This window comes from Zingiber officinale, chromosome 5A, assembly GCF_018446385.1.
Source record: "Zingiber officinale cultivar Zhangliang chromosome 5A, Zo_v1.1, whole genome shotgun sequence".
Taxonomy (NCBI): Eukaryota; Viridiplantae; Streptophyta; class Magnoliopsida; order Zingiberales; family Zingiberaceae; genus Zingiber; species Zingiber officinale.
The window spans coordinates 341,294-413,382 of NC_055994.1; the positions used below are offsets into that span (position 1 = coordinate 341,294).

General features: G+C 37.3%; 4 protein-coding genes across 10 annotated transcripts; 3 read left to right on the forward strand and 1 right to left on the reverse strand.

Moving 5' to 3' along the window:
- Window positions 1-7,274: 7,274 nt before the first annotated feature.
- LOC121979196 (putative leucine-rich repeat receptor-like serine/threonine-protein kinase At2g19230) lies at window positions 7,275-15,941 on the forward strand. The gene is made up of 10 exons (XM_042531129.1): window positions 7,275-7,371; window positions 7,577-8,144; window positions 9,469-9,965; window positions 11,243-11,378; window positions 11,478-11,549; window positions 12,403-12,474; window positions 12,582-12,662; window positions 14,439-14,581; window positions 14,685-14,959; window positions 15,760-15,941. Exons 1-10 carry the CDS (start codon window positions 7,275-7,277, stop codon window positions 15,928-15,930), a joined length of 2,112 nt encoding a protein of 703 aa, XP_042387063.1. The 3' UTR covers window positions 15,931-15,941.
- Window positions 15,942-16,333: 392 nt separating this feature from the next.
- Window positions 16,334-18,269, forward strand: LOC121982632 (receptor-like protein kinase At3g21340). The gene is made up of 3 exons (XM_042535769.1): window positions 16,334-16,455; window positions 16,542-16,731; window positions 17,846-18,269. Exons 1-3 carry the CDS (start codon window positions 16,350-16,352, stop codon window positions 18,267-18,269), a joined length of 720 nt encoding a protein of 239 aa, XP_042391703.1. The 5' UTR covers window positions 16,334-16,349.
- A 900-nt stretch (window positions 18,270-19,169) lies between these two features.
- On the reverse strand, window positions 19,170-25,215 carry LOC121979197 (probable protein arginine N-methyltransferase 1). 7 transcript variants are annotated; one of them, XM_042531134.1, is made up of 6 exons: window positions 24,881-25,215; window positions 24,513-24,569; window positions 22,762-22,824; window positions 22,541-22,683; window positions 19,551-19,667; window positions 19,170-19,441 (listed from the first exon to the last, which is right to left on the reverse strand). In XM_042531134.1, the coding sequence occupies exons 2-5, from the start codon at window positions 24,535-24,537 to the stop codon at window positions 19,563-19,565; spliced, it is 336 nt and encodes a 111-aa protein (XP_042387068.1). In that variant the 5' UTR covers window positions 24,538-24,569; window positions 24,881-25,215; the 3' UTR covers window positions 19,170-19,441; window positions 19,551-19,562. The 7 variants fall into 7 exon arrangements, 5 of the variants coding, with proteins under 5 accessions (XP_042387068.1, XP_042387065.1, XP_042387067.1 ...); XM_042531131.1 differs by having other exon boundaries at window positions 19,170-19,444; XM_042531133.1 differs by having other exon boundaries at window positions 19,170-19,469.
- A 171-nt stretch (window positions 25,216-25,386) lies between these two features.
- Window positions 25,387-26,376, forward strand: LOC121982633 (NAC transcription factor 32-like). The gene has a single exon (XM_042535770.1). It carries the CDS (start codon window positions 25,387-25,389, stop codon window positions 26,374-26,376), a length of 990 nt encoding a protein of 329 aa, XP_042391704.1.
- Window positions 26,377-72,089: the final 45,713 nt, after the last annotated feature.

Consider the following 72,089-nt stretch of genomic DNA (forward strand, 5'->3'; position numbering starts at 1 on the left):
ATGATGATAAAAAGATGAATATGTTCATTCTTAGTATTTTTATTAACTCATCTCAGGGTTAACACGGAGAAGATAAATCACGAATAGCTATTAACTTTTGAAATAATGACTAGTATATAAAGAGACATTTAATAAAAGTACTTTTTTTATTGATATATAGAGAGTAATGATAATGTTCAATCTGGATCTTGAGATTTATTAGCATTGTCCTTTTTATATATTTAGTTCATTATTTTTGTATTTTAATGTAGATTGAATTGAATTTTAAGGAACATTATGTTCTGGTAAGAGCTGAAGGATGTTATTAGCCAGTAATTGTTACTACTTAGTAAAGAAGTGTTATATTGGGTTGTTCCTTTTATGTATTAATGAATATTCAATTTAGATATTTGAATATATATTCTGTGATTTATAATGATTGGTTATTCTTTTGTTTAAGGAATGATAGATATATATAATTTTGCGGATAATGTGCTTTGGACTTATTGTGAATTTTCCAATACTAATTGTTATTTTTAAAATTTAACGTAATGTTTTAATCCTGCATGGCAGTCGTGACACATGTTACATGACCTACTTTCTTACATGTGTATAAATATCTCTAAATGAACCATTAAAAGATGAATTAGGTTGATAATAAATAGATTCTTTTACGCTAATGTTATACATATCTCTATAATAATATAATATTATTCATTTTAGGTCTAAGTTTTTATGACTTTGCTCTTAGACTCTACTCAAAAGGTCTCATACCAATAAATATATCTTACATCCTTTTAAATTTATAATCTTTTCCAAATCTTTTCAATGTAAGACTTTGATTGAATCTTCAATAATCCGGTCACTCTTTGTTGGTGTGGTTTGCACTAACCATCTAACTTGGATTTTAATGAATGATAAGTAAGTTAAGTTAGGTTTTGTTGTGATCTAACCACTTGATTAAGTGTGTAAGAAATTCAACTAGGTCGATGGGCCGACCGGATAGCTGGTATGAAATCCAGCTAGGTTGATGGGTCGACCGAATAGCTGGTATGAAATCCAGCTAGGTCGACGGGCCGACCGGATAGTTGGTACGAAATCCAACTAGGTCGACGGGTCGACCAGATAGTTGGTACGACATCTAGCTAGGTTAACGGGCCGACCGGATAGCTGGCACAAAGTCCAGACAGGTCGACGGGCTGACCGAATGTCTAGCAAACTGATAAGTTATGGTAAGTCACTAGAGGAGAGTGACCAAGTGAGGACGCGTCTCGATTGAAGGGATAGTAGAAGTCGGTCCAGTTTAGGTCTATTTGGGATCCCTAAGCGGAGATCTTGACTAGTTCGTAGTTCTGAAAGGACGGAAACTAATTACTACTCTGTATTATTATTAAATTACCCTAATACTTATTTTGCAAGGTATTTTTGGACTAACATTGTCTTGCAGGGCAAAAGAAGAAAATTGCTTCGAATGAACAATGTCCGAAGGCGCCTTCAAGCAGTGAAGGTGCATTCGTACTGTTCATTGAAGACGTCTTCCATAGCTAAAATTTTAGCATCGCAGCAGATAAGTCTCGGAATGTTCGGGATCAAACTTGCCTTATTGGAGGCGCCTTCCATAGCTATGGAAGGCGTCTTCCATGCTCTATTTAAGGCTGCTTGCCCAAAGCTTCTTCAACAACTCCTATATGAGATACTGCGTATCTTTTTGAACTTTCGATTGCTCCAAGCTTCTGCTACGACTCCGCTGCAAAGTTGCTGCGCCCGACGACTACTCCGAAGACTTTCGATCACGGCGGGCAGACCGACATCGACACGAGCGCTCCCACTTCAATCTCCAAAGTGTTGGTAAATTTTTTTTTGTGTAATTAAATAATGTAAATGGACAAGTGTAGGGTGTTGTACTTGTTCTAACTTTACTTGCACTTTGATCCCTCTCCTGGAGGTACCGGAAGAGGTTTATAGTGAATTGCCCATCGATAGGTCTGCGGACCTGGATTTTGGAATAGGAGTTGTCGAAGGCTCCAAACCAAGTACACTACTTGTGTTCCTCTCGTGCCTGCCTTTCGTGTTTTTTTTTCTTTTCCACTGCGCTTGCACTCTGATTTTAAAACGACGAAAAGAGAATTTTTGAAAACCACGTGATTCACCCCCTCTCACGTGAGACTTGATCCAACACTCTTAACCTGCTCTTGGCATCCCCGCGAGCATCCGATTTTCCTGACTTACTCCGGGCCTTCCCCGTAAACTTCCGGTCATCCTAACCTGCTCAAGCCTTCCACAACTTCGTTTAAGATCACCCCACATGACATCTGGTCTAGACCGTAGCTCTGATATCATTTGTTGTGTAAAGGATATTCACATATCTCTACAATAACATGAGTCTTTTGTGTCGAAAGGATGTTCACATATCTCTATAATAATATGATATTGTCCACTTTGAACCTAAACCCTTATTACTTTGCTCTTGGGCTCTACCCAAAATGTCTCATACTAATAAAGATATCTTACATCCTTTTACATGTATAATCTTTTCTAAATCTTTCAAATATAGGATTTTGATTGAATCTCGAACATATTTCTTAACTGGAATATATATTGGTCGTCTACATACATTTCTTAGAGTTTTTTTCCTTAATAGGTGCAATCCCGACTTTCTCTCTAATATTTTTATTTCTTATTTTATTTAATCTTGTATAATTTTAACATCTTCACCTCCGTAACTTTCATATCCAAAGATATCTGATGAGGATATTAAAATGAATAAAACTAACACAAATACACGATATAAATTCATTGAGTTTCTCTCACCGTGGTAGAACTGGCCCTCTTTGCCATCGTTGAGAATATTTCTACCTTGGTTAAATTTTTTATCTAAGTCAATTTTAGATACTATCCACAAGCCTATCTCAATTGACGCCAATAAAATTATGTCGGCAAGGTTGGTATATCTAACAATATCAATAATGGCCAATTGTTAGATTAATAAGTTTCAGAGATGCTAATTGATACCAATAGGCACCTTGAGACGATGATGTGGTACGTATTTCATTGATCTTTTGCCTTTTACAAGTTGCACATGTGGTAATAGATGATTTACTCATCTCTAATATCTCTGTCAATTCGTCCCTAGATCGATGCACATGAACTTTGGTATATCGTTATTGGACATCCAACATGCTTATTATGCAAGTTATGCACATAAAACAAACTTAATTACCCACGCAGTCTTCTTCAACTGATAAAAAGATATTATTTTGACAGTACTTTTTTCTCAAAAGAAGAGCCAAAAGAAAATGACCGGGATGACTTTGAGTCAAGAAGATTTCATTGACCTTCCGATTGTCATAATTAATTATTTCGAAACCACGGAAATGACCAACGGAATGGTACAATCAAAACGTACAAAGACAAACCCAAATTTAAAAGTAATAACGATAGCTCTACCCAATCTAAAAGTAAAAAAAATACTAGATCGATGAATGATTCATTATGAGTGTTTTCTAATTTATTTTGATGGTCGATATAATCCCTTCACGTATAAATAAATTGATACATATTCACATCGTCTAACTTTCAAATTATCTTAAATCTTCCATATGAACATCTACAAATTCTTCGTCTTTCATAAGCATCGATTGCAGGATCGATGATGGCACCAGCTATTACGATAGCATCACTAGCTTAACCTATGTTTTCGACGATGCTTGCATAGACTCAGGCAAAGACTACACCATTGACTCGACCTACTTATCCTCCAACCAACATCAATTGGCCACCTTGCGCAGCTTCCCGACAGAACGCTGAGTTGCTACATGTTGCGACCGGTTGTGCAATATTACAAATACTTGTGTTGGGGTTCAATCAAAGTCCCACATTGGAAAAATTTGGTAAAAGATCATGGAGTTAAAAAGATGCATGATATCTCCATTGGCATGAGACCTTTTGGGTAGAATCCAAGAGCAAAGTCATGAGGGCCTAAGCCTAAAGTGGATAATATCATGCCATTATGGAGATATATGGACATCCTTTTGCACAACAAATGGTATCAGAGATATGGTTCAGACTAGATGCCATGTGGGGTGACCTTGAACTAAGTTAAGGGTGGGCCCAGAGCAGGTCAGGATGACTGAATACTTGCGGGGAGGCTTGGAGCAGGTTAAGGTGACCAGATACTTGTAGGGAGGTGAGTAGGTCAGGATGATCAGATGCTCGCAAAGAGGCCCGAAGCATATCAAGGTGACCAGATGTTCACGGATAGACCTGAAGTAAGTCAAGATTGACTGGATCAAATTGCTTACGGGGAGGCCCAGATACTTGCAGGGAGGTGAGTAGGTCAAGGTGATTGGATGCTCGTAGAGAGGCCCGAAGCAGGTCAAGGTGACCGGATGTTCACGGATATGCCCGAAGTAAGTCAAGATTGACCGGATCAAACTATTTACGGGGAGGCCCGGGATAGGTCCCGAAGCAGGTTAGGGTAACTAGATACTCGCAGGGAGGCCCGGAGCAGTGACCGGATGTTCACGGATAGGCCCGAAGTAAGTCAAGATTGACCGGATCAAACTGCTTACAGGGAGGACCGGAACAGGTCCCAAAGTAGGTTAGGGTAACCGGATACTCGCGAGGAGGCCCGGAGTAGGTCAGGATGACTGGATGCTTACGGGGAGGCTTGGAGCGGGTCAAGACGACCAGATGCTCTCGTGGAGGCAAGTAGGTCAGGGCGACCAGATGCTCGCAGGGAGCCCGAAGGGAGGCCCGAAGTAGGTCAAGGTGATCGAATGCTCGCGGGGAGGTCCGGAGTAGGTCAAGGTGACCGGATGCTCGCAGGGAGGCCTGAAGTAGGTCAAGATAGGACCTAGGCCCAAAGTGGGCAATATCATGTCATTATGGAGATATGTGGACATCCTTTTGCACAACAACTTGGTGCGCACCTACTTCTTATACGATAACTATGACAGACTCTGCAAAGCTAACACTATCAAGCCTTTGGAATTAGATGTTTACATCGATGTTAACATGCTAATGACAATGAGCATACAAAATGAGTCTGTTACATATAGAGCAGAGGTTCTGATCGTTGCAGTGACCAACAATTCTGTATCGATTTGCTCGGTGAATACCGGCAATGGAGTCCCCTTCATTGTACAAGCTAGTCAATAACAACTTCTAACTTCAAGTCCACACTGGAGGCAACTCAAACCATAATGTTAGTGACATATATATTCTTGTATAATTCTTGTTAACTTTAATTAGGGCATCTTGTTCCTATATTTTATTTTGATAATATTAACTTTAAACTGCGTCGAGGACCCCTCCTTGGCTCCTCTGTCGATGTTTTTTTCTCCCTTTTCCCTTTGTGACGTGGCATACTCATTGGTGGCTTTGGACTTTCCTATTCAAGTACACAGTCATCTCATCAGTTGTCCATCTTCAACTACTTCAGACAGGAATAATTTTGATGGAGTAGGGTGGGACCCTTAAAGTGAGTATTGAAGTAAAGAGTATTGGCTGACATGGTCAAAGTCTATAAGGAGTCAACTGAAGTGGTCCGACCTCAAGCCAACACATAAAGACCAATTAGAATGATTAGCCTAATCCCTCGAGAAGAGAGAAAGGGTAAGGGAATAATCCCTTGAGCCCTAGTTGGACACTCATGAAAGACCACTTAAATAGCTATGGGAGGTCACACCCCCAAGGTCTTCTGACGAAGCAAGGAAAGATTTCCCTATACATCTTCAAGCGGATGCTTTTTAGCGGTTGACCCATGGGTCTGATGGACCAAACCTCTCTCCTAAGGTTCGACTAGACTTTCTAGCTGAATAGATGATAATCACCAGATAGATTGAGTCATCGAAAGTCATTTGAACTGTACTAGTACTCAATTCCCCTTATTCGATCGGACTTGATTGGGAGTATGTTAAGTGACAAATTTTATCAAGCTTTTATAAGTTTAAAAAGTCATTGTTCTCAATTTATTCTATCGAATTGAGGACATGGATATATTAATGAAACCTCAGGAGTATATTAGTTTTAGTTTGAAATGATTCGGAGTTTTCTAAGTCCACTGACTGATGGGCCTACACAATTTAAAATTTTAAAAGTATGATATTTTTAAAATTAAGAAAGTTCTAGTCTTTAGGAACTCATTCGTAGTGTTGATTAGAGAATATCATTGTCCTAGGCCCTATAATGAGCTTGTGATAAATTTTATTATACTTTTGTAAGTTTAAAAATTTACTGCCCTCAATTTACACTATCAAATTCAGCTCTGAATGCATAAATATAGTAAGAAGGTTTTGAAGAGTATATTGGTTTTGATTTGAAGTGATTTGAAATTTTTTAGATCAATTAGTCAATTTTAGATGAAACTGTTTGATAAATCTAGGAAAAAAGAGTAGGGGTATTTTAAAAATATAGTACATGATTTAGGTGTTATAAAAATTGGGTACGTGATTTGGATAATACTTAAACTTGCTTGCACGGTTAATTAAAATGCCAAAATTATTATATCTAAAAAGTATTATAACAATGACAACAACTAAATCTTATCTGAATAAATGAAATCAACTATACGGATCCTTCTATGTCATTATACTCTATTTATACTATATCATCATTTATATTTAAATAAATTTTATTTTATTTTAGTATTATTAATTAACTTTTTTCTATCTTCCTTTTCTTGTTTCATATATATATATATATATATATATATATAACTCGGCTTATGTGTTCATAGTTTGATATTCAACTCATTAAGATCTTGGATCCATATTTTTACAAATAATTCCTTGTCCAGAATTAGTTAAAAAGTCAACTTGTTGCAGATAAAGTTAATTAAAAATTCAGGAATTATTTTAAAAAGTCTTGCTATTAAAAACAGCGATTGAAAATACTTTAAACATTCTCAATACGTCACTTATTAATGAATTATTGTATTTGAATCGGCTCTAAAAGAGATTTAGAGTTTTTATAATTATGTAACTTGCTGCCGTACAGAATAAAATATATAGAAAAAAAATTCAGTAAATTCATTGCATAACACTTAACAATTAATGCATGTTTTCAACTCCTTTTCCTCTTCTTATTATTGTCATTATTGTGTTTTCATGAGATCAGTTCAAGGTTAATAAAAAAGATCAAAGTCAATGAAGGGTTTAAGCATATTTTATATAATTTGTTTCACTATTTTGTAGTATTTATAATACAACATCATAAAATTTTAATCAACTTGCTCTATATAATCTCTGTATCCATCCAAATCACAGCTCAAAATTCAGTTGGAGAAGCAGGCAATGGAGAAGAGATCAGGCTCAAGCTACTACTGGTTTTGGCTTCTCCTGCAAATTCTACTGATTAATGTTCTTGGGCTTCATTGCCAGCCCCCTCCAGGTATAAATTGATTCAGTTATGTACCATTTAAAGTTGTCGTTCGATTTGGAAGTCCAAGTCATAGAAAACAGTCTCTTGCAATACCAACTAAGGTCGCATACAATTGACTCTTCTTAGGGATCCTATATTGATGGAAAATTCGTGTATCAGATTATCCTCATATGCACACCATTTAACTTTAAATCTTCCATATGAACTTCTACAGATTCTACCTCTTTCATAAGCATCGATTGCGGGATCGGCGATGGCACCAGCTATGTCGATAACACCACTGGCTTGACCTATGTTTCCGACGACGCTTACATAGACTTGGGCAAAGACTACACCATTGGCTCGACCTACTTATCCTCCTTCCGGTTGCAATTAACCACCTTGCGCAGCTTCCCCAACAGCACGCGTAGCTGCTACACGTTGCGACCGGTGGTGCAATACTACAAGTACTTGGTGCGCGCTTACTTCTTGTACGGCAACTACGATGGACTCCATAAGGCTAACACAATCAATCCTTTGGAATTCGATGTTTACATCGATGTTAACATGCTGATGACAATGAGCATACAAAACGAGTCTTATACATATAGAGCAGAGGCTTTGATCGTTGCGGTGGTCAACAGTTCTGTATCGATTTGTCTGGTGAATACCGGCAACGGAGTACCCTTCATATCGTCTTTGGAGCTGAGACGCATAGATTCCTCTTTGTACACGCTAGTCAATGACAGTTTCTATCTTCAAGTCTTCGCCAGGCGAAACCTGGGTGCAACTCAAACCATAAGGTCAGTGACTGACATATAGTTAAAAAGAAAACTAATTTATCTTCTTGTTTAATTCTTACAACTTTAATAGACAAAAATTAAAAAAAATCCTCTTTTTTAGTAATCATCAGACTACCGAATAACTACTGCAATATACACACACAAAACTCCAACTCAATTAAAATTATTATACCTACAACACTATTATATTAAAAAAAAAATTATAAATTTAATTAAAATTATTTAAACTTATCAAAATTATTTAATTATTTTTTAATAATTATGGTTCATAATTATACCTTCCTAATTGCGCTATATTATAAATTTAATTAAATTGGAGCAATTTAATTAAAGTTTACTATTATTTTACTTTAAAAAAGGGATTACCGACGAAATCATCCGTTATAATTCTGTCGGTGCACTAGTTTAGTGACGGAATGACAACGAAAAATTATTTGTCAGAAAATAATTTGTCGAAAATGATTTTACCGATGGAATTTAAATTCTATCGGTATACAATGATGGAATATAAATTCCGTAATATTAAATTTCCATGGTAAGTTTTCTCGATAGAAACAGTATTTTTAGGCAGACTTTTTGACGGAATCAATTCCTTCAGTATTCCCTAATATTACTGACAGAAGCTGTGTTCCGTCGATAGTTATCGATGGAACCCAACTTTCGTGGATAACCATCGACAGAATATCAATTTCTTCAATAATTCTATGGGTAAGCCTGAGTTTTTGGATTATGATTTACCTTTCCTATGGAAATCATATTCTATTGTAGGATGCAAATGAGCTAATTCACTTGCGAGTAGCTCAGTCAAAGCTCGACTAGAGCTCAGAGTTGATCGAGCTCGAGCCGGCTGATTTAATATTTTAGCCTACCTTGAGCCCATTAATACTAGTTCGATAGCTCTTCAAATCTGTTTGATCCAAGCTAATTCAATATTTTAATATTTAAAATAATTATTATTTTAAAATTAAATAATAAATTAAGGAGGTGTTTATGGTTAGGATATTTATTGGATTTGTTCTCAAACTCGATGGTAGTAAAGGTGGAATCTGCGGCTCCAGTGATCTCACACGGTCGACTCTACGACTATTTATGAGGAGATATATTAAGAAGTTATAAAATTTTTTTCTTAACTTTATCGATTCGAATCCGTATCATATGACGGTGTAAATGTATAGTGTATATTTATTGAGCAGCCCTCCTAGTTGCTATATTAATGTTGAGATAAAAATATTAAGGTTTTTCCTTTTCTTTTTCTTTGCTGTCGATAAAATGCAATATTTGTAAATGGGTTTGAGATGGTGTTGCGGTTGCATAATTAAATTAGGTACCCGACGGATCCGTACGATCGCATCTGGACAGAGTTGACGAATGCTCCTTATTGGACCAACATCAACACCACTCGGCCGATCGAATACTTCACCAATGACGAGTACAGGGTGCCGGTGGCCGTCATGCAGACGGCGGTCACCCCCTCCGGCGTCGGTGGCGTCACGGACATTGCATTCCACTGGGACTTCGCCGACACCGGGTTTCGCAACAATCAGTTCTACATCAACTTATATTTCTCCGAGTTCGATGCCCTCCTCCCCAATCAGTCCAGGGCCGTCGACATATTTCTCAACGGCGAGATTGCGAGAGCGGACTACGCCCCTCCCTACCTTTTGGCGGATTCCCTCTACAGCATCGACCCCCTCAACCCAAACGATACCTATCTGTGGGAGATCAAGCCCAACGACAGCTTCAACCTGCCTCCTATCTTGAATGCCTTGGAGATATTTTCCCCCATGCACCTCGAGAACGTGACGACCAATGAGAGAGATGGTACGTTGTCTGCAACATATTTTTGTTTTTCTGATGGAAAATTTGAAGTTGTATCTTGTTTTTTGTAGACCAAATGCTGCCTACCGGACACTCGATGAATTGCTTCTCCGATATTTTTATTCTCTTCGGTCTTTTTTATTTTGAGGGAAAAATAGTTGCTTTGTGTTTGCTCTTGGTTTTATCGGGAAAAAAGTGGAGTTTTTTTGGGCATATTCTTTCCCATATTAATTTTTCAACATTATATAACAAGAGTTGGATACCTTGTTAGATGGATATTCTGATTGTTAGAATGTGCTTAATTTTTAGTTGGATACCTTGTTAGTAAAGATTAAAAAAGGCAAGATATCTACTCACATGTATGAAAGGGTTAGCTGAAATTCATGATAACTACGTGGGCATTAGATATTTGATTAAGTTACTCTTAGTTCTTGAATATTCAAACTTCGTTCTTACAAATTAAAATAACCTAAAAGCTAAATAATTAAAACTGTGCTTGATTTAATTTCCCTATTCGTGGCCTGAACCATTTGAATTCAATTAGCTTAATTATGTGGTCAAGGAGGTAATTAAAAAAAGATAATACATGTTAACAATTTGAGGTAAAAACAATCAAATAGAGAATAGGATAAAATCTATGGCAGTTTGAGCTTTTAAAGGCAGAATGAAAACTAAAATTTTTAGTTTTTCTTACTTCAACTGAATTCATCAATTGTAATAATTTTTGCAGATGCTGTAGAAAACTTTTACTAAACTTCAACTGAATTCATCAATTGTAATAATTTTTGCAGATGCTCTAGAAAACTTTTACTAAATCATTTTCATTTTTTATGTTGTTTCATTTTGTAAGTAGGCGTTACTTACTACGTGATCATTTCTTTTATGTAGGACCCAACTGGTTCCTTGGTAACTTCATCCATTTTTCTAAGTGCAGATGAGTTTGAAACTAAGAGAATTGTCCACTAGAGCATAAATTTCTGCCAATCCTATTAATAATTTGCTTGTATGATAGGATATGTCGATGGCATAAAACTGCCTGAGTTCAAAATAGTCTGCTATTAGATTTACAGCAGGTTATGTTCTTTAGTTTTCTATGTAAGACTTTGCTATTCAGACAAAAACTAACAATTTCTTTTCAGATCTATTCTATTACTTTCTTAATTGGGTCGTGGTCATGCTTGCTCTGTTTGTTTTTTTTTTTAATTTGCATGGATCTTCACAAACAATAGTTAATGCAATGTGCTGATTGATTTCTTTGTTTATTGGCTATTGATAACTAGTTGATGCCATTAACGCCATCAAGGCTCAATACAAAGTGAAGAAGCAATGGACAGGTGATCCCTGTTCACCAGTAGAATATAGATGGGCTGGTTTGAATTGTAGCTATATTTCAGAGCCCCCAAGTATCACAGCTGTGTGAGTTATCCACTGAAGAAAAAAAATGATTATTAAAAAGATGACTGTTCTAAAATACTCAAATATTTAAATTTATAAGATTAATTTGATTGTTTGCAGAAATCTGTCTTATAGTGAACTGACTGGTGAAATATCCCCTTCCTTCAGTGAACTTTCAGCAATCAATTATCTGTAAGTGCTGATGCTTTATGATAAGTACCTTGATTATATATTTATATACTTGCACCTTGACTATGAAGGTAATCATGGAAGTCCTTTCCTTTCTGTGTTTGTTGTTAAAGGATACTTATATTATTGTCTTGGTTCTGAGTACTAAGTACTTAAAACACATATATTGTGCAACTACTGGAAACACCAAACTTACAGATAATTCTATCTACCTATAATGTCTTATCCTATTATCCTATTGTTCTTTTTTTCACAATTGGAGCTAACATAGAAAATGTTGTGGTTATAGTAGGATCGGTTGGTGTCTTCTGAACTTTGGGCATGCAACTTTGAGTTTTCTGCAATACTTGTAAATTTTGTATTTTTGTCCGCTAAATTTTTTTGTATTTTTTACAATTAAAGTTCATTTTTGTAACTAGTACTCCACGGTTACTTTCTCAAAGTACAAGCTACTATTTATTGTTAGCTTCTCTTCTGAAATTTTCCACTTATGTTTTATGTCCATCTTACATAAATTATCTTACAGAATAAAGAGAATATCATATCATCATTCTTTAATGTTCATAATTGTACGCATACAATCATTTCATCAATGGTATATAGTACGCATTTCCATTTGGTCATTCTAGATTGCCAATCTTGACCATATTGCTTATCGTCAACCCTTTTTTTTCGTGCTCTATAACTAGACCACCACTATTGTGTGAGACCTACATGTGTCTATGCAGTCTACACCAATTTGATTAATTATATGTAGAGTATTGATATGATATTGTTAGAGATGTGAACTTTTCGTGTACCTTGGATTCTTTGTTCAAGGGATGACTTGGAACTCTAATTTGGTTGTTAATTTCAGGGATCTATCTTACAATAACTTGACTGGAATGATACCTGATGTATTAGGAAAATTATCCCAGCTTAAAGTTCTGTAAGTCTTACACCAATGGTTTATTTACTATCTATTTTCAAATAGCAGAATCAATGACACGAGATCTCTTCTTGATATATTAAGTTTCTTTGCTTTTTCTTCCCTAGATATTTAATGCAAACCAACATTGATAAGACAATACCTCCTTCGCTTAGTAGAAGAGTGAATGATCAGCTGCTACAGATTATGTAAGTGTTTGCTATAATTCCTTCTGTCAAATTTTGAAATCAATGTTCTCTTAAGAAATCTTTCTTCCTACTATTAACTGATTTCGTCAATTCTTCAAAGCAAATTTTATCTCTCTTAATACAAGGCACCTATTAGGACGCAGAAATTAACTTGTTGATGTGAGTTAGTTGGCACATGGACAGCTTAACTATGATGATTTCAGCAACATGTATCACATTAGACATGTGCTTGTTGGCATCTCATATTTATATTTTTTCCACTTCCATAAAGAAATAGTAATATACATATGTATTCAGAATCAGTATAGTCATGTCTATTCATGAGTAGAATCCTAGTATTGCTGAAAGTGAGTAGCTTATCTCTCCACCTGGCTATGAAATCTTGTCATTCTCCTTTTCATAGTTTAACAATGAATTGGGACTGCCTGGAGCATGAAATTCATGCTACAGCCGAGTTCTTTGTTATTGGGCCATTTTAGGTTATTTATATGGTACATAACCACTGAATCCCAAATCAAGATAAGTCTTTTCTGGATGTCAGCTTATCTGTTTTACATTTTTTTACTTGCATTACAAAAGGCGGATCCACAAGTGAACACGGGTAATAAATACTTAGTTAGTTTCTCACTATCTTATTGGAATGGTTGTGAAATTGAATTTATTAGTTCACAACTTTACAATGTTCAAAAATTGATTGAATTTGTTGGTTTGATCAAGGAATGCTGTCAGATATACACCCAATTGATCAGTCATGAAAAACATGATTATGGATGGTAGTTGATAAATATATTTATAAACAAAATTTAATCAACACATGTTGGTTTCCTGGAAAAGTATCGACCTTCTTTTTTAATCTAGTTTTCCTTCAAAATTTTCAGTTCTTTTAAGGATTCTATGTTGGTGGAACAAATATCAACACATGAGCAATGCTAGTTTTTCGAGTGGGAAAGGAATACTGCTTTTGTTTGGGGGATGATTCACAATTTCACAGTGCATTTTATGTTTAAGCAGATCAAGAACTACGTCAAGTTCTGATTTGCAAAAGTAGCTGCAAGAACGGGTGCCTTGTCTCTTTGTAGGCTTTAAAAGCCTTATGTATAATCCAATCATGTTGCTTAACAGGTTATCCATGGATGGGACTTCTTCAGCCCCCCTTCACATTTGTTTGCATATTCATGCAAAATCTCAATGCAACTTAAAAACACTCTAGATCCTACTAAATGGTTATTTAGGTGCCACGGTGCCACCAAATAGTTATCAAGGAACTACCAAATAGCTATCAAGGTGCCACCAATTTAGAATGCTGAAATTTTGAACATATCTTTACAACCCCTAGGTGCGACTAAATAGTTCTCTAAATGTCCCTAAATGATTTTCTAGGATTCTACGTGCCACCAAATAGCCATCATAGTGCCATCAAATAGTTATCAAGGTGCCACTAATTCCAAATGAAAAAAAAAATGAATTTATCTTGGAAGGTCCCACCAATTTAGAATACGAAACTGTTTACATTTTAGTGGCACCTTGATTATCATTTGATGGCACCTAGATAAATATTTGGTAGCACCTAGGGATTTTGAGATGTGTGCACATATTGGCTGTAAGATTCGTGCTTGAAGAAATAGCCTAGCCCTCTTTAAATCAAACAAACGTGAGATGGGGACCACTTAGTATTCTTGTTTGTTATCTACCATATGATATTAAGTGCTGATAAATGAGTATTCCTTCAATTGGTTTCTGAATCTGATCATTGCTGCTTAAATTGCTTGGTGTCAGATTTGATAATGCTCCTCCTCCAAGCCCACCTCCTTCCTCCAATAATAAGACCATTGTCATTGTGATATCAGTAATTGGTGGGTGTTTTGTGCTAATAATGGCTGTGGTATTGGTTTGGTGGTGCATTTGGAAACGGCATCCAGGTAGGTAAATCTGGGTGACATGCTTTAATTTCAATTTTAATTCCTTTCCAAGATCTATAGGCTTTCATATGGTGTAACCATTATCTCTTGGTTTGCAATACAGGTTCAGTCCCTAATCCAGGCAAAAGACATCTTGAGGAAAAAAATAGTCTATATGATACACCTAATCCTCCACAGCCTCATTCTCTGACAACAAACCCTCATGTAATGAGATTTTCATACACACAGTTGATTGGCATAACTAACAATTTTGCTAAGAAAATTGGGAAAGGGGGATTTGGAGTTGTGCTTCATGGTTGTTTGGAAAATGGAAAGCAAGTAGCTGTCAAGTTGAATTCTCAATCATCGCCGCAAGGGGAAAAGCAATTTGGTGCTGAGGTAACTAATTAAGCTTTCCAAAACTTTAAATATCAAAGATCAGATGTATTGGAGCATGGATGATCTGATGAAATTTATGCATCTAGTGTACTTGGTAATTAAGATGGCATGCTTCCTTGAGCCTAAAATTTTCCAGGGAGGACAATGTGGGGCTCAACATATAGTTCATATTCTTCAAAAGAAAAAAAAGAAGTTATTTAGTGTTCTGTTATAGATGTTGTCGATAAACATGGCTGAAAGATTCTTCTGTATTACTAATATTGCAACTTGAACAAAGTTCATGGTTTAACTCATTAGAATTATATGAAAACACCTAACACAATCTTTTCTTTTTAAAAAAATTGGTAAGATAAAGAAAAAAAAAGAATTAGAACATATTGTTTTCTAAAATAAACTCAAAAGATGAAATTTGAAAAAAAAAAAAACAAAGGTTCATATAGTTCATATTCTTCAAAAGAAAAAAAGTTCAATAAACACGCGGGGCTGAAAGATTCTTCTGCATTACTAATATTGCAACTTGAACAAAGTTCATGGTTTGACGCATCAGAATTATATGAAAACACCTAACACAATCTTTTCTTTAAAAAAATGTGGGAAGATATAGAAAAAAGGAAAATAATTAGAACATTTTTTTTCTAGAATGAATTCGAAAGATGAGATTTGTAAAAAAAAAACTCTCAAATTAAGAATTATACTTCTATAGCATCTAAAATGTCGGGTCCTTTATCTGTATTCTTATTTAATATCACATCATTGCATAGACCATGTTGAATACTATTTTGTGTGTTGTGCTGCTGCAGGTTCAGAATTTGACAAGAATTCATCATAAAAACCTGGTTGAATTGATTGGATACTGCATTCATGGAGAAGGCCTAGCTCTTGTTTATGAATATATGGCTCAGGGAAGCCTTCATGATCATTTGATTGGTTATGAAACCATGGCATTACTGCTAAATAATTCTTGCAAGTAGATTATGTTGATCAATTTTTTGGTTTCCTTGCTTTGAAGCAAATATTCATGTTTCTTTGTTATATAAAGAAAAAAATAAAGAGAAACATCTGACATAGTGGTTATTAGCTGTTAGCTAAGCTTTGACATTAGGTTGTGTTCTCATATTTAAACTTCCAACATATCTCAAAATTTTGATAAAGGTCTTTCCTTGGGTATCTATATGATAAGCCTTTAGAAAAGGTAGCAAACTGTTTCATAAGTTTTCACACATTTGATTCTCTCATCAAAAATCATTGTTACATTCTTCTTGTTTAGTCACTAGAATCTATGTAGACAGTAGACAAACTACTATACCTATATTATACTTGATTAGGATTAAATAGGTACGGTAAAACATAAGATTGATCATATGCTAATTATTCTCTTTGATTTACCTGAATGGTTGCTGAGTTATTTCTATTGCATCAAATGACCATTACAGGTAAAGCTGGTAGAACCTTGTCTTGGAGTGAACGACTTGAAATTGCTATTGGAGCTGCAGAAGGTTTGGCTGAAAGCACTATGCATGTCTCACTGACTTAGCACAATAACTTTCATCCAACAGCTAACTCTCTGTTCAACATGATCCAGGGCTAGAATATCTGCATCATAAGTGTCATCCACCAATAATTCATAGAGATATAAAGTCATCTAACATTCTCTTGGGACCAGATCTAGAGGCAAAGATAGCAGACTTTGGATTATCCAAGGCTTACAGAGGTGATGATGAGACTAATGTGTCTACTAATGTGGTCGGAACACCTGGATATGTTGATCCTGAGTATGTTTTCAAGTCTCTTGTTTAATTTTGTTGAATTGTCATTGCATGGTAAAACATATAATCCATTAAGGTTGGTAAACCAAGAGTCAAAAGAACAAACTATTTTAATACAAAGTTTGTTGCTTCCAACAAAGTAAAAAAATAAAAATAGATGTCATAATGGTTTACAATATAAATTTAAAAATTGATCCCTTGTTTGATAATTTGAGCTTTAGGATAAGTAGTTAGCTAATCAATTTAACATGGTATCAGAAAAAATGTTGATGGGTCCAAATCTCTAAGAAAAATCTAAATCAAGTATCCCACCCACACATGAAAGGGGAGTTTACAAAAAAGGAATTTAATCAATTCATATGTTAGCTTTGAGTCAATCAAGTCAACTACCTCACTCACACATGAAGCAGAAGTGTTAACAATACTTTTGGGGTAAGTGGTTAGTTAATATATCTTACAACATTATATCCTGAATGATGTCTATTGGTTCTGGAGATCTATCCAAGACTGTCTTCCATTATTTTAACTACTATTATATCATTTTTGGCAGTTAGCTATTCAGATTTCAGAATAGTATCCATAACCATTTATTTCACCTTGTTTTTCATGTAATTCTTGTGAATAGATTAATTATTTGATCAAAATTATCAGAAAAGATTATTATCTACTTACATCCATAAATGCTTTGCTTCACAATGTCAACATTCCCATATGCATGATATCAGTAACCCAATTATAGTCACCAGTCTGCTAAGCTTGGTCCTGGCTAGTTTGTGCCAAATTTTGTAGTACGTTTGAATTCCATAGTTGTGTGTTGCTTGTGAAACAATGTCAATGTAATATATAATATATAATATCTGCTTCACCCAAAGCATACTGATGTCATCCACCACATTGTCTTTGAGTGAACCATCTTTCCAATCTACACTTACTTGGCTTAGTAAAACCTCTTGCTTATCTTGATCAGTTTTCATTTCCTATCATAGCTTCTCTATAAGATGCAAATTGCTTATTGTACACCTTCCATACTCCATTGAAGTTTATAGAGATGCTTTTTGGCTCATGAATTATGATAGCATGAAAAAGTGCTCATTTGATTTCCTTGCTATCCTCTGTTTAGGTACCATAACACTTTGCAGCTCACTGTCAAGAGCGATGTATTTAGTTTTGGGGTGCTTCTTTTTGAACTTTTAACGGGTCAAATTCCTCTTGTACCCAGCTCAAGAAAGCCTCATATAATGCAACGAGTGACTTCAACGCTTGTCAATGAGCCTATAGATGCCATTATGGATCCAAGATTTGGAGGACAATTCGATGCCAATTCTGCTTGGAAGGTCGAAGAGCTGGCAGAACAGTGCACTCAAGCATCAGGAAGCAGGAGACCAACAATGACTAAGGTTATACTTGAGCTGAAGGATAGCTTGGAACTCGAATTTGGTCGCCTAAATAGTAAGTTCAAACACAGTGAAGATATTAACACAAGCCAGATCAGTTCATTTGAAATTGGAGACACACCAGGACAATCTCGTCCATTTGCAAGATAATTCTCATCTAGTTTCACATTCAGGTGTTGTGTTGTTTTAGTGTGGAAAAGTAAAGTTGTGGAGGATGGAATGATTGCTAGTTTGGTTTGGTTTGTCATCAACATTCTCGAATGAGTTGTTATTTGCCTTTAACACTCCCTGAAGGGTGATTGATCTGTAACAAACTCCATTTTCTTCCACTGTGTCAATCGAAGTCAATTGCAATGTGACTGGGCTAGCAAGGTCATTTGGAAACTCAAACGTAAAAATCTCAATCGATCACACAAATAAGCTCTTCATGGTGAGCAACAATAATGAAAGAGACCAAAAATTTGAGTCCATATACAACAAGAAGAGTCTCTTCCAAGAACTTTTAACCAGAATATTTGAGATGAGATATTTACTTGCATTCTCGATTTGAAAGCCACTGGAGGATGAAATATTCTTGCACACGAGTGAGCATTAGTTCATTCTCTTTTTGCTAGAGCAGTAGAGTTGGTGTCATATTATGGAAACAAAAAAGGTAAATCTAAAGCAGTCATTCATATACCATTTTAAGCAAACCGAATTCAGCAATCACATACATGATACAACTATCCTATGACAAGAAGCATCAAATAAAGTTACATCAATTAATCTCTCTAATATCTCTCTTATCTTAATCAAAAGGTTGATATAATTTCCTAAAATATTATCAACTACTACAGAATAGTTTAACACTGCAATTCCAACTTCGAAGCATGGGAGTTCACATGAATCATAGTTTACTTGGTCAGCAAAAACTATCAAAACTTGACAATGTTACTCATTTAACGAATAATTGATTGCCCCATGGATTCTTCTTATTGGGCTCTACAGTTAGTCTCCCTTCAATTACTTCATCCTCGCAAATCGTTACAACTTCATCAAGATAAAGAACGGTTTGTTTCCAGTGTGTAACCTTTGATCTTGGGCATGTACAAAATAGATTAAATGCCTTGTTAAGCTTGCGAGAAAATTGATGTGAACAGGTACAAGCATGGATTACAAACATTCCGACTTCACATTAGCCCACATTCATAAATATGAAATCATTGTTTACTTCGTCAAGTGTTTGAGCTTCACAGATTGATAGAGGTTAGTTTCAACAGCTCAGCTCAGCTCAGCTAATTATGTTCATTGGCTCTCTATCTTCTTGCGCTGTCCATAACATTCTACTGAAACAGGTTCAGAAGTTGATAGCTGCATCACCTCAGTTACTTCTTGAAGGGAATACTTACTTAAACAAACCCTCAGTAAAAACTCCAAATAATATCAAACTACCTCAGTGCAATGCTAATTCACAGCCAGTGGAAATAAGGGGACGAGATGATCTTCATAAGGCAAAACATAATTTGGAGCAGCCAATAGAGGATGACATTGATGGAGTCCCAGTGGTCCCTGCATATGAGGATGGATCAAAAATGAGTACACAAGTTGGAGTTTCAAAAGTTGGGCAAAACTCTGTTTTTCCTTCTTCACTGCCAATGGTTCCTGATGACAAGCAAAGTCTTGGTGTTTTCCTCCTTTGTCAAATCAATGGCTAGTTCCAGTTATGTCACCAATTAATTTGTATGGATATTTCAGTAATCGGTGCAATCGAATAGCGCCTTTGTTTAGTGGGTTCAGTGGAGAGTTTCCTGGAATTAATGGGAATGTCTACAAAAGGCATCTTTTGTACCATACTCGGTATTCTATTTCGATCATAAGGGGTTATTCTACTTTGGATTTATCCTCTCTTCTCTCTTGTCCAGTTTTCCCTCTCCTCACCTCTACCCTACTTCCCAGCTCTGGTGGTTCTAGATTACAAAATTACCAAAGATTGTACATCTTCTTTTCAAATTATTGGATGAGGAATATTGATCCTAAACAAACATTTGTATCACAAAGGCGCTCTTATAATGATTTTCTCATTAAAATTCATAATACATGTCATTTATCTCTTGCAATTCATAAGCTTTACCAAATAATATCTGCTTTAATGGTTGGCGTAAGATATTACATTGTGATAGTTCAATATATATAAAACATATCATATTTAGTCGATATAACAAGTACCCTACCTAACATTGGACAATCCTTAGTCTATCCTATCTTAGTTTTTATTTCATAAATTACTCAATCTAATAATATTTTATATATTTTATTTTTCAATTTTTAACCTAACATGGCATGACTTAATATGGTCAAACTATCTAAATTGTCTTTACAAACTAAGTATATATTATCTTACAGATATTATGATTTTTAATCTTTTATAAGATACTGATGATGTTATATAATCTCACTACCACCCTAAGCATTCAAAACTATTGAGCTGAGTTGAATAAAAAAATCAATATTGGTACAAAAGATGGTTCTTGGTTCAAAAAACTGTCTTCAAATCTTCAAAAGAATACTAATTTTTGGCCTAATGCATGTTAAGCTACCAAACTAAAAATACATGCATCACTTTTGTGCCCTAGACTTGTTTTTATTTATTATTTGATTATTCAGAGACTTATTGTGAGCTATGTGTTATGTTTTGAATTCAATTATCAATATTTGAGTTAATATATAAATGCATCCCTTGAATCTTGACTATTTGCTGGGCTTTATTATTAGGTGGGTTTTGATTTTCATTGGATGGAGGTTTGATTCAATTTGGGTGATTGAATGAAGTTTTGGCCATGTAAGGATAAGGGTTAATTCTCAAGTCAAATAGAGAGAAGGGTTAGTTCAATTAAGAGATGTGCTTTCATGATTGATGTATAGAGAGTAAGGGCAAGGTTCAATGTGGATCTTGAGATTTATCGCATTGTCTTATATATTTAGTTCATTATTTTTGCATTTTAATGTACCTTGAATTTTATGAGACGTTGTGTTATGGTAAGAGCTATAAGCTGTGATTCTTATTAGCTAATAATGGTTACTATTTAGTAAAGAAGTATTATATCGGGTTGTTCCTTTCAAGTATTAATGAATATTCAATTGAGATATTTGAGCATCTATTCTGTGACATAATTATTTGTGGTTCTTCTGTTTAAGAAATGAAAAAAAGAGAATGCATTTTATTGTTTCTGTAATTTTACAAACAATCTACTGTTAGACTTATTGTGAATTTTTCATTAATTGTTTGTTTTAATTTAACTTAATATTCTAGAGCAGGGCAACCTTGACTCATGTTACATGTTGGTTTTTTATTGAAAAGATTCATTATAAATTTTGCAAACAAACAGTTTTGGGGAGATATTTTGTATGTGTTCTTTATATTATCAAGTCATTCAATCCTAAAGTTCAGCCCAAGATCAACTTGTGAGTTTTAATCTGTTAGTTACTTTGTTTACATCTCCAAATATAAAGCTATAAAAATTAGAGTCAATAAATTAAATTTTGAAAGCAAAACATTATAAAAGTATAGCAAGCATCTTGGCTAATAATTGTTTTTTCCTAATACCACAATGAATGTTGTGCAACAGATAAGAGTGTTGATTCTTACAACATTCTAATAAGGTTAGTCCATAATTTTCCAAATCCAGATTACTTAATGCTACTAGGAAATCCAATATCGAACCTAATTTCCCTACATGTCCATAAATATCTCTAAATGACCCATGAGCAGTTGAATAAGATTGGCAAGAGTAGAATGAAACCGGCACAAATACACGATATAAATTCATTTGAGTTTCCCTTGCCATGGTTTAATTGGTCCTCTTTGCTGTTGTTGAGAATATTCCTATCTCAGTCAATTTTGGATACTATCCACAAGCCTATCTCAATTGATGCCAGTAAAACTATGTCGGCAAGGTTGGTTTTGTGGCATTTACCGATGCCTAACAATATAAATAATAGTCAAGTGTTGAAATAATAAGTTTCAGTAATGCCAACTGATACCAATTGGCACTTTGAGACAGTGATGTGATATGTGTTTCATTGATCATTATATTTTTCCTTTTACAAGTTGCACATGAATTTTGGTGTATCATTAGTGGACATGAAATGGGATTATTATGCTAGTTGTGCACACAAAGAAGCATACCTGCTTTAACAAATTTTTCAAAAAACAATTACCCCCAAAATAAATTGAAGATTAAGATGAAGATTTGATACTGTCATTATGTTTAGCCTATACAGACTATTGGCCTTCAAATTTTTAATCAGATTTAAGAGCAATTATACTGAATAGTAAACATAACCAAGCACCATATAAAGAACTAAGTAGGTACGATCATGGCAATGAAAAAAGAATGCAAATTTGATGTTTGGAAAAAGAAACAGACTGGAATATCACTTACAAGCCATTTATCGAGTGCATAAAGAACTGTGTTTAGCATGTTCTCAAACAACAGGAAATAGCCCATCCATTCAGACATGATAACATCTACATGAGCCACTGGAAGCTCAATGTCTTCAACTTTCCCTTTTAGCACAGTTATAACTGTATAGATAAAATATGATGAATAAGTAAGATGGAACTTAGGAGTGCAATCATCAAATATAGATAATCACTGGTCACCGTCAGAATATCCATTTGTTCTAACTATTTCTTTTGCCACGTCAGCCATTTGAGAACATCCCCCTGCACATCAGATTTAACACAATAACACTAATCAAATCAGGGGAATAATAAAAAATAAGAACAACTAATAAGTACATGAACGAATCACTTTATGTTGTTTTGTATTCCAACAAAACATTGTATTCTAAAGTGCTATGCAAGTAGGAACTAGCTAACTTGGTTCATGGAAGGACACAAACAAAAAGGGCACTTAAAACTCCACAGTCAGAAAGCATATACTTGTAATTACTCTGTGTATACACGTTTGATCTAGTCACATGGACCAGAAATTCGCACAAAACAGGAAAGAAAATTATAAGCTAGTAGGGGAAAAAAACCCTTTCAAGATGCTCAGAGAACAATTCAATATATCTAGAACTAGTTAGGGAGTAACTGTCATTTTCCCATTGCTCGATAGCTCATTTCACAGATATGATATGATTTCCAACTATTTATGCATTTAATTCATTGCAGAGTAGGTAATTCAGAAAATGGCAATGCATATATGTGTTTTGCCCCTGCTTTAGCACAAAACAGAGACAAAACTCCTGTTCCCGCACCCACATCGAGGACAACCTTGTCCTTGAATAGAAATGTATTCTGATAAATAACATTCTGATATGTTTTTGTCCTAACAACATCCTTTAACATTGCCTGCCAGACAAAGAAAGTTACGGGAATCCAATGCATCAAAAAAAAAAACAAAGATAAATGATTTAAAAAGAGAATAAAAGAAAGCAAAAGTAAATAACAACAGACAATCAAAAGAGATGAAAATCCTACTATCAACAATGATGCCCAGAAATTTAAGCTTATAACAGTGGACTAAGTATGCTTCTATGACGCAGACAAAGAAGCTCAGGTCAAACAAATGCATCCCTTACAACATTTAGTTTAGACTAATAAATATCCCAAAGAAATAACAGAACTTTTTTTTGTCAACAATAATGCTTAAATTTGCATAAACAATAAAAAAAACCATTCAAGCGCTTCTGAGTAACCTACTTAGCATAGGAGACAAGTTATACAAAATAGAAGCTCACTAAAATATTTAGCAAATCAGGAAAAGACACAGTAGATCAAAACTTATTGAGGCTCTATCCTATACATTTAATCTTACGTTTCTCAAATGTGCCGCATCCCTTGACTGTTTGTCATGTCTAATAAGGTCTATTATTAGCTTGTAATAACCCTTCTATGCATGATATGATTGTTATGATCTCCAAACCAATCAAATAATATTCAGCAGCCACTAGCAAATCCCTATAACCAGAGGTTGATGTCTATTGTTAGAAAAAACAAAAACAAAAAAAAAAAATAGCAGCCCGGTGCATGAAGCTCCCGCTATGCGGGGTCTCGGGGAAGGATCCATTGTACACGGCCTTACTTGCAAAAAGCGAGAGGCTGTTTCTAGGATTTGAACCCATGACCTTTTGGTCACAAAGCAACAACTTTACTATTGCGCCAAGCCTCCCTTCATTGTTAGAAAAAAAAATGAGGAAAAAAAATGCAGAGAATCATAACAAGAGAAAGAAGATAATATTGACCAGTATTACTGTCTCTCTTTTATTTTATCTCCAAGTGATTGCTAAACACAAAGGATCAGAAACAAACAAAGAAACTGTTTGCCTACTTAAATATAAGTTAAATTTCAAAAAATCAAAAATATAAAGAATTTCACTAAATAGAAACATTACAGCATCACATACATGATGGCAACCTGTAGTAGCTCATGAATCAGAAATGAATAAAAACTTCATGGATACCTGCAAATAGAAAGACAAAATAGTAGTTAACTTGTCGATGCTTAAATTATCACAAAAATAAAATTAAAATTTTCCAATTAGACAAAAAAAACTATAAGGTATTTGTTCTAGCTCCCCCAATAATAATTCAAATGATCTTTTGATACAACGTCGAGGTTATACAGTAGGTTTAGTTATTTTTAAACATATGTGATAGATTCGTAAAAGTTTTAAAGTATATAAAAAACATAGCAATTGACCCATAATAAAAAAAATAAGGGAAAAAAACTCTTTTTTTCAGCATTGAGCTAATAGGAGAGAATGAGCGGTACCGAAATGGGGATAGGAACGAAGTAGTAGTCGGCGCTGGTGTTGTCCGCGCCAATCAACGGCGAGTCGTCGAGATTGGAGCTCTCGGCCTTCTCCTCCATCTCCTCGCCGTCCACCCCCATTCTGTCTCCCTCGACGCAGGCGGTGCCCAGGGCGAGGCCATGACTCTTCTGGCCGTCAGCTTCAGCTTTGGTGCCGCCGCCTTTTTGCCGTCCCATGGAAGTGAAGAGAGAGAGAGAGAGAGACTCCTCGGCAGCAGGGTTCAGTTTGGAAAGCAAGTGGGATAGCTTCGCCCCCACCTCTTGGTATTCGACCTGCGCCGCCTTCTCGCAGCGGCCGAACTGATCCTCCGCTGCGATCTCGAGTTTGCTTATAGGGTTTAGTCCTTCGACCGGGTCAACGGATACTTAACCCGGCCCGGCCCGGCCCGGGTCCGGACCCGAACCATATTTATTACACTGAAAGCGGCACTCCGACCAGACCACGACACAACGATCGGAAATTCGGAATGGCGACGACGACGGGCGGAACGGCGACGGCGATTCCGATCGGCTACCGTTTCCTCCCCACAGATAAAGAGCTCATTGTCGACTATCTTGCTAATAAAGTAGCTGGAAAGCCGGTGCCGTCCACGGCGGTCGTCGAAGCCGACGTCTACGGCACCGAACCGTGGAATCTTTTGAGGAATGGCGACCAAGAAGGCTACTTTTTCGCCAAGAGAAAGCGCAAGAACGCTGTCGGAACCAGGGTGGATCGAAGGGCTGGAACAGGGACTTGGACCCTGTACAGCAAGAAAGAAGAATCTGTGACCACGCTAGATGCCGAAGGACGGGAGATCGCCGTGGGTTGCAAGAGCAACTTGTCTTTCAACGACGGCAAGAGCAAATATTCAGGTTGGACATTGCACGAATACGAACTTCTCTCCGTCGCCGGCGTCTTCCAGACCCAAGTACTCTGCCATATCAAGAACCGGGCTGGCAAGATGAAGAAGCGATCGGCCGCTGACATTCCGACGACGCGACCGCATGAGTCCGCTCTGTCTCCTGAATGCACTACACAGACGCCGCCCAAGAGATCGTACGAGGCCGTTAACTTTCCATCTGCTCTGTTTCCTGAATGCACTGCACAGCCGCCGCCCAAGAGATCGCAGCCGCATGAGGCCGCTCTGTTTACTGAATGCACCGAACAGCCACCGGCGAAGAGGGTGTGTAATTGGCAGCTGCCAATGTTTCTTGAACCGTCTCCTTCTTCTTGTGATGAGGATCAGGCGTTCTGCGCCCAGCTTCTTGCCTCGTTGGTTCAACTTGAGGAAGGAAATGAAGGCAGCAACTTCCAGATGTTCTGCACCCAGCAGTTTCTTGCCCCGTTGGTTCAGCTTGATGAAGAAAACGAATGGAGTGACTTCCTGTCTCCTTGGGTGCAGCTTGGACAAGGGAGTGATGTTTTTGGCAGCGAAGACCTGGATCAAATTTTGTTGGGCGATGAATTTGATCTCTGATGATGCATCTGATGTGTATTAGTTAAAAAAAAAAAACTCTTTTTTTGTTTATGATTGTATATTGGGATTCAGGGATTGATGATACATCTGATGTACATTAGCTAAAAAATATCTTTTTTTTTATTACTTTTTTATAATTGTGTATTGGGAGCCTTCAACTGATCATATTAAATTTCCTCATTTTACATTTACGGGATGCTCAATCTCTTCAACTTTCTCTTTTAGCACAGTTATAACTATATAGATAAAATATGACAAAAAAGTAAGATGCTTAGAAGTACAATCAGCAAATTTAGATAATCACTGGTCACCACATCAGAATATCCATACATTTGTTCCAACTATTTCTTTTGCCATGTCAGCCATTTGAGAGCATTCCACCTGCACATCAGATTTAACACAGGAGTGTGTCCTCCAAATGTTGACCACAACTAGTTGGGAATCACTTTTTGTTGTTACGTGTTCCAAACAAAACATTGTATTCTAAGTGTTGTTTAGGAACTAGCTAACCTGGTTCATGGAAAGACACAAGAAGACAAAGGAGGGTACTTAAAACTCCAGAGTCAGAAAGCATTAGAAACAAACAAAGAAATTGTAGGACCGTTAGATTCGATAGAGGGGTGAATATCGATTCGAAAATCTCGAGTTAAAACGCAGCAGAAAAGTAAGGAAGTAAAGAGATGAACACGGTTGATTTTTACTTCGTTCGGAGCCTGTGACGACTCCTACTCGAAGGCCCGTACTCCTTGAGTACTTTCGTTGGGCAATTCACTAGCAATTCGGATAATTACAATTTACGTACAAATATTGCTAATGAAAGAAAAACAAAGCTATACCGACAAATAATGAATTAACAGAAGACCGGAGTGAGTCGTCGGAGCTTTGTGAACGTCGTTGGAGCGCAGAGTAGCAGAGTGATTGAACTCAGAGTTCTCAGAAAACAGATATCTTGAAGCTCCTGTCTGGGGCTTCTTTTATATGCTGCTCCGGGCGCCTGGATCCCTTCCGGGCGCCTGGAATGTGACGTAACACTCCCAACCAGCATGCTCCAAGTGTCAACGCCTGGATCCTTCCAGGCGCCCGGACTTCCGGGCGCCCGGACTTCCGGGCGCCCGGACTTCCGGGCGCCCAGACCCTCACTGTTCCCTACCTGCAAAACAGTGTTAGTCCTGTTAGGACCAAAAGTAGCTAGAGGGGGGGTGAATAGCTCGTCGCGTTCGCTCGGTGCTCGGCGTTGCTTGTTCCTTCAAAGATGTGCAGCGGAAAATACAGAAACAAATACAACAACGCTAACACGGTTGGTTTTACTTGGTATCCACCTCACAAGAGGTGACTAGTCCAAGGATCCACACCACGCACGCACCCTCCACTATGAAAACACTCCTTTTCGGTAACTACCGAGGGCGGAGAAGCCCTACAAGACTCTCCGTGCAAGAAGAAAGGAAAGGGAAACAAAATACAAGCGCAAAGCTTACAATGAGTACAGAAAACCCTAACCCTAGGTTATCTTCTTGCCTTTGATCCGCCTCTTGACTTGGAAAGCTTCCAAGATCCTTCAAGAACTGGCGATCTGATCTTTGAGAGCGCTGTGGAGGAGTTGGCGAGAGCTCTGGAGTGAATCGGAGAAGAGATGCCGCAGCTATAAACGACGCCAACGGTCGGATCCCGATCGATTCGAATGTTCCCAATCGATCGGGGAGGCTTTGGATCGATCCACGGATCGATCCAGAGCGCCTCTGTGCTCTGGAAACACGCCTGGATCGATCCACGGATCGATCCAGCGCTTATCGCGCGAAGCAGCCGCGTCCCAATCGATCCACTGATCGATTGGGACCTCTGGATCGATCCACGGATCGATCCAGAAGCTCTCTGTTCGCTGGGACAGGTCTGGATCGATCCACTGATCGATCCAGCACTTGATTTTTGTCCAAAACCAAGTCCCAAACCTCCCAAACCAACATCCGGTCAACCTTGACCTGTTGGTATGTCATGCCTAGCATCTAGTCACTCCCTTGACCTGCTAGGACTCCCTTACCAAGTGTCCGGTCAATCCCTTTGACCCACTTGGACTTTTCTCTGTGCCAAGTATCCGGTCAATCCCTTTGACCTACTTGGACTTTTCTTTCATGCCAAGTATCCAGTCAATCCTTTGACCTACTTGGACTTCCCAGCACCAGATGTCCGATCATCCTTGATCCATCTGGATTTTCCCTTGCCTGGCTTCACTCACCAGGGCTTTCACCTAGCTTCACTCACTAGGGTTTTCCATCTGCCTAGCTTCACTCACTAGGACTTTCACCGGCTTCACTCACCGGATTTTCCATCCGCCTAGCTTCACTCACTAGGACTTTCACCGGCTCACTCACCAGATTTCCATCCGCCTAGCTTCACTCACTAGGACTTTCACCGGCTTCACTCACCGATTTTCCATCCGCCTAGCTTCACTCACTAGGACTTTCACCGGCTTCACTCACCAGATTTTCCATCCGCCTAGCTTCACTCACTAGGACTTTCACCGCCTAACATCACTAGGACTTCCCGATCAAGTATCCGGTCAACCTTGACCTACTTGACTCTTCTTCAATCAATATCTTATTGTCAAACATCTAAACCCAAACCAAGACTCACTGGTCAAACAGGTCAACCTTGACCCGAGGGATATTGCACCAACAATCTCCCCCTTTTGATGTTTGACAATACCACAATAACACTTACAATCCCATATGTAAGTTAGGCTAATCCCATAGCCTCCTTCTTCATGCCACTAGGTAATGAAAGTATAAATTAAGCTCTTCATTCTCCCCAAGAGGGCAAACTCCCTCTAGGTAATGAAAGCCTAACTTACTCCTTTCATGAGTCCTTTCATTCTCCCCCTATGACCTTCCCATAGGTAATGAAGGACTAAGCTTAACCATACATTCTCCCCCTATTGGCACACATCAACCCATCGTTGGACACACATCAACCTATGCTCCAATTCTGGGCACACTTCAACAAATCCATTTGTTGAAGACTCTCCCCCTGAAGAGTTGCTCATCGTTGTTCACAACATCACTCGTTGTGAACAACACGATAATGAAGGTCTCATACCCTTCATTTATCCTTAACTTCTCCCTCAATGTAGACAACTACCCAACCTTGAGCATTATCTACCACTTGAGTGTCCACTTGAAATAATGAGGATATCCACTCCCCATTTCTCCCCATTTCAAGTTTAAATGCTCAACCTTGAGCAAGTTCACAACAGAAGGTTAACCACCTTCCAAGGTTCATGAAAAATAATTTTCATGTCTTTAAAGAGTCCCTCCCCCTAAAGACATGGTGGTAACTTCTGTCATTGCACCAACAATGACTTGGAATCCCTAAAACTTTAGGAAACCCAATTTTAGAAGTTTTGAGGTTCAAATATTCAAAATTTGAAACAAGCCTCAACCTAAACTTCAATGAAGCCTTCCTTAACCACTCCATCCTTGTTTTCCACACGAAAACACCCTTTTTATGTATACAAATGTATTTTTGGGGTTTGGAATGGTTACTTAGACTAAAATAGGTTCAAAGATGCTGAAATCAGGCCTTTCCAGCCAAAACCAGCAACTTGGATCGATTGAAGTTGGGTTCCAATCGATTGAACCTTTCTGAATCGATCCACTGATCGATTCAGACTCCCTGGATCGATCGGCTGATCGATCCAGCGAGCTTCTGCTCGCGGGAATTGTCGTTTGAATCGATCCATGGATTGATTCAGGAACTCCAATCGATCCATGGATCGATCGGAGCTCTGATAGTTGCTGAAATTCCATTTCAGTCAACTTCAGAAACCCCTAGAAAATTCTACAAAAATCCAAAAATTATGAAATTTCGTGTAGACATTATTTAGGGCGTTTACTATCACGGAAAAATAGTTTTCTATGAAAATACTTCATATTTTCAAAGATTGACATAAACTTGAAAACTTGCAAAAATTTTAGTGTTTTCTTCAAGTTTGTGTGGATCGATCGGAGCTCTGATAGTTGCTGAAATTCCATTTCAGTCAACTTCAGAAACCCCTAGAAAATTCTATAAAAATCCAAAAATTATGAAATTTCGTGTAGACATTATTTAGGGCGTTTACTATCACAGAAAAATAGTTTTCTATGAAAATACTTCATATTTTCAAAGATTGACACAAACTTGAAAACTTGCAAAAACTTTAGTGTTTTCTTCAAGTTTGTGTCTAACTATTCAATGGTGATTACTATCAAAAGATAGCCTTCACCAAGGTTTTCCAAAATCATTTTGAAAACATTTTCAAAACCAATATCCCATCATGTTCCTTGGGCATAATGCACATGACTTGTACATTAGCTTTCCCAATGATGGGAAAACACATAACTATGTGTTTTGATGAATTTAAAACTCAAAGGAATGCACTAAATCAACATCTTGAGCTTTGTTCATCATCCTAACATTTCACTTGTATATAATGTGCACTAAAACACATACAAGTCACCTTATAGTCTTTGTGAGATGTAGATTTTGGTTTTGCCCTAATCTAGGGATCATGCATATCTATCTAGGCATTTTAGAGATATTAGACATCCACCTAGGATGTCACTTGTTAATAAGTGTTGTTAAATGCCATTTGTCCTTAATTACAAGGAATTAAACTTAATGCATGATTATGTTATGGCATACATCAAAATAAAATAACTTTCAAAAGAAAGATTCCTATAACTACATGATGTATGAATGTCATGACATGGTATTTTTGAGTTTTTCATAGTAAAACATGAATGCACAAATAAAACATGATGTCATGGCATATAATGGGCAAACAATCATGGCAAGATTTAACATAAATAAAATATACCTAGATTAACTATCTAAGTATCCTTAAAGTCTTAGCTAAACTTACAACTTAAACCTAGATTGCCCTAAAGTGCTTCAAGAGAATGCCAAAACCTAAATTGGCATTTCTAATTTCCTTGATTTTATGTATGCCAATTGAAAATAAACATGTCCTCAAATGTTGGCATATTCCATTTTTCCTCAAGAGTGATTACATAAATCAAGGCCCGGATTGCCTTAAATTTCCAAGAGAATACCAATATCCCAACTTGGTATTTCTCAAGGTTTTCCAAATTTGTGCCATTTAAGATAAAATCAACTTTTCACCATTAGGCACATTTTACTCTTTCAAGGAGTAAATAATAATTCCATTTCATTTTCAAAGGTTAACAAAAACCTTGAAAATGCTCCTTGAGTGTCAATTTCCTCAAAGTTGGGTTAACAACCCTTCTAATAGGAGTTGACACTCTCTAACCCATCTATGGGGTAGAGAAAATGCTCCTAGGAACCCAACACCTATTGGTGCTCCTTGGATGCTCTAGGTACTCACTAGGGATAACTTCCCTAGATACCTTCCTAGTGACCTTGTTGGGCTTCTTAGAAGCCTTGGTCACATTTTCTAGGTCAACTCTAGGGATAGCCTCCCTTGTAACCTTGTTAGTGACTTTCTTAGACTTCTTAGAAGTCTTAGTCACATTTGTTGCAAAAATACTCTTAAGGATGACTTCCCTAGTATTTTTGGCTTGACCACTCGACCTAGGGTTTGTTCCATAACTATATGAAACTCTATGGTAAGAGGGCACATCCTTCTTAGCCTTTGGTTTGTATCCCAAACCTCTATGGCCATTGGATGACTTTTGTACCCCTAAACCTAGGTTATGCTCATTTTGCCCTAATAGGATATTTTCCATCATTTTTAGGGTCTTCTCCATTTTATCAAGTCTTGACCTCAAGACTTGATTTTCTCTCACTAAGTCCTTAGTATTTGTTCCATGAGCATTTTTGTTTCTAGGCTTGTATCTTAAATCCTTAAAGTTATCGCCTAGGTTTATACCTACATTCCTAGCCTTAGGGATAGTAGTTTTGGCATGTAGGGCCACATGCTTTTCCTTAAAGCCCTCATGCTTCCTATTCTTATGGTAAATCGCATTAAAATGATAAAAATTTGACCTAGCATGCTTTTTACCATTTTGCAAGGGAATAGGCTCAACGAAAGTTACCTTCCTTTTTACCTTGGAGGCTCCCCCTTGACTAGTGCCTCCTTGAGCCTTGACCATCTTCTTCCCCTTGGGGCATTGACTTCGGTAATGCCCTTTTTGTTGACACAAAAAGCACACTATGTGCTCCTTGCTCTTCTTTGTCCCGGGGGTGGTCTTCTTGAGCTTCTCCTTGCCCTTTTGTGCCATTTGGCCCTTCTTCTTGGCCAATTTAGGGCACTTGCTCTTGTAGTGCCCATGTTCCCTACATTCAAAGCATATAATATGATTTTTATTATTAATTGAAATATTTATACCTTTGCTTGTAGGGGTGGCATCTTTTTCTTTGGATCCGGAGGTAGAAGCTTCCTCTTGATCGGACCTTGATTCTCCTCCATTTGATATTTCTTGAATTTCGGAGGTGGCACCATCTTCTTCTTCTTCACTTGACCCGGATGTAGAAGTTTCTCCTTCTTCTTGATCCGGCGTCACCAAGGATTGCTCCCCCTCAATCCTAGAGGTGGAGGCTTCATCATCTTGAATATGAAACAAAGAGTATGCTCCCTCCTTGTTCTCTTCGTTGCATTCCCTTGAGGATGAAGCTTCTTGGATCTCCTCTTCTTCGGAGGTTGAGCATCTCTCAACCTCGGAGCCCTCCTCTTGGTCTTGCTCCAAAGAGTCACCCTCTCTGGATCCTTCTTGCTCTTGTACAGTGGAGGGGATCTCATGAATTCTTGCCAATTTGCTCCAAAGCTCCTTGGCATCTTCAAACTCTCCAATTTGTTCCAAGATGTTGCTTGGCAATAAATTGACCAAAAGCTTGGTCACTTTGTCATTGGCCTCACATCTTTGGATTTGGTCTTTGCTCCACTTGCTCCTTTTGAGTGCTTTGCCCTTGGAATTTGTGGGAGCTTCAAAACCTTCCATGAGAGCAAACCATTGCTCTATTTCCATCATAAGAAAATTTTCGATTCTTGATTTCCAAGAATCGAAGCTTGTAGATGAATATGGTGGAGCCACCCTTGTGTCAAATCCAAGTCCATCTTAGAATTGCATCTTGAAGTTGAGCTTGATAGAATCTTGAACTTGAAGAATTTGCTCCAACTTCTTCACCCTCTAGCTTTTCTTGATATACTTGACCCTTCCGGCGATGATTCCGGTGAAGAGCGGCCTTGCTCTGATACCACTTGTTAGGACCAAAAGTAGCTAGAGGGGGGGGGGGGGGTGAATAGCTCGTCGCGTTCGCTCGGTGCTCGGCGTTGCTTGTTCCTTCAAAGATGTGCAGCGGAAAATACAGAAACAAATACAACAACGCTAACACGGTTGGTTTTACTTGGTATCCACCTCACAAGAGGTGACTAGTCCAAGGATCCACACCACGCACGCACCCTCCACTATGAAAACACTCCTTTTCAGTAACTACCGAGGGCGGAGAAGCCCTACAAGACTCTCCGTTCAAGAAGAAAGGAAAGGGAAACAAAATACAAGCACAAAGCTTACAATGAGTACAGAAAACCCTAACCCTAGGTTATCTTCTTGCCTTTGATCCGCCTCTTGACTTGGAAAGCTTCCAAGATCCTTCAAGAACTGGCGATCTGATCTTTGAGAGCGCTGTGGAGGAACTGGCGAGTAATCTGGAGTGAATCGGAGAAGCGATGCCGCAGCCATCGAACGCCTGCAGCTATAAACGACGCCAACGGTCGGATCCCGATCGATTCGAATGTTCCCAATCGATCGGGGAGGCTTTGGATCGATCCACGGATCGATCCAGAGCGCCTGCGCCTGGATCGATCCACGGATCGATCCAGCGCTTATCGCGCGAAGCAGCCGCGTCCCAATCGATCCACTGATCGATTGGGACCTCTGGATCGATCCACGGATCGATCCAGAAGCTCTCTGTTCGCTGGGACAGGTCTGGATCGATCCACTGATCGATCCAGCACTTGATTTTTGTCCAAAACCAAGTCCCAAACCTCCCAAACCAACATCCGGTCAACCTTGACCTGTTGGTATTCGTCATGCCTAGCATCTAGTCACCCTTGACCTGCTGGGACTTCTTCATCAAGTGTTCGGTCAATCCCTTTGACCCACTTGAACTTTTCTCTTCATGCCAAGTATCCGGTCAACCCTTTGACCTACTTGGACTTTCAGTCTCATGTCAAGTGTCCGATCAACTTTGACCCACTTGGACTTTGAATTACCAGATGTCCGATCATCCTTGATCCATCCGGATTTTCACTGCCTGGCTTCACTCACCAGGACTTTCATCCACCTAGCTTCACTCACTAGGATTTTCATCCGCCTAGCTTCACTCACTAGATTTTCCATCCGCCTAGCTTCACTCACTAGGACTTTCACCTGGCTTCACTCACCAGGATTTCCATCTGCCTAGCTTCACTCACTAGGACTTTCACCTGGCTTCACTCACCAGGATTTTCCATCTGCCTAGCTTCACTCACTAGGACTTTCACCTGGCTTCACTCACCAGGATTTTCCATCTGCCTAGCTTCACTCACTAGGACTTTCACCTGCCTAACATCCCAGTTAGGACTTCCCAGTCAAGTATCCGGTCAACCTTGACCTACTTGACTCTTCTTCAATCAATATCTTATTGTCAAACATCTAAACCCAAACCAAGACTCAGCTTGGTCAAACAGGTCAACCTTGACCTGAGGGATATTGCACCAACAAGTCCGAGGCAAATAAAACCCTGTAGCACAGATTGTAAGCACATTTTTATAGATACGCTAAGTAATAAAAATTAACAACAAGAGTATGACTTAGATTCCGTCTTTCCGAGACCGGAATCTAGTCACGATCTCGACTTAGATATCCGAAATGGATCTAAGCCGGATCGACGCCTAATGTCCCCTTCCCGAGAACGCGTCCTCGCAGTCACTCCCCTCCAGTGACTTACCTCACTTACCTGCCAGACGTCCGGTCAGCCCGTCGACCCGTCTGGACTTCTCGCCAAGCGTCCGGTCAGCCCGTCGACCCGCTTGGACTTCTCGCCAGCTATCCGGTCAGCCCGTCGACCTAGCTGGACTTCTCGCCAAGCGTCCGGTCAGCCCGTCGACCCGCTTGGACTTCTCGCCAGCTATCCGGTCAGCCCGTCGACCTAGCTGGACTTTTCCTGCACACTTGATCAAAGTGTCAGACAACAACACAACTAACTTAACCTATTTGTCATTCATCAAAACCTGGGTTAGACCGTTTGTGCTACCCGTACCAACAGAAACTATTTGCCTGCATAAATAAAAGCTAAATTTTAAAAAAAAATCAATAATATTAAGAATTCCACTAAAAAGAAACATTACACCACCACATACACACGATGACAACCAGTAGTAGCTCATGAATCAGAAATTAATAACTTACTTCATAAATACCTGCAAATAGAAAGACAAGATAAGGAGTCAGTTCTCCTAGTTAACTTGTCCATGCTTAAATTATCACAAAAAATAAACTTAAAATTTTCCAATTTAGACAAAAAGAAAACACCCAGAAGAGTTAAAAAAAAAAGGGCTAAAATGTAAATATGAATGTACTAATGGAGAAGAGTTTAAAAAAATCATTTTGATTTATAAATAACTCTTTTGATGTAAGTATTTTAAACTACTTATTCAAATGATCTTCTAAGGTTGTGGAGTCGCTCAGAGAATTGCAAGAGTATTTTGAGAATGAGACACACCCTTTGGTAAATTTGGGAAACTGTGATACATGATTTAGTAATTATCAAATTTTAAGTCCATCTTTTCATACAACGTCTATGTTACAGTAAGATTAGTTCATTTTAAATATATATGATAGATTTGTTAAAAGTTATAAAATTCATGTATATACAGGTGGCATCTACACTAATGACTAGTAGTCATCCGTGATTTACTTTCTCTGTGTTGACCTAGGATTAATAGATTGACAGGGGCACAACTCTTTTGTCAGCATTTGGCCTTAATATTTAAGGCAAAGAAGCTAATACATGAATTAAAATTGAGGTAGGAGAGAATGAGTGTTACTGAAGTGGGAGTAGGAATCGAAGCAGTTGGTGTTGTCTGTGTTGATCAATGACGAGTCGTCGAGGTTGGAGCTCGGCCCTCTCTTCCATCTTCTCTTTGTCCACCCCCACTCTAGCTCCCTTGATGCGGTCGGTGTTTAGGATGATATTATAATATTTAAATGATATTACATGTGCATGGGTGTTATAACATTTATATATTATGAACTTTTATTTTTTTTTAAAAAAAAATATATATATATATATATATATTATAAAAATAATAATAAAAATATATAAATATAAATTTTGAATATAAAAAATAAAGATAAGTAAGTTGAAAGTATCTATAAAAAATGAATATTAATATTAAAATAAATATGTGACATATATTAACATGGATGTCGTGATATCTATCTCATATTTTAGTGAAATTTGACACGGATAAAATCTATATAGATTCACTAACGTGGATGTCGAACTAGTCTAGGTGAATTAAAAATGATAAAAAGATTATCTATTTTAAAAAAACAATTATAGTCTCCATTTAGAACTTAAAAACAAAAATGATTGTCTCTCTAAAAAAAATTGGTTTTATTTTTCTTATTTTTATGTGTTTAATGTAAGCTAACAATCCAATAATGAAATACCATGTCATACTAACTGCATGAAATTTTATGAGCCCAAATTAGGAAAATTAACTACATTAAAGCTTAGAAAAATAGGAAAAGTAAATGATTATTCATAAACTAGTAATTTAGTGTGTAAACATAGAGACAACATTTAAAATTACAAAACACATTTTGCATTTAAAATTACAAAACACATAATTCCGAAAACTACTTCCTAATGGAATATTCTTTTGAAAGAGACAACAATCAATCAATCTGCTTAAAGGCTTTCGAGTTCAACATCAATATCCTTTGGACGGAGAATTATTAAATACTGTCACCGAGACCGAGAATTATTAAATAAAATAATCAATTTCAATTCATGTTTCATACAAGACGAACATAATTACAGATCTTCCTTTCTCCTTTTCTTCTATATCATATCATGTACGGGTGAGTATTTGATTAAAATCGAATCGAACCGAATTAATCGAACCGATTTTTTTAACAAATTGAACAAAACCGATTTTCAAAAAAAATTGAACTGACCCAATTTTTAATATAAACCAAATCGAACCGAACAAATCAATTTCTTCTAAAATTTTAATTTGACTTAATAAAAATTTGATTTGTTTGACGCCCAGCTTCTTGTCTCGTTGGTTCAACTTGAGGAAGGAAATGAACGCAGTAACCTCCTCTCTACTTCGGTGCAGCTGTCTCCTTCTTCTTGTGATGAGGACCAGACTTTCTGCACCCTGCAGCTTCTTGCCCCATTGGTTCAGCTCGAGGAAGAAAATGAAGGCAGCAACTTCCTCTCTCCTTGGATGCAGCTGTCTCCTTCTTCGTGTGATGAAAACCAGACGTTCTGCACCTAGCAGCTTCTTGCCCCGCTGGTTCAGCTTGATGAAGAAAACGAATGGAGTGACTTCCTCTCTCCTTGGGTGCAGCTTGGACAAGGGGATGATGCTTTTGGCAGCAAAGACCTGGATCAAATTTTGTTGGGCGATGAATTTGATCTATGATGATGCATCTGATGTGCATTAGCCAAAAAACTCTTTTTATTATTTTTTTATGATTGTGTATTGGATTCAGGGATTGATGATACATTTGATGTGCATTAGCTAAAAAATTCTCTTTTTTATTACTTTTTAATAATTGTGTATTGCGAGCCTTCAGCTGATCCTATTAAATTTACTCATTTTGCATTTACAATTACAAAATTCTATCTCCATGAGCCATTGGAAGTTCAATCTCTTCAACTTTCCGTTTTAGCACAATTAAAACTGTATAGATAAAATATGATAAAAAAGTAAGATGAAACTTTGGAATACAATCAACAAATTTAGATAATCACCATCAGAATATCCATGCATTTGTTCCAACTATTTCTTTTGCCATGCCAACCATCTGATAGCATTCCACCTGCACATCAAATTTGACACAGGAACGTGTCCCACATATTTTGACCACAACTAGTTGGGAATCACTTTTTGTTGTTACGTGTTCCAAACAAAATATTGTATTCTAAGTGTTGTGCAAGTAAGAACTAGCTAACCTAATTCATGGAAGGAGACAAGAAGACAAAGGAGAACACTTAAAACTCTAGTCATAAAGGATCAGAAACGAACAAAGAAACTATTTGACTGTATAAATAAAATTAAATAAAACCAAAATTTTATTGGACATCAACAATTAAATTAAATTAAAAAAAAACAAAACGTATGTTGATTTTATTGGACATCAACAATTATTTAGTAATGATTTAGTGTCAAATTAAATAAAAATTTTATTAATAATTTAAGATAAATAATCAAGTTATGAATGATAATCCCAACCAAATACAACCACCCTGAGGGTCGGGGAAGGAATGTACCTTTGCAACTACGTGGATCGTGAGTGCTTCTCAATTCATCTCGATCTATGGGGCAGGTGAAGACAAAGCGCACCCCGACAACTTTCTATCTAGATACGTGTCTTATTACGTGGCACTTCAAGTGTCAACAACGTACGGTGGTGGTGCCGTTCTTCCATTTCTTAGAGTATCCACAATGCTCTAATGTTATAACACCCACCACCTCATCAAAAAACATGGGGTCCACTGCCACATACTCATTATAACAACACTCTTCTTTCACACACATCCCTTTTAACGTTAATACTCATTATTCATGGGTCTCACCGTCCACTCACTCATCTTAAAATTATATCATATTAAATAAATATATTTTAAATATGTTTTAAAATATTTAAATTATTATTATTATTTTTAATAATAATCTTACGTTTAAAAATATTATTTTATTATTTTTCAAATATATTTATTAAATAAAATAGATGTTTGTGAGAAAACGAAATTATAATGTTAGGAAAATGAAATTATAAAGTTGGGAAAACAAAATTACAATTGAACACCTAAAATTATAAAGTTGGTAAAACAAAATTACAACTGAGCGGCTAAAATTACAAAGTTGGGAAAACAAAATTTATTTAAATTACCATGTAATTATGAAATTGAAAATGCAACAATAACTTAAATAAACCATACTATTATGTCATTAAAAATAATATATGAAATATTAATTCACGTGACCTCCCTCATCCTCAACAATCATATTATGTAAAATAATGTATACTAACATGATTTGTTTTAACTTTTTCCTATACCAATACCGAGTTGGACCTCTGACAATCACCCATCGAGATTGGAGCACCCCAAATTAGAGCCGTCAATTAGGGTTGGGCCCGTCGGGTTGGCCCGCCCCGCCAAACAATTTAAGCGGGTTGGGTTGGAATTTTATCAACCCAAGTCCGCCGTGGGCCGACCCGCCTAGGCCCGCGCCCCACGCGGGTCGGCCCGCTCGAGCTTGGGTTGGCCCGTGGGTTGAAAAACACATGTAAGCTAAGTTTTAGGCCAATTTATTATCTTTCTTTGTTATAATTTTGAAATAAAAATAGTACTTTTCATCCAACATAAGTACTCGTTTGTGTTCATTTATATTTAAAATACATGTTTATGTATACATTTAATTGTAGAAAACTTTTTCGATGTAAAATGTTGAAGATATGAAATATTTTTTAATTTTTTTAAAAATTTTTGATGGCCCCGCGGGTTGGCCCACCAAACCCGCAACCCGCCTTAGAATGGGTTGGGTTGGAAATTTCCCAACCCGCCCCGCCAAATGGTTAGCCCGCCATGGGCCGACCCGCCCCGTCACGGGTTGACCTGTCTGACAGCTCTACCCCAAATGCCCGTTCAACGTCTTTTCTTGCAGACTACTGTCTTTCTTTAAACAACTTCCTCTTGGGATCCTCCGGGCAAGGAAAAGCCTTAACAAAAGTAGCCCACTCGGGATATATTCCATCTGTTAGATAATAGCCCTTCGTATATGCAGTGTCGTTCACCGTGAAATTAATCTCCGACATATATCCTTGCAAGACATTGTTGAATATGGGAGATTCATATAACACGTTAATATCGTTACGTGAACTGACGACCCAAAAAAAATACAATGTCATATCCACAAGTCATGAGACGCGACCACTTCAAGTACGATTGTTGGTGACCCATGTCCCCTTGTAAATTGACCTTTCTAAGCAACTGGACAATTTTTTCATTTCCAGTGCATACAATCAAGGCTACCTAATATGCCAGGAAAACCATGTCACTCATCATGCATTTGAAGAAGACGTTGAACATCATCAACATTTGGCCTTCTCAAGTACCTATCACCAAATATTTCAACAACTTATTCGCAGAACTTGAAAAGGCACCTGATGCCAGTTTATTCACCCATACGTAGGTACTCGTCAAGATGATCGACGGGGACTCCGTAAGCCAGTTGACGAATCGCAGCGGTGCATTTTTGTAGTGGTGACAACCCTTTTCTTCGTACAACATCGTCCCTTTGTTGAAAAAATGTTGAATGATTCTCTAATGCATTCACTATGCGGAGGTGACAATTGGATGGTCTTTGACAATTCTCCACACATGTTCGAGATTGAATGCAACACCATTGTTTTCGGATAGATATTTTTCGTATGCAAACCTCAATATATCTTCATCATTGTGACCACTTCGATATAAACTATAAATACTATTGTAATTTGTGTTGAATCGATATACGTTCTTTTGGATTGTATTGTGCCAATGTGACCGTATAACATTGCACTTCTGGTGTTTGAACCTAGGGGAAGATTCTCATTGTAGTAGTTTGCATCCTGTCCCCAAAAAGCATCCGCCTTTTGATCATTGCCGATTATTGGATCATCACTGATAGTGACAAAACTTCTCGCTAAGACCTCGTCTTCAACCTTTGTCCAACTTGAACGCTTTCTTGTACCCTCCGCATTTGAAACCGCCTTTTCTAAATTAACCACCTCAATTGGGGATTCACGGTCGGAAAGTTGAGTCTCCGGAACAAAAGTCGGAGTTGCAGGTTCATTCGACATCGAAGGAGTGAAAGACATACCAGTTGTGTGCGGGGTACCATATCTATGAACAATCGACGGCATGAAATACGGATGACTCATGTTTTGCCAATATTCGGCTAGAAGCCGTTGATATGAACCTTGAGGGACATAATTCAGATGATTCATAGAATTTCCAAAACCATTGAAATTTTGAAGATTTTGCGGAGGAAATGACATATTGGGAAATGAGAGTGGGTATTGATAATTTGGTGGAATTTGTGGATTTTGGGAAGATGAATATTCTTGCGAGTTGTTTGTAGAATTTAAGAAATTTGTAAAAAAAAATGCCCTATTATTTTCATCCATTTCGAATAGAAAATAAGATGATAGGAACTTGAAAAAAATAGATGGGGAGAGAATTTAGAGAGTAAAATTGAAAGAGTAGTGAGTTGGAATGAAAATATGTGTGTATATTGATGGTTATTTATAGATGAAATTTCGAACTAGCCGTTAAAAAATAACTGTTAAATAACTTTATTTAATTTTTAATTTAAAATTTTATATTAAAAAAAAGCTTGAATGCAACCGTTATTTTAAAAAAAAAATTAAAAAAAAAGAAAAAAAAGAAAGAGAAGTTTACACATGGGGTCAGTGGCGTAGCCAGGATTTTAAACTAGGAGGGGCTATTTTTAAAAATTTTCAAACATTAGTACTAGTCGATTTTCATAATCTAAAATCTAATTTTGAATTTAAGGAGCCAAAAATGATCTTAAACTTAAAATTTTCGACCTTAGCTCTAAGGTCTAATTGAAACAACGATCCGTCAATTTCTAAAACTTATCCGTCAATTTCTAAAACTTATCTATATCTTAAAGTTGAAAAATCATTTATGATATCGCTTTCTCATAATATTTAGCATTCCTATAGCGGTGATGGCATATGATACGATGGAGGCTGCAGTGTGCGTAGAGAGAAAAAAAAATATAAGATAAAATTTTCTCAAAATTATCATAATTCATTTTAAATCAATCGAACTCGCTTAAACTTTAAATTTGCTTCGGTTATAACTCAACCAAATCAATCCCAATTTAAACCAACATAATCATTATATGTGTGCCTATATGCTGGATTTAGTTCAAATCCGATCTAATTTTAATTTAGTTCTCTCACATGTGTTCTACATTTAATTTATCTATTTATTATTATATATTTTATTTTTAAATTTTAATATTTAACATCCAAGTCACGATATTTTTTTGTAAAAATGGTACCAATGGATAGCTTATAGACAAGAGTTTTCTAAATATGTGACCAATTTCAATCTTCCGGTGACAAACGATGGTGAATCGATTGGTCAAAATAACGACGAGGGGTTTTCAAATATATACTATTAATATATATATATTTTTGAAACTTCCAGAGGGGGCGGTCGCACCCCCTCCTCGTAATGTAGCTACGCCCCTGCATGAGGTGGGCTCGTCCTGGCCCACCCCATGAACGCGTTCAAAAGTTTGAACACGTTCAAGCGTTTTAACGCCACGTTAGCATCTGCAATTTTTGAATGTGTTCAAGCGTTTTAACGTCGCGTTAGCATCTGCAATTTGGCGTTAAATGAACAGTCGTATTATAATGCGATATTAACTCCGCCTTGCATATGCTCTTAGCGATCTCAGCGAGAACTCTGTAGGAAGAACAGTCCTCGCTCTCCGCCGCCGTGCCACCGCTTCCTTGAGCTGCTGCACCTTCTCCTTAACTCTCTTCCCTTCGTCCCCCTCAAACAGCTCCTTCGCTACCTCCGCCACTGCCTCCCTCCCCACCAGCCCGGTCCTCTTCTTTGGTCGCAGAGCCACACCGGCGCCCTCCGACAGCTGCACCGCGTTCACCTGCTGCTCCGCGTACAGCGGCCACGCGCGCGATCATAGGCACGCCGTGCGCGACGCTCTCCAGCGTCGAGTTCCAGCCGCAATGGGTGAGGAACCCGCCGGTGGCGGGATGGGCCAGCACCTCCACCTGTGGGGCCCATGCTGTGTGTACCGGTAGCTGTACGTTTAAATTATAAAATTTATCTATAATGGTTTGATTTACGTAAAAACTAATTTTAGATAAAGTATTATTATTTATTTCTCTCTTTTTTATTATTTTAAAAAAATCTAATTTTTATTTATTTTAACTTAAGATTGTTTTCAACTATAAAAATTTTACTATTTATGTTTCCAATTTGTGAGGCATGTGGTTGGGCCTCAAAGCTTAATATTGATCTGAGCTCCTTCACTATAATCTGGTCCGAATTTAATTAACTGCAAAAAGGTGGAACCGCCACCCTAACGGCCCCCTGGGCCTGGCCCCCCAGGATTCCAGAGGAAGTAAATCACGGTTAATGCTGGGCAAGAGAGGTGACTGGGGGTCGCAGGAATTTTTAGCACAGCAGATCAGGATTTTAACCCCGTGTGCAACTGGCGACCTTTGACCCCAGAACTTTAGCTGCAAGAATCAGGCACCTCTCCAGCTGATCCAGCCCGTGGGGGCCCGAATTTAATTAACGGATTTAAGGTAGAGAGGACACATGATACAAAAATGTCATACATGCTGACCAACCCACGAAATAGACTTCCGACTACGTGCAACACGACGTGCGAAGCCGAGCACGCACCGCCCCTCCAAATTCAATGAACCAAATCAAATTCGCACATTCTTCTCCCTTTTTCTTTCATGTTTTCAATATTGTTTTATGCTTCCCTTAAAAGCATCGGGCGGGCGCGACCGCAGCCTCACCCAAACAATCGGAATGGAAGCAAAAGACGACGGCGGCAGAGGTGTGCGCGTGTGGGACTGCGGGAGCCCTCTCTATGACTCCTCCGAGCTCGCCTCGCTATTGCACATCATAGACCGCCACACCATGATGCTGCCCAATCACTCCAAGAATTCGGTGTTGTATCTTTAAGAGCATGAAATGAAACGAAACGAAAGCAATAATAACTCACAGTGATCTATTGAAGAAATCGCAATTGAAGATGTCGGTCGACGAAGAGGCTGCCGCTGTCGGAAGCACAATCACGGCGCAACAGGAAAGCACTTCAAAGTTCACGAGCCAAATCCCAGCCTCTGGACGTTCTCCTTTGCTCGACCAAATCACAGTCACCTCATTTTCGCTGCGCTCTCTGATCACCTTTCAAAACCTCTGCACCCTCGTCCTTTCTCATTGCTTGGACGCTCTTTTATAGGAAGGTTGAGGAAGACGAAGGGGAAAGGACGCCCCTTCGTCTCCTTGGCATAGACTACAAGGTGATCATGTCACGAAGACCAGAGCAAAATTAGTCACAAAGACCAAATAAGTCACGTAGACTTTATGAGGATCAAGTCACGAAGACCAGAGCAAAATAAATTAGTCACAAAGACCAAATGAGAACATCCATTCCATATATCAGGGAAAATGGTTCGTGCGACAACAAGCACACTGAGCATTCAATTGCTAAGAAGATTGTCACACCTTACTTAGTCGTTTCATAGAACGAATCAGAGACATAAATGTCCATAGAACGAATCGGAGACATAAATGACTTGTCTTTTCCCCAGATTAAATTATTTACATCATTATGAACATCTCTAATCCCTCATATTGACTATATGTCAAGAGCATGTTCAACATCTCCAATCAAACAAATTATTCACAATTACATTTTATGTACTAAACTAAAATATAACTGGTACCAGTGAATAAATGTCACAGATATAAATCAATCTTAATCTTCCTTTTTAGCTAAAATTTATTTATTCTAATCAGTCGTTTTCCTAGTTATGTTCCATAGACCGAATCATTCATAGCCAATAGGAAACATGCTAAAGTAGCAGACACTCATCAAAACTTCAAGTAGACAGCTAAATAGTCACTTAAGGTAAGATTGAGATTAACTTATAATTTCAAGGGTCTCACATAGTAGAGAAGCAAGGATTCATTCTCCTACTACCCTTCTTGTTGTCATAGCACATGTGGTATGAATCATATGCTACGATGTTATTCTCTTTACTAAAAAGAGCGTATATTTTTCTTAAATTTAACATCATACAGATTTCGATCTAGACATACTTAATGTATAATCCTAAATTCAACATATGAATTCTAATATGACCTTTAAGCAGATTCAGTAAATGGTGGGTGCATTTACTCCAATCATTACACAAATGATCTCATCTTGACACAATTATCAAGGCGACCTTAACTTATGAGTATGTCTCTATTCACAGCTACATAAGTTGTCCCATAAGCAACGGTATTACCTCTATTTGTACTTAACAAATAAAGATAATTGTCTATGTGAGTGGACCAATCTCAATCTGCCAACATGCTTATCGAGACTTTTATTCAAATGTAATAAAGACATATACACTGAATAGATCATGACATTTTTTATTTATCAAAATGTCTTTACAATTAGTTACATTTTTTGAAGTCCCAAAGACTTAAGTCAATAGCTTAGTAAAAGGATCAACAAGCATATTCCGTGTAGGGATGTACTCAAGAATAATATTTTTCTTGTCAACAATATCCCTTATAAAATTATACTTAATTTCTATATGCTTGCCTTTGCTGTGATATTTGAGATCCTTGGAGAAAGCTATCACAGTTTGACTGTCACAGTACACTGTAACAGGACTCCCATTGTCCTCAACAATCTTCAGATGCTTCAGAAACCTTCTTAGCCAGACAACCTCTTGCACAGCCGCTGCATAAGACATATACTCAGCTTCCATTGTCGACAAGGCTACACAAGTCTGCTTATTGTTGTTCCATGAGATGACGCCATCATTCAGCAAGAAGACATAGCTATATGTGGATTTTCTGTCATCAAGGTCCCCTGCCCAATCTACATCTGAGTAGCCACTTAGGTTCATATCTGATCCTTGGAAACATAGGCAATAATCAGCTGTTCCTTTGAGATATCTGAATATCCTCTTCATCGCTTTTCAGTGTCTCGATCCTGGGTTTGACTGGAAACGACTAATTAAGCCAACAACATAGCTTATATCAGGACAAGTACACAACATAGTGTACATCAAACTACTAACAACACTGACATATGGTTTCTTCTTCATTTCGGCTATTTCCTCAGGAGTCTTGGGATACATACTTTTGCTCAAAATAATACCTTTCGCTACAGACGTCTGTTTAATGTTGCAATATGACATATTGAAGTGTTGTAGCATCTTAGTGATATAAGCTTCTTGAGACAAACCCAAAAGTCTTTTTGATCGGTCTCTAACGATCTTCACTCCTAAGATGTACTCTACTTCTCCCATATCTATTATGTCAAATTGTGATGAAAGCTAACTTTTGACTTCTATCATACACTTTATGTCACTTACAACTATTAGCATATCATCAACATATAATGATAAACTTTCCTTTTTTCCTTTCTTAGGTAAACACAATGATCCTCATTGATCATTTCGAAACCATAAGACAAAATGACTTTATTGAATCTTATGTTTCATTGTTTGACGCCTGCTTTAGCTCATATATAGACTTCCTAAGTCTACATACTTGTTTCTCTTGGCCTTCAGCAACATAACCTTCTGGTTGTACCATATAGATTTCTTCTTCAAGATTACCATTAAGGAAAACCGTTTTTATATCCATCTGATGTAATTCCATGTCATATTATGATACTATAGCTAGGATGACATGTATTGACACAAACTTCACAACTGAGGAGAATGTCTCTTCAAAGTCAATACCCTCCATTTGGGTATATCCTTTTGCAACTAATCGAACTTTGTATCGATTAATCAATCCATCTGCTTTCTTCTTGACTTTGAGAATCCACTTATTCCCAATAGCCCTTCGGCCTGGAGAAAAATCGACTAAATCCCAAACTTGATTCTTTCTCATTGACTCTATTTCTCCATCCATTGCAATTTTCCATTCTTTTCTAACTGAGCTTCTCAAAAGCTTCCTCAACGGTTCGAGGTTCTCAACCATCAATGTCTCATTCTCAATATCAAACCATCTCCGAGGAATAATCTGACGACTACTTCTTCGAAGAAGGTTAGACTATTGAGAAACTGACTCATTCAATGGCAAATTACTCCCACTCGGCTGACTAGATTCAGGCATCTCCTGATCTGTTGATAAAGGAACATTATCCTCCTCCTTTATCTCATATAGAGGAATTGTCTTATCAACTTCATCTCGTGTTGAGAACTCAGTTTCAAGAAAAGTAGCATCTTTTGACTCTATTTCAGAGATGATTTCATCTTGTCGCTCACCAATAAAAACATAACTCTTAGAAGTCTCAGAGTACTTTATAAAGATACACTTCTTACCTCTGGATCATAATTTTCCATGTTCGTGAATCTTATCATGAACTTAAGCAGTTGACCCCCAAGGTCTCAAATTACTTAAATCCAACTTGCTGCCTGTCCAACGTTCATGTGGGATAGATGGATCTGACTTTGAAGGCACATTGTTAAATATATAGGCCGCAACTAATAATGCATCTCCCCAATAGGAGATTGGCAAATTAGCCTGTGCCATCATAGACCTAACAATTTCAAGAAGAGTCCTATTTCTTCTTTCAGCAACCCCATTTTACTGTGGAGTTCCAGGGATAGTTAGCTGTCTAATAATCTCTTTCTCATTAAACATTGTCTTGAATTGATCAGACAAATATTCACCTCTACGGTCAGTGAGCAAGGTTTTAACCTTACGTTCCAATTGATTTTCAACTTCGTTCAAGTAGCGAATAAAGCAATCCAATGCTTCAGATTTCTGAGAAATCAAATACGCATGACCAAAACGCGTGAAGTCATCAATAAATGTAATGAAATAAGATCTTTCATTTCTAGCCTTCATATTCATTGGACCACAAATATCCAAATGAATTAATTGCAATGGTGATTCAGCCCTAATAGTCTTACCAAATGGTTTCCTAGTCGTCTTTCCAGTAAGACAATGCTCATATATAGACAAGTTAATCTTAGCATAGGTGCCTAAAAAGCCCTCCTTAGCTAATCTATTCATTCGTTCTTGTCCTATATGTCCCAATCTAGCATGCCAAATTTCATCATTAACATCAGCATTACTAGTAAGAGCAATGTTTGAAAAACAACCATCATTATTATTTGGTTCTACATCAAAAACCATAAAATCATTTGTTACGCCCCGGAGGAGTCCCTGTCCGAAGAAATTTCGGCAGCATCTCCCTTGTACGGCGGACAATCTGAAACTTTACTACATCACCATATACCTCAGCTACATGCGGCTGGAATAATAACAATAATAATAAGCAAACAAGCACACCATCCACGCAGTTTATATCAATTTCCAGCCTCTGGCTGACACAACCACGCAGTTTAGTAGTAAACAAACAGAACAGAAATACGATGACTCAAAAATAACTCTACTCCACTACACCCATAAAGCACAAATCCGACGGAATAAATCCACTCACCTCTTCTGCCGTCTAGGCAGGCATGTAGTAAAACAAATCCGAATGAAAGTCATCGACTAAATAAAGCAATCCATATAGGATCTAAAGTATTCAAAACATAACAAGTTCAAAACATAGTCTAGTACATCAAGCCAAAAGATAAATAAACAACCTCGTAGCTGCAGGGGACTAGCAACTGGAACTCTCACCTGACAGCATCAACCTGAAAATAGTAAATATCCACGGGGTGAGTCAACTCCTCAGCGAGTAACAACTGATATACATAGTAGAGAAATAACATCTAGCACTAATCATGCATACAGTCTCTTGATATAAGAAGGGTAAAATGCAACTGTAGTAAACAGGAGCAAACTGTACTAACCAGGACCTGGTACAAGGATAAATAGTCCGTGAGGTATAGAAATCCTGTATGCATGTCAAGCATGGTCATCCAACGAAAATGCAGCAAATAAATGCAGTAAACACAATCACAAGAAATAAATGCATCAATGCGTATGATGCCAATGATGCGTCCTGGTCACCCCTGACACCAGTCAACCATCTCACACACAATAGTGAGACAGAGTGGGTAGGGTTGTGACAACCGTGCACTCTGTCGTCACTGCTCCTGATGAGTGACCGAGTGGACGGGATGCTGTCGGAGTACACCTATCCTCCTACCCCAAATCATAAATCGGGGAGCGCAATGTTCTCATCTCCCGGTACACGATGACGGGGAGGAATCTCTGTCGGCTACCACGCTGCGTCACACTACCCATGAACGGACCAACGAAGCCAAACAGCATCCCTGCTGCAACACATTCTGCCTGAATCGACCACTAACCCATGAGTGGTGGTGTGTGCAGATCCATGTAACTGACGATGTGCTCAACAATAATGGAGCGGACTATCGCACAGCATGCAATCATGCGAATGGTGCATGCCACTAACCATGGAAATATCCTGAGCTAATCCATATATATATATAGAAGGTGCACCTTAGGTCAATGAATCAAATCAAAGGTACACAAATAAGATAAGGTATAAAACCTAGGTCCTGAACATGGTAAAACATGGTATATCACTACCCCCTATAAGCATGTATAAGCAGGTAAGAAATAACATCAGATGCAAAACAAGTATCAACCAAGCATGTAACAAGTATCGGGTAGTGACTAACCGAAACAGATAAGAAACATAATTATTGTAATTTGTTAAATTCACTACTATGCATATCAAACGACATAAAGTCAGAAGTACCCGCCTCCAATAGGAATGTCCAAATCCGACATCGAGATACTCGTCTCGCGTCAAAGTCCTGTATCCAATAGATATACGATTATTTAGTTAAATTCCTATAAATAGCTAAATAAATTCTTTATGAACAATTTAGGGCAAAACCCTAAACCCTAAACCTCAACCTACCTTAATTAAATCCAATGGTTAGTTAGGGTTAGTTACCTAATCCCTAATCAACCCATTAGATTAATAATTCAAACCTAAATCAATTATACTCACAACAATGCATTTACCTCAATCCAAACTCACCCAAATTTGAATACTTCGTCATAAATTTGTCGATGGAGCATCTGCTGCCGGAACTGTGGTCGTAACTAGAGTGAGCCACTGACCTACACATCAAAGACCCAAAATTTATAGTCAATACATCCACCTCTGTGAATTAAACCATAACATTACCTCCACAGTTTTAAACCAACAGCTTACCCTAAACCCAAGGCTCGATAGAACCCAGGGCAGCAACTCACACAAGTGTGAGGCTCGGCTAGGGCAGAAGAAAGGGTCGGTTTGGCACTGGTGCAAAGGTAGACCCGACCCCGGGCCGGGTCTGGCCCGGACCCGGCCCGGACCCGTAACCGGGTCGAACCGGAACCGGCCCGGCAAGTTGCCGGGTCGGTTCCGGTTCATTGGGTGTAAAAACCGGCGAACCGCCGGTTAACCGACGGTTCATAGTCGTTGGAACCGGCGGTTCGTAGCCGTTGGGAGGGTTTTTTAGGTATTTTTTTTCAACGGTTAGGATCATTTGACCGTTTTTTGATCAATGGCTATGATTTAGTGTCCGTTACTATCAAAACTCTAAAAATAGAGAGCTCATTTCATCATTTTTCACACACATCTTCTCTACTCTTAATCTCATTTTCGTATTCTCTAATCTCTACACGCTTTCGTTTTCAATTTTCAATTACAATGGAAGGAGGTCGCGGAGGTGCATCATCTCGAGCTCGGAAGGGAAAGCAAATAATGAATCCGCGGGAGGAGGACCCCAACCCCAACATTCAATCCACCGATGATGAGATCGAGCATCTTCCGAATCCGACACCCGAAACACAAGGAAGTACCGATGCAATTACTTCTAAGGTTCGGGAACTTCCTCCTTTAAAGTCTTCTATTTTTACTAAACATTTTGAGAATGTCACTCTTCCGTCGGGAGAAATGCGTGCAAAATGTAAGCACTGTAATGCTTACTACAAATTCCAAGCCGGCGGCGGCTATGGGTCGTTGAAACGACATGTAGAAACGAAGCACCCGACGGAATATGGACTCGACCGTTCTTAAACACAATTATCAAGATTTTATTCAACTAGCGGTAGTACCGATTCCGGTTTATTTTTATATTCGGATAATAAATTAAGAGAATCATTAGCTAAATTTGTTTCCGTAGAACATCTTTCTTTTAGTTTCGGATCTAAATGCACATTTGAAGATTTTTGTAAAGAATCTCTTAATCCATGTGCTAAACGTGTTCCTAGGACTACACTTACTCGTACAATTAAAAAATTAGTAAAACAAGAAAAAAAGAATTTAATTGATGAATTTAGTAAATTAGATAATAAAGTTTCTTTATGTTCCGATATTTGGAGTGATCATTGGCAAACACATTCGTATATGGGTGTGACTTGCCATTGGATCGATAACTCTTGGAACCTCCAAAAAAGATTATTAGCTTATAGAGTTTTTGATGAATCACATAATGCTCATAATATCGCACAATTATTATGTTTAATTTTAGAAGAATATGGTTTAACTCATAAAATATTTTCAATATCATTAGATAATGCTAGTTCTAATACCGCTTGTATAGATGATCTAAAATTTGTTTGTCAATCTATTATTGGAGGTTTATTTTTTCATATTCATTGTGTATGCCATGTTTTAAATTTATGTGTTCAAGATGGTTTAAAAATTTTAGAAAGTTATATTAAACCAATTAGAATTACAATTTCTTATTTATGGTCTCATCCATCTATAATGAAACAATGGGGTAGGTTTTGTAAAATTAATGGAATGAGACCTAAAAAATTTCCACGTGATGTACCAACACGTTGGAATTCAACATACCAATTATTACAAGATTCATTTCAATATAAAAAATTATTATGTTCATTTTTTGCACAAAACACTAATACTAATATATATTTATTTTCACAACAATGGAATATTTGTAGTAGTATTTGTGAAATTTTAAAAGTATTTAATGATGCAACCGAACAACTTTCAGGTGTTTATTACCCACTGCTCAATTAGTTTTAGAAAATTTTTCTAATATAGTATTAGTTTTAAATGAACATATTAATAATGAATCTTTATCTCCTTGCATCTTAGCTATGAAAATTAAATGGGAAAAATATTTTTATTTAATTCCTGAAATTTATTTAATTGCATTTGCTTTATATCCTAGATTTAAATTAGAAGTTTTACAAGAAATGTTAACTTTATATTATGATGCTTTAATTCCAATTAAAGATTCTTCTTCCCTTGATCCAGCTAATATTATATATAATGTTAGAATTTATTTATATGATATTTATAATCAATATTATGTAAAATATGGAACACAAATTAATATTTCTGAAATTCAACAAACTACTAGTAGTAATTTAAAACTTACAAAAGCACAACTCTTATTAAAAGAACGGACAAAACGTCCACGGGGATCCTCAAGTTCCACACAGGAACTTGAGAATTATTTTACGACTTCTTTTGATTTTAATGAAGCAGATAGCGAAAACTTCGATATCTTAAAGTGGTGATCACAGAAGGCTCAAAGCTTTCCCGTTCTCTCCGTGATCGCAAAAGAAATTTTAGCTTGTCCAGTGTCAACTGTTGCTGTGGAGCAGACGTTCAGTGCCGGCGGTAACATATTAGATGAACGACGATCAACTTTGTCTCCCGACTCATTGGAAGCTCAAGCATTACTGGACAATTGGACCAGAGCGGAGAAAAGAATCCAAGGAATGCAACTTTCAGATGACGAAGTTGAAGATTTTGATACTGAAGAAACAAATACGACGGGAACAGGAAATGGAAGTGAATGAAAATGTAAAAGGATAAAAATGTAAAAGAACTACGTGGGCTTTGATTCCCCTAAAGGGATACGTAGGCAACTTAAATAAGTGCAAGCCTTTTTTTTAATAAATTTTAATTTCTAATTTTTAATGTTTAATGTTTAATTTTTAATTTTTAATTTTTTTTAACATATTAATCTTGAACCGTGACGAACCGTGAACCGGCGGTTCTGAACCGTGAACCGTAACCGTCTTGGGCGGTTAAGGTTAAGGGTCGACCTTGTTGGAGTGTATACTGAAAGCCTAAGCTTTGTAAACATTCATTATGAATAAAGAATCACATTTGGTCAAATTGTCTATATTTAGTTGTAGTTGTTCAATTAATTTATATTGTAGATAACATAGTATGTGGTGTCACATACAGAAGATAATGTTATCAGTACCTTATAAATTATAAACAGTAGCTCACGACCAAAATGGAAAGGAACAAACCATTAGAAAGTCGTAGTGTAATTAGGTATTAGTTTATCTTAACTATATAATTACACTAGTACACTCAGAGTGTATTGAGTAGGACCATATGAGGTCGTTTCTTTTATACTGACTTTATAAAGGAACAAAGACCTCAGTTATTATGGAAGTGTGTGCTCTTAATCCTAATATAATAACAAGCACATATATTTGATATTTATTTTTTTAATTTATCAATGGGTGAGATTTAGTTCGATGAATCAATAAACCCGATAAGTTGGGAAATGATATCACTTATAGTGTGTGTTGTTGATTATAGAAGGAAACTGCGTCCTAGAGATACTAGGTTGATAATGTCCTCAAGAGGAGCTCATAAGGATTGTCATGTTAAACCCTGCAGGTGGACTTAGTCCGACATGACAATAAGATTGAGTGGTACTACTCTTGGACTTAGATATTAATTAAATGAGTTGTCAGTAACTCACTTAATTAGTGGGCATTCGATATCTTAAACACAGGGAGACTAACACACTCATAATAAGAAGGAGCCCAAAAATGTAATTTGGGATTGGTGCGATAGTTCAATAATAGTTCTCTAGTGGAATGAATTATTATTGATAAAATTAAGTTGTGTGTTCGGGGCAAACACGGGATGCTTAATTTTATCAGGAGACCAAAACCAATTCCTCCTCTCGGTCCCTATCGTAGCCTCTTATTTATAGAGTTCTATACCCACCTTCTATACCCACCAATAAGGGGCCGGTCAAGCTAGCTTGGGAACCAAGCTAGGGCCGGCCTAGGTATAAAATTGGGTGGCCGGCCCTAGCTTGAACTCAAGCTAGTGGGGGCCGGCCAAATTAAATTAAAAAGGGATTTTAATTTTAATTTTTATTATGTGGAAGAAATAGTTTATTAAAGAGAATTAAAATTAAAATATCTCTCTTGTAAAAGATCTACAAAAGATTAAAGAAAGAGATTAAATCTCTTTCCTTATTTGTAGATTGGTGAGATATTTTATTTTCTCTTTAAAATTATCCACATGTTGATAAAATTAAAATTATAGAAATTTCCTTTTATCAACCATGAAGAGATTTTTAAAGAGAAATTTTATTTTTAAAATTTCCGGAAACAAATTAGGAAGTTTTAATTTGTTGATTAAAACTTGTCTAATTTATTTCCTCTTGATGTGGCCGGCCATTAGAGATTAATTGGGGAAATATTATTTTATTTTTCTCAATTAAATCATGTCAAGGGAATTAAGGAAATTTTATTGTAATTAAATTTCCTAATTTGCCTAGGCCAAGGAATATAAAAGAAGGGGTGAGGGTGCCTTCACAAGTGACAACCTCTATTATTTTCTCTCCCTATTTTCCTTGGTGTTGTGGCCGGCCATCATCTCTTCTCCTCTTCCTCTTTGTGGTGGCCGAAACTCTCTATTGGTTGGAGCTCTTGTGGAGGCCGGATACTACTTGGAGAAGAAGAAGAAGAAGAAGGAGAGGAAGCGAGCATCTCTTGGAGCTTGGTTAGTTTTTTGATTTTCTTCCTTGGTGAAGCTTCTCTTTTTGTGGCCGAACCTAGCTAGGAGGAGAAGAAGGTGGTTGGTGGTTTCTCATCTCGGAAGATCGTTGCCCACACAACGTCCGAGGTTAGAAGAGGAAAACGATAGAAGATCAAGAGGTCTTTCTAGAAGGTATAACTAGTTATTTTCCCTTTCCGCATCATGCTAGTTATTTATGGAAATAATACCAAATACAAGAGGCTTACGTTCTAGTATTTCGAATATGTTTTTCGATGTTGTGTTCTTTTGTTTTATTTATCCTTGTGATTTGATTGTTCTTTTCGGTTAACCTAAAGTTATTTTAGGAAATTAAATATTAGCTTTCTATAAAAGGTTTTGTCTAGTCGGTGGTGGTTGCTCCCATATCCAAGAAGGCCTTGTGCCTCGCCACGTCAGTACTGGGAACCAATTATGGAAATTAATATTTAATGGAATTAATAACTTAAGGTGATTTGGGTCGAACGTGTTAAGTTCCGCAGGAGACCCAAGTTAAAACCTAAAAGAACGAATAGATTAAGTTTTGGATCAAACGTGTTAAGTTCCGCAGGCGATCCAAAATTTAATTTAAAAGAACACATGGTAGCTAGGAAAAGGTTCAGACCTTTGTACAAAATTTTTGTACAGTGGAACCTCTAGGTTTTCCGAGTAGCAACCAACAATTGGTATCAGAGCTAGAGTTTTGCCTCTGTGTATTTGGTATTTAGTTTAATTATGCACATGTCATACATAATTTAGGCAGGATAATAGTAGGATGTGCTAACTTTATGGATACAGGATCCAACTATTATGACTTTTAGTTATTATGTGTGTGATTGGACCCTTGGACATGTCAAGGGCATTTATTTGTGTGTGCATGATTGTATTAAAATACAGCAGGAGCTGTATTTAGTTTTATTAGGATTTTATTTTTGATCTAGATACATGTACATTCCTTTTATGGAATATAGGATAAAAAATGTAAAATTCTATTTATGTCGCGGATCGAATCTTGCATAGCGTGGAACCTTCTAAGGACTAGAGGCGCAGCGGAACTAGGAGCAAGATGGATGCGACAGCTAGACCCGGTGGCGGTGGCCAAATATGGCAGCAGCTTGGGATGACAACACACGGAGGACAATTAGAGATAAAAGCCATAATAGTTGAAAATTAAATTTTCTATTTATTGCTTTTATATAATGCTGTGTGTGCATGTTAGTTTACAAGTTTTAGTAGGCTAGCATAGTTAAAATTCCTCATTTATAAATAACTAAGTGGGAGAGGGATTTTTAAATAAATCTCATGGTCTCCATTACTGGTTTGTAAGTGATGCAAACAAGTTTGTGCGTTGGCTCTGAGTGCCTTCCTCCATAACGGATGAGCTTGTTTGCGAATCACTAGAACATACTTCCATTTTTGGATGACTATAGGAAGTTAATTAAGAGCGTGTGATCTTCCCCAACGGAAGGGGCATAATCTTATTAATGGACTTAGTGTCAAGTAATGGTATACACTTAGACACATCTAATAGTATCCTCCTTAACAGAGTCACTGCTATTATTTGTGTGACCAAATGATACCAACTATTAATTTTATTTGTCAAAAAGTTAGGTTGACAAGATAATAAAATTAATGGGTTAAAACCCTCCTTTTACAAATGTTGAATTTGTATACGTCTACACTAACGTGGCATACAAAATTCACGGTGTTATGAGGTGTTGGTTAATTTAAAATAGTATTGTTTGAGGAATCAATATTATTCTAAATTTAGAACCATCAGCTGGTTCTTCCATGATTTGATTTACAGCCTTTAGAACTTCTTGTTCCTCAAGAACGTATTGTATCTTGAAGTGCCAGATTTTATAGTTATCCCCATATAATTTCTCACCCTTATTGTGTTCAGCTATGATGTTTTTAGTTGCCATGATCTGCATAAATAAACAATTATTTATTATTTCAGTATAATTCATATATGTGCAATTATTTATTGACTCAGTGTAAATTAGAATTAGTTTACAAAATCAAGTGATAACATTGTTTTCACTCATCATTTGTATGTTTTAATCTAATCAACATTGATCAATCATATTACACATATCTCATCTAATGAACGAAACATTATTAAAATGAACTAATCATTTTTCATACGAACTAATCATATGGATATATGAACGAATCATATTCACATGAACTAATCATGCCATGAAATGAACTAATCATTTCCAAGTTTGTTAACATATAACATAACTTTTCATTATATAATTCTGTTTGTACATAACGACATAAATTATTACATGACTCAAAAACTAGATGAGCTAACACTATTTATACATAATGACAGTAAACAGAACACTAATAAACTAGATAGGCTAGCACTGCTCCCACTAGGACAAACACTAGTGCAACAACCAATATTATCCCTATTAACCTGGACTCATTTGGGGTAATCTCATATGCGACAGCTTCAAGATTCTCCATCAGATCCATTTCTGGATCTTCCTCGAACATTTCCTGGTCCTCTTCAGACTCTTCACTCTCTTCTTCACCCATATGGTGAAGGAGTTCCTCACACACTTCTAAATATGTGGCGCACCCTTCATAACGTCCCCATACATAATCTGTTATTACCCTAGGATACTCTGGCAATGATTGCATCAATGCTCATATCCTATAACTGTCCAGGACGGGAAACTCTTCTTGCTCAAGTTTCCAAAATAGTCTATCAAGCCGTCTAACATGTTCGTCGACTCCATAAGCAGACTTATACTCTATCTCCTGAATCTCCTCTCGGAGCTGGCTTCACCGCACTTCGCGACGAGTTAATGTGGTAATAGTTTGTGCCATCTGAAAAAATTGAATTTAAATAAGTCGGTACAAAACCGACTAACCAGTACAAAACCAGTTTAATTCAATTTATACCGGCATAAAACCATCATTATAAATCAACAAAAACAAATCTTCTCGATTTTCAGGAGTTTAAGTCGACTGACCAATTGGACTAGTCAATCAGTAATCCGGATCATATGCTTAATCTATTGTCCTCATTAGAACTAATCTAATTGGACAAGGATTTCTAACCTATGTTCTGTTATTGTTTAAGCCAATTTGAGTCAATCTCAGACTTGTTGATCAAACTTAGGTCCGTTTGATTCGTCCAATTGCTCATTGGATTGAGTCTGACACATTAGAACAAATCTAATTTTTATGATTAAGTCTGACACAACAGAACTAATCTGGTCATATTTGATCAACCCAACTTCTGTAATCAAGATCACCCCAATTAATTCAATAATAAACTGAGCTGGTTAAACCAACAAACAATTTGAACCAGCTTCAGGTATCATTGAATCAAACTGGTCTGCTTAAATCAACTAATAATTTAAATCAGACCTGGGTTTGATCGGACAAGTTGGTTTGATTCTATTTTCAGTAAATTGAACCATAAATTAATTAAATATTAATTAATAATATATTCCCTTATGTATTTAATTAATTAATAAATATATTTAATTAAAATTTAAACATTACACTATATAACGTTTTTTCCCTTTTTTTTTTTCACAGTGCTTCGTCAAAAACGAAGTACCTCTTCAATTGATTGAAGAATCGATTAAACACATGATGCACTGTGCTGTGAATCAATTCAATTCTTTATCAATCGATTCAAATATTTTGGAAAAGAAAAAGCATAAACGGTGCACTTTGTTTTTTTCTTTTCCAATCGATTCATAAATCGATTCAGCACTGTGCTTCGTCAAAAAAAACGGCGTTGTTCACGTTTTTTATTTCTTTTCAATTGATCCATGAATCGATTGAAGAACTCTGTGCGATTTTGAATCGATTGAATAGTCGATTCAATTGATGAACAATATTCACTGTTCATCTTCTTCTTCGCGACAGAAGAAGGAAAAACGTGAGAGTGATCTCCGCGTCGATTTTCATGCATTCAAACTATGCTCTGATACCATTGTTGTATCTTTGAGAGCATGAAATAAAATGAAACGAAAGTAGTAACCACTCACAGTGATCTCTTGAAGAAATCGCAACTGAAGACGTCGGTCGACGAAGAGGTTGCCATTGTCGGAAGCATGATCACAGCGCAACCGGAAAGCACTTCAAAATTCACGAGCCAAATTCCAGTCTTTGGACATTCTCCTTTGCTTGACCAAATCACAGTCGCCTCACACTACGCTGCGCTCTCTGATCACCTTTCAAAACCTCTGCACCCTCGTCCTTTCTCATTGCTTGGACGCTCTTTTTATAGAAAGGCTGAGGAAGACGAAGGGGAAAGGATGCTCCTTCGTCTCCTTGGTGTTTGCAGCAAAGAAGCGATTGCAGCAACGAAAGAGACGACCCCTTCGTCTCTTGTAACACCCAACATTCGGCGGGGCGCAGATGCAGATGATCGTGTCGGGAGATGTGGCAGAGACGGAAAAGAAGAAGACGACGACAGTGAGTACGAAGGCCAAAGCCATGGAAGGGCCTCGGGGAAGTCTTCGATTACAACCCTTTTTGGAGAATACCGTGAAATTAATGTCCTCGATCGTTCTTGTTTTGTGACGCGCCTTTTGATTTAATTGGACACTACTTTTTGAGGATCCTTTGTTCCGTCCTGTTCGATCAATAGGGGGGAAATGCTAAGGATACTAGTTCTGCATGCACGTGTATGAGTGTATCTGTTTTGTTTATATTTTATGTGTTTCCTTTTAATTAGTACTATACGGCCTCTTACGAACGAAATTCGGTATAATGTGACAGTTAAAATTAAGAGCACGTGACGGTAAAATTAAAATGAGGTGACTAGAAATGTAATTTAGCCGAGTCGAGTCGAGTCGAATCACACTCTTGAATATTTGAGTTTGACTTATTTATAATCGAGCCGAGCTCGAATTTTATTTAACGAATATATTCATGGCTCACGAGCTTATTCGAATTTTTATCGAGCCTAAACGAACTTAATAAATATAAATCATAAATTTAAATATTCATTAAAAATTAAATTATATATTTAGAGAAAATTATAATATTATTATTAAAATTTATAATTTTATTCTAATAAATAAATTTAATATATTTGTCTATATTTTTCATAAATAGAGTGTAAAATCTATAAATTCAATATCAAAATTATTATTTTTTTTTATTTAAAAGTTGCTTAATGAGCTTAATGAACGTGTTCACGAACTAACAAGTCGAATATTGCGAAGCTTGAGCTTGGTTTATTTATCTTAACGAGCCTCACTAAACGAGCTCAAACTAGTTTTTATCGAATTGAGCTTCGAATAGCTTGCAAGCGGCTTGGTTCATTTACACCCCTAGAGGTGACCATCAGGAGACCACTCATAATAAGACTTAATTTTTCGTCAAACGCTAAGATCCTCGGTATAAGAACGTTTGATTAATAATTCGGTCAAACCAAAGGGGCTTAGCAATCCCCACCTATAGTAAGACTCCTAGTATATACCCGACTAATCATCATCTGTCCGGATTCAAGAGAGTCCCGATTGACCATAAGACCAACCAGGTGAACTATTCAAGTAAGACTCGGGAATCTAGCATGCCGCTCTGAGTGCTTAGAATACAATGGACATATCTGGCAACCATTCAAAACATAAGGGTCTTCACTGTTCATTTTCCCATCCTTCTGTATATGGGTGGTCGGTAAACAACTGACTTATCTTCGCCAAGTAAATATATAGGGCAAATCTAAGAAGAAACCTGATTAAATTCTGAGAGCTCAAATATCACTTCAGCGACAGACTATCCAGTACAAGGACGGTCAGCTAAAATTATTGGTCAGGTTTCTTCGAGGCTCAATTCTCCATTCTTCGAAAACAAATATCCTTGCCAATGGCCAATTGGTTTTAGAACCATCCGAACCTAGGGAACTTGGCTTCCCATCACTTCATAATCGGATCTCCAGCATTACACAATCCAAAGCCAAGCAGTCTCAAGGGTCATTCGTCCTACCATATTAAATATTTTACTCTTATATATATGCATTTGGTCGGCCAAACATCTGGCTAGGATATCTTCGGGGACCACATTGCTAGAAAATTACAACAACTTGTCAGAGAATAACAATTGCTTGTCAGATAATATTTTTCTCTTATTACGCGGGCACTCAAGAGAACCTTCCTCGAGGATGACATTACACTTTTCCTTAGCTGACAACATATTCCGTCAACCAGATTATTAATGGCGTCAATTATAAAAAGGGCGTATACATGCATGTAACGAAAGATTCCTCGGACGGTGACTATATGCCTCTAATAATACATATTACCTTACCCGACAACTTCTGACACCGGACATTCTCTGCCACCTCATATTTACGGAGGTTATAAGATGTAGTATATAAAGGGGGTACTCTTTGATGGAAAGATACGATTTAAGACACTTTGATACACCTTGACACACTCTACTAGATAGTTACTATTTAATTTTCCCTTTAGGCATTACACTGACTTGAGCATCGGAGAACCTTTACCAGAGAGCCCTTACCTGATTTTTGGTACTGACGTTTGTTTGCTTTCTCAAGTCTGCGCGAAAAGGATTTTCATTCCCATTCACCGCTCCGGCTCCCAACTAAAATCTCCATTTAGTCAATCTCGCCAACATCTGCCCAGCGCACTATCTCTACAACTTTCATATAGGATTAAAAGTACACTATGGATTTGATGTATCATGTGATACGATTGAATGTATCGAATGGGTATAATCACCTCCCATGTAGCCGAGTTGGTACTCGAAATAGAGAGAGATATGATTTAATTCCTGATGATGCATCTGATGTGTATTAGCTTAAAAAAACTGTTTTTTAAATTTTTTTTTAATGATTGTGTATTGGGATTAGACGATGCATATCATATTAAATTTCCATATTTTGCATATAATATTACAAAAAACGTAATTCTGAAAACTACTTCCTAATGGAATATTCTTTTGAAAGGGGCAATAATCAATCAATCTGCTTTCGTGTTCAACACCAAAATCCTTTGGACACTGGATTTCAAAAAAAAAAAAAAAACTTTCAATTTAGAATTGCATACTGTCACCAAAGGGAGAATATTAAATTAAATGATCAATTTTAGTTCATGTTTCATACAAGATGAACATAATTACATATCATCCTCTGTCCTTTTGTTCTATATTATGTAGGAATCAGTATTCGGTTAAAATTAAATTAAACTGAACCGAATTAATTGAACCGATATTTTTTAACAAATCGAACTGAACCGACCGATTTTTAATAAAAATCGAACTGAACCGAATAAATCAATTTTTTCTAAAAATTTGATTTGACTTAATAAAAATTTGATTTATTCTAAAATTTATGATTAAAAAATCAATTTGATTCAAAAATTCAATCTATTCGGTTTAACCGAATAAAAAAATTAAAACCGAACCCAAATCGAATTAACCAAATTAATTGATTAAAAAAAAATAAATTTTTGAATAAACCGAACCGAATTTTTAAATTCGATCGGTTTAATCGATTTATTCGATTTAACCGAACTTTTACTCACCTCTAATATCATGAAATGAAAATATACAAGTAATTTACTAACACTAATCTCTAATAAGAAAAACGAAAGAAAAAAAAATACAGACATATACAACATATTTACATAGCGCTAATTGTGAAAATATTCACCGCACCACCTACCAGAAATAAAATGAACCGGCAGCAATATTAATCACACAAAAAGATTCAAATCAAATCATCTGATTGATTAATGCAAGCAGTTTAACCTCTTTACCGACATAATTCTCATAATTCTGACATAGATTATCATGTGAAATTGCCTGTCCAATAAGCTTGTCAACTTGATACTTCACGGACAGGCCATGATCAACTTCGCGTGCATCTCTAGAGACCAAGTTGCCACTATCAGGAGTATGTTGAATGGAGTTACCAGTCATAGAAATCAATGAGCCTGAAGAAAATTCTAAATGGGATATAACGTTATAACAAAAGAGATAATGTTATATTCTCCAAGACTAAGCAAATCTTGGATAGCTCAAACATAACTAGATTTTATTTCTTGACATTGCTGCAGAACCCGATTTCAGCAATACTTATCAAAGAGTTTCCTTTCTTTTAGAAAGCCAATTGCATATATTTTAAATAAGAGGAAAAAAAAGAAACATGCATAAAAGCATTAAAAAACCAATTATTCAAAACAATAAGTACAGAAGGCAAATACATCAACAATTTATGATGACTGCCTTACCTGGAGAAAAACTTATCTCCTTGTGACATTAAGTGAATAGAACATTAAAGTGTCCTACAAATGCATGTATGTAATCATCACGCCATCACGTTCTGCTATTAGTTTGAAAGTATGCCACCAGATGTCATTTCAGAAATATCCATTGTCTATAAGACTCGACCATAAATATTTCCATGGGGCTATTATCCAATCATAGTGGTGAATCCAGACAAAAAAAAAAAAATGCTCAAAAAAGGGAGTTGGAGCATATCTTCCTTCTCATTGCCCCTCGGACTATAACATACTGGTGGAATTTTTCAAGAGTAAGGGGGTGCTCAAGCACACCCCCGCTCCCCTTTAGATCCGCCACCGTCCAACCCTATAGAAGAAAGAGAGATAGTAATAGAAATCATCTTAACTAAAATATCAGAGGCAACAATTTGTTTTGGATCAAAAGTATCAACGAGTGGTTTGGCCATAACTTATTTTCTGATGCAACTCATATCAAAACTATACACATTCTTCCAAACTGGAAGAAGACACAGTTCCAACAGAAACAATGAAATCACTTTAAATGTGACAAAACAAAGATGTCAGGATAAGATCATAAAAAAATGCTTAGAATAATTAGAAAATTATTAGAATCTAAAAAGAATAATTAGAATATCAAGTACTGAAAGGACTACAACGACAAACACTCAATCTTATCTTCTTTGTATTCAGCATCCTCAATTGCTATGAAGAATAGTACAGCTATGTCTGGTAAGATAACACCGTCGTTGATCTGGAACAAGAATGAACCAAGAAACATAAAACTGGTGTTTTGATCGTATTAACCTTATAAGTGAGCAAACCTAGTAACAACACATCTTTGTTGAACACCACAAAATAACAAAAATTTAAACACTTTCAAGAGAAAATTAAAGAAAAGGCAATGATGCAGGAATTTAATTAGTTTATACGGATGCCTCAGTAATTGGTGCAATCAAATAGCACCTTTGTTTAGTGGGTTCAGTGGAGAGTTTACCGGACTTAATGGGAATGTTGCATCTTTTGTACCATACTTGGTATTCTATTATCCTCTCTTCTCTCTTGTCCAGTTTTTCTAATTAAAATTCATAATACATGTCATTTATCTTTTGCAATTCATAAGCTTTAGCTGAAAGTGCATAGTCGGGACGCTAATCCCAGGTAATGATACATCCCGAGGATTGAACCCTGGACCTCTCGGCTACGAAACCATGCACCCTCAGTTATGCTACGCCCTGGGGACTTGAATGATTGGCATAAGATATTACATTTTGTGGTAGTTCAGTATATATAAAACATATCATATTTAATCCATATAACAAGTACCATTACCTAACATGGGTCGGTCTAAGCTATCTCAATTTTTATTTCATAAATTACTCAATGTAATAATATTTTTAAATTTTATATATTTGTGGTCAAACTATCTAAATTGTCTTTATGGACTAAGTATATATATTATCTTATAGATATTATAATTTTTATTCTTTTATACGATATTCATGGTTCTTTTATACGTTATTGGGTTGAATAAAAAAAAAAATCAATATTAGTACAAAAGATGGTTCTTAGTTCAAAAAATTATCTTTAAATCTTCAAAAGAATGCTATTTTTTGGACTAATGCATGTTAAGCCACCAAATTAAACACTATAAATACATTCATCACTTTTGTGCCCTAGACTTGTTTTTATTTATTATTTGATTATTCAAAGACTTATTTTGAGATATGTATTATGTTTTGAATTTAATTATCAATATTTGAGTTAATATATAAATGCATCCCTCGAATCTCGACTATTTGTTAGTCTTTATACAAATTTATTAAAATAAATTTTTTTTGTGTTATATTAAACATAAGTAAATTCCAAGAAAAAAATAAAACATTATAATCATATTCGGACTTTATGGCCGTTTAAGTCCAAAGAATTTATTACTTGATAATTAGCTAAGCCGTCAATTACTAATTAAAAAAATAAATAAATAATTTAAAGTGTAAATAAACAAATATTTTAAAGTATAAATAAATTAATTATTTAAAGATTGATTTCCTCATTCATTTTTTATTTAAATACATATTCTCAATAATTATAATATTTCAAAAAATATTACAAAACTGAAAACCTCTCATTCTCCCCCTCTGAATGCCACCAGCTCCGGCAGGTTGCTGTACTCGAACGATGTTGTCCGGTCCAGGTCGGGGAGGTGGAACAGGAAGGAGAGCGTGAAGAAGTTGGTGGTGCAGAAGAGTCCATGTTGAAATCAAGGAAGTCGACTGATATGATAATCAAAGTTAAAAAGGATCAACATTTAGGACTAACAGTCACATATCTCAACGGATAGGTCTGAGATGAAATTTCGAATTGTATCAACGTCATTCAGAGTGAGTTAGGTTTTTCCATCAAGTGCTTGGCCGATCGGACCGGAGGTCCAATCAGACATGCTGGACGCACTGTCCGACTGAATTAGACCGGACTCTTTATCTAAGTGTACATGTCGAGTGTAGGCCACATCTTTAAGACTGACATCCATCCTTTATTCGATCCGATCGCGCCTGCAACAAGAGTCAATCGGGCTGCCAAGGGGATTCGGTCAGCCTGCCAACGAAACATATTAGGGGTCTGATCCAGAGGTAAGGTAGGACCCCGCTCCGCAGAAGGTCACTGCCACGCCCACGCTGGAGGTCAAAGTCACGGTGGTCACGGGCCTCCTGTCATCGTCCGATTGGGCAACTCACTTGCCCGATCGATATAAGGAATGTCTGATCCGACATTATCACAGCTCGGCCACACACCGAGCTTCCGACGCTCAGAAAACCAAAGTAGCGGCAAAACAGAAGTCGAGCGGCTGTCCCGCTCGGACTTACATTAGGTATCGGAACCAGCATACGACCTTCAAGCACGACCTTCCGCTCGTCGCAATAAGGAGCCCGAGCGGCGGAGAGACGATCGAGCGGCCATTCCGCTCGACCCGAAGATAGCAGGACAACAGGACGGCTGGGCGGTCCTCCCACTCGATCCCAGAACAGACAAATTAGGGATCCTGCGACGTCCTTTTGGGAACTCGCGCCACTGACAGATGATATGGATAGGTGGAGGATCGTACGGCGGAAGTTTCCACTGTCATGTCAGATATATGCTCGAGTCATTGAGGTATGATGTCAGAGACGCTCTCCTGACATGTCTTTTCAGGGGAAGTCTTAAGAAGCGTGCACGCATTGAGGAGCGTGCATGCGCTCGCCCGAAGCTTTATATAAAGGGCCCCAAGCTTTAAGGAGGTGTGATAATTTTTTACTGTAGATACATTGTCACTTGGCTTGTCCACTTCCTTGCTTATACATCGCCGAAAACTGACTTGAGCGTCGGAGGGTCATCGCTGAGAACCTCTCCCTGGCTCGACACTAACGTTGTTGTGGTTGCAGGTTCCTTCGACTCGGAGTTCGTCAACAGTCAACATGAGCGTCACGTCCCCCAGTGTCCATTGCCTCGACTCTCGGACAGGATCAGAGTCCATTAACCCAACGACTTAATATTTATTTTTAACATTTTGTATGACAGTTATCAAAGGAACAAATAAATATTTCCTGTGGTCTTTATGAGAGAAACTTTTACTATACAAATCACAGAGATGGTAGGTCTATTTTCAAAAAGAATGTCATGATGTCATAAGAGTCAATCCTTTTTTGGAAACGCATCAAGGTTCATGGAAAATTAACACTATTATATCTACATATGCAGATACCCAAATACAATACTACACAACCTAAGGTACGTAGATTTTAGTATTTCTTAGTACTATTCATCATATTTCCTCTCAGCCATCTATTTAACTTTAACTTGAACATTAAAATACCTGTACTGAGATTTCTTCTTAACCTGGTTACTAACACATTTTTTCTTCTACCCTCTGTTTTTGAGATACAGGATCACACAACGTCTTCAATTTATAGTTCAGATTTTTTTTCACAGTCAATATCAGAGTTATGTATCGTAGTGTTATATTTTCTCTAATTCCAGACAAAATACACCAGCATTTCAAGGGTGTTAGAGCCCCCCGTCAACCCATCCCAAGGCCAACACGGAGGAGATAAATCACGGACGTAACTATACGTTTAAATTATAAAATTTATCTATAATGGTTTGATTTACTTAAAAAATAATTTTAGATAAAAATATTATTATTTATTTCTCTCCTTTTTATTATTTAAAAAAAATTCTAATTTTTATTTATTTTAATTTAAGATTGTTTTCAACTATAAAATTTTTACTATTTATGTTTCCGATTTGTGAGCCATGTTTGATCTGAGCTCCTTGACTATAATCTGGTCCGAATTTAATCAACGGATTTAAGGTAGAGAGTACACATGATACAAACATGTCATACATGTTGACCAACCCACGAAATAGACTTCCGACTTCGTGCAACACGGCGTGCGAAGCCGAGCACGCACCGCCCCTCCAAATTCAATGAACCAAATCAAATTCGCACATTCTTCTCCCTTTTTCTTCCAAATTAAAAGCATCGGGCGCGACCGCAGCCTCACCCAAACGATCGGAATGGAAGCAAAAGAAGACGACGGCGGCGGCGGCGCGCGCGTGTGGGACTGCGGGAGCCCTCTCTACGACTCCTCCGAGCTCGCCTCGCTATTGCACATCATAGACCGCCACACCATGACGCTGCCCAATCACTCCAAGAATTCGGCGGGGGCGCAGACTATGCAGATGGTCGTGTCGGGAGATGTGGCAGAGACGGAGAAGAAGAAGACGACGAGGACGAAGGCCAAAGCCGTGAGCAAGATCAGGAAGGGCCTCGGGGAGGTCTTCGATTGCATCCCTTTTAGGAGAATACCGTGAAATTAATGTCCTCGATCGTTCTTGTTTTGTGACGCGCCTTTTGATTTAATAGGATACTACTTGTTGAGGATCTTTTGTTCCGTCCCGTTCGATTTATGCATGCATATGTATCCGTTTTGATTATATTTCATGTGTTTCCTTTTAGTTGGCGGTTACGAACCCCATTACAGTATGATACAACCGTCGTTAGGGGCCACTCACAATCAGTCTTGGTTTCTCGCCAAGTACTAAGGCCCTCGATATAAAGACACTCGGTCAATAAGCTGGTCAAACCAAAGGGACCTAACTCTCTCTGTCTATAGTAAATCGCCTAGCATATACCCGACTGATCATCACCCGTCTGAATTCAAGAGAGTCTTGATCGACCATATGGTCGGCCGCGGGTGAACGTAATTATTCAAGTAAGACTTGGGAATCTAGCATGCCGCTCCAAGTGCTTAGTATACAATGAGCTAATCTGACAACCGTTCAAAATATAAGGGCCTTCACTGTTCATTTTTCCGTCCTTCTGTATATGGGTGGCCGGATAAATGACTAGTTTATCTTCGCCAAGTAAATATATAGGGCAAATCTCGGAAGAAATCTGATTGAATTCCTAGAGCTCAAATATCACTTCAGGGACAAGCTTGTAAGAATAAGAATATGGAGAGAGGAAGGAATAAGATGAGAATAATAAAATCTATTGTTCATTGATATTTGTCCTAAGGACAATACAATATATAATGTTCAAACGTACTTGGTCAATTGACCAATTAATAAATAATAGAATTATTCTAAAAATAATTCTGAGAATTATTCTAATAATTATAACAGAATTATTAGAACAATTCAAATACTAATATGATTTGATTTGGTAATTTGATCCGGTCAATTTTGATAATTCTATTTTATCTCTTTTATCCCCCGACAAACTCAACGGGAGATCTCTGACGTTGAGTTTGCTTGCTAACTTGTTGAAGCGTTGTCTGGATAGTGGCTTGGTAAAGATATCAGCGATTTGATCTTCAGTAGAAATATAAGAGACGGATAACTGCTGAGTTGCCACACGTTCACGAACAAAATGAAAATCAATTTCCACATGTTTTGTACGAGCATGAAAGACTAGATTTGCTGTGAGATATGTTGCTCCAATATTGTCGCACCAAATTTTTGGTGCAATATTTGATGCAAGATGAAGTTCGGAGAGAAGTGATTGAAGCCAAATAATTTCTGACGTTGTATTTGCTATAACTTTATATTTTGCCTCAGTGCTTGAACGAGATACCGTAGGTTGCTTTTTCGAATTCTATGAGATAAGATTTCGTCCAAGAAATATTGCATATCCACTAGTAGAGCGTCTATCTTCAGGAGAACTTGCCCAATCCGCATCACTATATGCATGTAAATCTCGAGACGATTGGCGATATAAAAGAAGACCATGTAGAATAATACCTTTGAGATAGCGAAGTATTCTTTTTACATTATCCCAATTTTGTTCAGTTGGAGCATGCATGAATTGACAAGCACGATTTACCGCAAAAGTAATATCAGGGCGTGTGATAGTGACATATTGTAATGCCCCAACAATACTTCGATAAATCTGTGGATCAGATAGAGCAGGAGAGGATGAAGTTGGAGAGTTGTTTATAGCAATTGGTGTAGAGACCGGACGTGCTCCATCCATTTTGGCTTTTTGAAGAAGTCCAGTATTATATTTGCTCTAAGAGAGAAGATAGTCATCCTCATGTGGAATAAGCTCAATACCAAGAAAAAAACGAGCAATACCCAAATCTCGAGTAGGAAACTCTTGATTTAGAAGACTTAATAAAGTTGTGATACCCTTGTGATCATTGCCGGTTATCAGAATGTCATCCACATAAATAAGAAAAAATATCATATTTCCATCAATATATTTGTGAAATAGAGACGAGTCAGTCTTTAATCCAGAAAATCCTTGAGCTTGTAACCAATTAGATAGTCGATGAAACCATGCACGAGGAGCTTGTCGAAGACCATATAAGGATTTCTTGAGTTGGCAAACATGAGATGGAAATTGTGGATGAATGAACCCAGGTGGTTGCTCCATAAATACAGTTTCCTCAAGATGACCATGGAGAAATGCATTTGAAATGTCCAATTGGCGTACAAGCCAATTAGAACTAACAGCTATTGATAATAATAGTCTGACAGATGTAATTTTGATGACTGGGCTAAAAGTGTCATTAAAGTCAATACCTGGTTGTTGACTAAATCCTTTAGCTACAAGTCGAGCTTTATATCTTTCAAGAGAACCATCAGCTCGATGCTTAAGACGGAATACCCATTTAGAGCCCACAACATTCATTGAGGGAGTCCGCGGAACTAGAGTCCATGTTCCATTGCAAAGAAGTGCATCAAATTCTGTAGCCATTGCACTACGCCAGTTTGGATCCTTGTTTGCTTGTGTAAAACAGGTTGGTTTAATAGATTTGGAAGAAACCACTAGAGCTCGTGGAAGGGGATATCGAGTTGCATTTGGTGGGCAACGCTCATAAATATCACTAATGGGAAGCATGCGACGAGGAGCATTATCATCTGAATCACTTGTTGATGACGACGAGGAAGTAGGCTGACATGGTGATGTAGATGACGGACTTGCATTATCCGAGGAACCAGAGAGCATATTATCTTCGATCGGCGAGACTTCTAAGATTGGAGCAGCAACCGGAGGTGATTCTGATGGTATAGGAGAGTTATCAGAGAGCTCCGGAGCAGGACCTAGAATTCCATCACTTCTGATAATATTAGGTGGCATTAAGAAGGTGCCACTTATATCTGGAGGAGAGATTGAAGAAGCTACCGAAAAAGGGAATAAAGACTCATCAAAAGTAACATGTCGTGAAATATAAATTCGTCCTGTTGGTATATGCAAGCAACGATAACCATGGTGCAAATTGCTATAACCAAGAAAAACACATTGTAGTGAACGAGAGTCAAGTTTGTGTTTAGAATAGGGGCGTAACCATGGATAACATGCGCAACCAAAAATTCGAAGGAAAGTGTAATCAGGGGTTTGATTATAAAGTTTTTCAAAAGGACATTTATGATTGAGCAATGGTGTAGGAAGTCGATTTATGAGATATACTGCAGTGCTAACAGCTTCATCCCAAAATTTGCGCGGAACGGATGCATGATGAAGAAGAGCTAAGGCAGTTTCAATTATATGTCTATGTTTTCTCTCAGCAGAGCCATTTTGTTCTGGAGTGTGAGGACAAGAAACTCGATGAACAATTCCACAAGAGACAAAATGACGATGGAGAGCTTGATATTCGCCTCCCCAATCAGAATGAAAAGAGAGTATTTTACGATTAAAAGATCGTTCAACTTGAATTTGAAAATTACAAAATATATCAAATAAATCAGATTTCCTTCTCATAGGATAAAGCCAAGTATATTTACTAAAATGATCAATGAATGTAACATAATATTGGAAACCTTGATTAGACAAATAGGAGCAGGGCCCCAAACATCAAAATGGATTATTTCAAGTGGAAAATTAGAGACATGATCAGATAAAGAGAAAGGTAGCTTATGACTTTTAGATTCCATGCAGGCCCTACATGAACAAGATGGAGAAGAGGTAATAGAAGTAGGTAAACCATACCTATTGATGATTGACTGAACAATACGAATGGAAGGATGACCAAGTCGAGCATGCCAAGCTGGTTTATTTGTGCGTTCACCAACAAAGGCTTTGATTGAAGAACTCTGAAGACAATAGAGGCCATTTTTTATTCTCCCATAAAACACAATAGCATTTGTTCCTCTATCCTTTATAAGATAATGATTATGATGAAATTCAAAAATGACATTGTTATCAAGAC

What these genes read in the sequence shown, in the direction of transcription:
- LOC121979196 (XM_042531129.1), top strand. Translation starts at nt 7,275, where the DNA reads ATGGAGAAGAGATCAGGCTCAAGCTACTACTGGTTTTGGCTTCTCCTG. An exon ending in TCATTGCCAGCCCCCTCCAG is followed by an intron (nt 7,372 to 7,576) that starts GTATAAATTGAT and finishes GAACTTCTACAG; the next exon opens with ATTCTACCTCTTTCATAAGC. An exon ending in GACGACCAATGAGAGAGATG is followed by an intron (nt 9,966 to 11,242) that starts GTACGTTGTCTG and finishes ATTGATAACTAG; the next exon opens with TTGATGCCATTAACGCCATC.
- LOC121982632 (XM_042535769.1), top strand. Translation starts at nt 16,350, where the DNA reads ATGGTTGCTGAGTTATTTCTATTGCATCAAATGACCATTACAGGTAAA. An exon ending in TGCTATTGGAGCTGCAGAAG is followed by an intron (nt 16,456 to 16,541) that starts GTTTGGCTGAAA and finishes AACATGATCCAG; the next exon opens with GGCTAGAATATCTGCATCAT. An exon ending in CCTGGATATGTTGATCCTGA is followed by an intron (nt 16,732 to 17,845) that starts GTATGTTTTCAA and finishes TCCTCTGTTTAG; the next exon opens with GTACCATAACACTTTGCAGC.
- LOC121979197 (XM_042531134.1), bottom strand. Translation starts at nt 24,537, where the DNA reads ATGAGCTACTACAGGTTGCCATCAT. An exon ending in AACAAATGGATATTCTGACG is followed by an intron (nt 22,684 to 22,761) that starts GTGACCAGTGAT and finishes TTATCTATACAG; the next exon opens with TTATAACTGTGCTAAAAGGG. An exon ending in ATGCACTCGATAAATGGCTT is followed by an intron (nt 19,668 to 22,540) that starts GTAAGTGATATT and finishes CCTCATATGCAG; the next exon opens with GGACCACTGGGACTCCATCA.
- LOC121982633 (XM_042535770.1), top strand. Translation starts at nt 25,387, where the DNA reads ATGGCGACGACGACGGGCGGAACGGCGACGGCGATTCCGATCGGCTAC.